The sequence below is a fragment of the Hemicordylus capensis genome, chromosome 2 (genome assembly GCF_027244095.1).
Source record: "Hemicordylus capensis ecotype Gifberg chromosome 2, rHemCap1.1.pri, whole genome shotgun sequence".
NCBI classification, from domain to species: domain Eukaryota; kingdom Metazoa; phylum Chordata; class Lepidosauria; order Squamata; family Cordylidae; genus Hemicordylus; species Hemicordylus capensis.
The window spans coordinates 320,284,056-320,356,144 of NC_069658.1; positions in this window are offsets into that span (position 1 = coordinate 320,284,056).

Genomic DNA, 72,089 nt, shown 5'->3' on the forward strand with positions numbered 1-72,089 from the left:
TCACATTGGATGGTAGGTGTTGGTGGACTGCTATCCTCCCTGGATCCGGTCGGCCCTCCAAACTGGATGGAAGAGCAAGGAGGAAACTGGTAAGAGAGGTTACCAAGAGGCCAATGGCCACTCTGAAGGAGTTAAAGGACTTCATGGCAAAGAGTGGTTGTTCTGTGCATGTGACAACAATTTCACGAAAGCTCCACAGATGTGGCTTGTTCGGGAGGGTCGCAAGGAGAAAGCCACTTCTCAAGAAAGGCCACATTAAAGCTCGTTTGAGCTTTGCCAGAAGGCACCTTGAAGATTCTGATGCCATATGGAAAAAGGTCTTATGGTCAGATGAGACCAAGATTGAACTATTTGGCCTCAACACCAAACAGTACACCTGGCGTAAATCCAACGCAGCTCATCATCCACAACACACCATACCTACAGTGAAGCATGGAGGTGGCAGCATCCTGTTGTGGGGGTGTTTCTCTGCCTCAGGGACTGGGGCTCTCATTAGGGTAGAAGGAAAAATGGATGGGGCAAAATACCATCAGATTCTGGAAGAAAACCTGCTACCCTCTGCCAGACAGTTGAGGATGGGCAGAAGATTCACCTTTCAACATGACAACGATCCGAAGCACACAGCAAAATTGACCGCACAGTGGCTGAAGGAGAAAAAAGTGAACGTCCTCATGTGGCCCAGTCAGAGCCCAGACCTAAATCCCATAGAAAATCTGTGGAGAGATTTGAAGATAGCAGTCCACCAACACCTACCATCCAATGTGACCGAACTTGAACAGTTCTGTATGGAGGAGTGGGCAAATATTGCTCCGTCTAGATGTGCAAGGTTGATAGAGAAGTATCCCAACAGACTCAAGGCTGTTATTAAAGCAAAAGGTGGTTCAACAAAATATTGACATTGGGGGGGTGATCCTTTTTCAATCTCAATAATTCTTGTTTTTTATTTCTGACACTTTTTCTGGACTGTAATTGTGATGTTTTTCAGTTGGATGTTATAGGTTGCATTGGCTAAGTACAGCTGGTGAAGGGAATTTTCTTTGTGTTTTCATTTCAGGATGGAAGGGAACCAGAATTTAAGGTCTATCAAAGGGGGTGATTCTTTCCTATACCCACTGTAAATAATAATAATCAAAAGAAAAGACCCAACTAAATACATATAACGTATTGACTATCGGAGCTGAGAAAGACTTCTGTTTGAAACCCTGGAGAGCCACTGCCATTCACTGTGGACGATACTGAGCTAGATGGACCAATGGTTTGATTCAGTAGAAGGCAGTGACTGGTCCTATCTTTGTATGTGTGCAGTGATGCTAGCAGGTCCATCTGCCAACACTTTCGGTGACGTTGCCCTTAAGCCACAGCTGGGCTGGGATCAAATGTGTTATCAGGAAAAATGTTTTTATGCTCACACAGTTCAGAGATCTCCTTTTCATTCTCTCTCTCTCTCTCTCTCTCTCTCTCTCTCCCACTTCTAAACAATATAAAATCCTTAGACTTAATCTGCTATACATTGCAGCAGGTGCCAATGCCAATGCCTGCCTTTGCCCATACACTTTTGTTCTGGTATTAACATTTTTCTCTCCTTGGACATGATACTTCCCAATATAATGCCTGCCAGTTCTGCAAGACTCCCTCAAATGCAGACATTCTGTTAATCTGCCTTGTGCTAAAAATAACTGCATTGTTTCTGTTTTCAATCAAACTGCTATCTTTTACAAAGAGAGTGTGGCAACTTGATAAGTGCTGCTGAATCTTTCTGAGTGTTCATTACATTATCTGCAGCTGATTTCACGCATGACCTATTTCTTGAACGGATATTATTTTTGTATAGGGGAAAAATAGCGCCCTGTCCTGTGCAAAGCTAGCAAAAGTTTATTTCTGCCATAAAAGCCTAGGTTAGAATTCTGCCTTATTTATTTATCTAACACACCTGAATTATTCCTCCAAGGAGCTTGAACTTAGTGTTTTATTTATTTATTCATTGTTAAATGTATATACCACCTTTCATTAAAAAGAATCCCAAGGTGGTTTACAAACATTTAAAACAATATAAGACTATACAAATCACACATACAAATATTAAAATGGAATATGAAAATACAAATCTAATTAAAGGTTTTACAGGCAGAGGAGGAAGGTGTTACCCCTTTTCTTGTTTACAACAGTCTGTAAAGCAGATTAATAAGCTGGGGAAAAACAGTGATTTGCCTAAGTTAGGGGTTCTCAAACTTGGGTCAGACCAGTGGTGGAGCTATAATTGGGCAGATGGGTTCAAAGAACTCGAGCCGCCCAGCTCCTGACTGAGACCCACCTGGTTTACTACCTTCCCCTCCTTATTTTCTTCATTCTCCCCCTTGCTCCTAGTGAGGAAGTGAACAAAGAAATCACCTGGCCCCCTTCGTTATTGGCTGGGAAATGAATGCAGGAGGGCCAGGCTGACCCTTCTGGGTGCTGGCCACAGCCCTGAATGTGACATCACATGCAGGGGGTGTGGTTAGCACCTGGAAGGGCCAGCCTAGCCCTCCTGACTTCATTTTCCAGCTGACAATGAAGGGAGCTGGGTGTTTTCTTTGTTCTCACCTTGGGAGAGAACAAAGAAAACACCCAGCCGACTTCATTTTTGGCTGGGAAATTAACTCATTATGGCCACATGGGCCCTTCCAGGTGCTGGCCATGCCCCCTGCATATGATAGCACATTCAGGTGATATCACACGAAAGGGGTGTGGCTGATGCACGCAAGGGGCCATCAGGGAGAGGGGCAAACAAGCGCCGCCTCTCCCCTCGCTACATGCCTGTGTTGGACTACAATTCCCAGTCCTTGTAGTTGGAGATTATGGGAGTTGTAGTCCAATAATATCTGGGACCCAAGTGTGAAAATCCTTGGCCTTAGGCCATCCAGTGAGCATCATGGTTGAATGAAAACTGAAACCAAATTTCCCCATTTCAAATCCAATGGTCTACTCACTACATCAGACCTCCTGCCTCCACCCCCCAAATGGAATATCCAGAAAAAGCATGGCCGTGCTGATTTTGCTGGCTATAAAAACTAGCCTTTTGTTTGACATTTAAAACTGGTAACTGCTTTGTTCCATCCCTCTAATTTTAAAATTGCAACCTTTAAAAGCATTTCAGCCTGAACCCTAATAAATTGTCTAAGGAAATGTTCCAGTCATGTCTCCACCAGCTAATGAACAGTTATCTGCATAAATGGCAATTGATTTATGTGACTTTAAAGGGTGGAAAGGATCAGGACGATTGTTTCTTTTATAGTTAAATTGAAGAATGAGTTGGCACAGGGTTCCAAGACAGACCACACACTATTAGTAAAGCTAGTTGAAGGATTTTTATACAGAAATGCTTCTTGCAAAACATTTATTTCCTAAATTCTACCAAAATTGATGAAGCTTATCCCTTTAAAAGGACAAAGCAAAGATTATTATTTCATGGCAATGCTTTGGAGAAAATCCCCACTTCACCTTGAAACACTGGGTTGGATCTTGAGAACTTCCCACAGTCTTCACAGTTTCCCCTGCATCCCTCGCAAAGCCTCCTGATGATCAGGAGACCCTTAGGAATGAGGTGGGATGGTGTGCATGGGGAAACAAGGAGCTCCCAAAAAATACAGCAGAGGTATTGCCTTGGCCAAGCCTATCGCAGCTGCTGCTCACAGTAATTAGGGCATGCCCTGAGGAGGCTGGACCAGCTAGTAGCCCAGCCTTGGATCATGACACCAGACTGGAACCTGAAAGAGCCCTGAATCTGGGGCAGCAGCACCCCTGCAATCTTGGCCATTAAAAAAAAGCGCAGCTTAAAATGCCACATCCTCTAAATTTTCATCCTGCAGTCTGTATCCTCACTTGAGGATGTTGTTGTGTGTGTTTTTAAATATATATTATTATTTATTTTTCAAATTTGTATAGTGCCCCAAACTTCTATCTCTGGGTGGTTTATAACAACACAACACAAGATAAAACACAAAAGTAAGAACTTTAAAACAATTTACAATCAGAGTTAAATTAAAAAGCTTGAGTGAAAAGATAAGTTTTTAGGGACTTTTAAAAAAGTTTTTTAAAAAGTTTTTAAAAAAGTTGTCAGAGATGGGGAGGATCTTATTTTAACAGGGAGTGCATTCCAGAGTCTCGGGCCAGCAACAGAGAAGGCCGGTCCCTGCGTGGCCACCAGATGGGCTGGTGGCAGCTGCAGATGAACCTCTCTGGATGATCTCAATGAGTGATGGGGCTCATGGTGAAGAAAACATTGGGGGTATTCTCACGGTTATCGAAAATCGGGCTAGGAGAGCCTAGCCTGATTTTTGCTAATCGTAAGAACCACCGGGCTTGGCTGCGAGCCCAGTGGTTCTTGAGCGGCTAACCTGCTCAAGTAGCCCGCCCCTTAGCTCGGGTTTGCAGAGCGAGCGCTCCGCAAACCTGGGCTATTGGATCGTGAGTAGCTGTGGCATGGCTCCGTGCCGTGGCTACTCACGAGGAGACCCCCAGAGGGGAGGCGAAAAGCTGCCTCCTGGCTCCAGGGGTCTCGCCAGCATGACCTGTGCTCTCGCACAGGGCATGCTGGAGCTTGCAGGGGCCAATCAGCCCCCGTTCCCCCCAGCCCCTGCCGGCTCTGTCCCAGAGCCGGCAATCATGTGGGCGGCCGATACAGCCACCCAGGGCTCCTGCAGAAATCGTTTGCAGTATCGGCAAAAGCGGGTCTCACGGCTCATTCTCTTAAATACTCATGGCCTAAGCTGTTAAGGGCTTTATAGGTTATAACCAGCAGCTTGTATCTTGCCTGAAAACTTAGCAGTAGCCAGAATACCTCCTTTAGTATAGGAGTAATATGGTCTCTTTGAGATGAGAAGATGTTGCACTCAAACACAAAATAATTTTACAAAAATGGCTCAGTAGTTAAGCCCAGATTTAGTATGTGTATTGTATACCAAAAATCTGAACAACCTACAGCGTAAAAGGTAGAAGAGAGAAATTTGGTAGACTGATAAGCTGGGAAAAGTCAGAAAAAATGTCTTTCCACAGAAAAAATGTCTTTCCTCTCTCCTCAGAATTTTTAAGGAGACAGCATCCATGTGAATAGGGGAGTGGTTGTGTATTGTTCATTTAAGAAAGGAAGGGGCTGTGTGTGTACTGTGGATGTGGCATACATACACAGAGATACAGCTATGGGAGTGATGTGCCAGGACAAATATAAAAGCCACTTCCTACTGGATGAGAAATGTGTGGCTATTATAAACTGGAAAGCAAGATTAAGAATGCCTCATAACAGCCCCTTCTGGATAACTAAGGGCCTCTTCACACATTAGGCTGTTAATGAGGCAATGCAGGTACCGAGTGTTCCAGATGTACAGAATGATATTTGTTCTCACAGCACCTGCCATTGGAGAGTATCCCTCCAGCCCACCCTTCTAGCACGCAGCTTGGCTCACCTCATCTGGAACCAATGCTTTGTGGGGTGAGGTGCCATTCCACCTAATTTCAGGTTGGCCTAATTGGGTCTAGCCTAACACTTCCTCTTATCTCCCACTTTGAGCAATATCTGGAACTGGAATATCATGGGTTCTTCCAGATGGCAATAAACTATGAAACATATGAAGCTTTCACACAAGTTCCAAGAATGGTCTTACTCCCCATGCACATTCTGCAGCAAGATTCCGTGGTACTTCCTAGCATGATCTTATGCTCTGTGCACACGCTGAGCAGGGTAGCACAGAAGCTTGCTGCAGGGTGGGTATGGAAAGAAAGATTGCACTTGGAATTTGCATGTGAGCGTTGCAAGCCCTGCATTTGTTGCTGTCTGGAGGAGGCCCATATCAGACCTATAGTTAAGGAAAAGCATAGTGGTGAATCACCTTGCCCACTGGAGAGCCATAATAAGATCTTTCATTGGATCAAAGGACATCGTAGAACTGGAAAAGGTGCGGAAGTGGGCAACCACAATGATGAGGGGCATGGAGGACCTTCCTTATGAGGCAAGGCTACAGCATCTGGGGCTTTTTAGATTAGAAAAAAGACGACTGTGGGGAGACATGATAGAGGTCTATAAAATCATGCATGGTGTGGAAGTTGATAGAGATAAAATTTTCTCCTTCTCGCATAGCACTAGAACTAGGGGTCATCCTATGAAACTGAAGGCCAAGAAATCTACGACCAACAAAAGGAAATATTGTTTCACATAATGCATAATTAACCTGTGGAATTTTCTGACACAAGATGTGGTGACAGCCAAGAGCCTGGGTGGCTTTAAGAAGGGTTTATATAACTTCATGGAAGAGAGGTCATTAATGGCTACTAGTCTGAGGGCTGTGGGCCACTTCCAGCCTAGGAGGCAAGATGCATCCAAATACTAGTGCAGGGGAGCAACAGCAGGAGAGAGGGTGTTCTTTCACCTCTTGCATGTGGGCATCTCAGAGACATCTGGTGGGCCACTGTATGAAACAGGATGCTGGAGTAGATAGGCCTTGGGTCTGATCCAGCAGGGCTATTCTTATGGTGTCATCATCCATCCACTTGCAATCCGTACTTTCTCCATACTTAAATTGTCACATTTATGAACTGATAAAATGAAACATTTTTGAGAATATCAGTACAGCGGCACAATGTAGGCCTTGGGCCAGATCCAGCAGGGCTGTTCTTCTGTACCTCAGTGCCTTAGCTAACTGGGCAAAGAGGCACCTTTTACCATGGTGATTCTCTTTATTTAGCAGGGGGAGAGTAACTGGCCCCATCCACCCCCAGCACAGTACTTCCAGTGACTGTTGCTGGTGTGTGTCTTATGTTTCTTTTTAGAATGTGAGCCCTTTGGGGACAGGGAGCCATCTTATTTGTTTGTTATTTCTCTTTGTAAACTGCCCTGAGCCATTTTTGGAAGGGCGGTATAGAAATCGAATTATTATTATTATTATTATTATTATTATTATTAGCCTGAATTTTCTTAGGTAGAAACTGGACATTATGGAGATTTTCTGCCTGCTGTTCAAAGCAATAGCTCTACCTCTTCTTCTCTTCCCTCCCCCATAATGCCTGGTAAATTAAAATACAAAGGGTCATTGTCTAACATCTACATGAAACCGCTGGGAGAGGTCATCAGGAGATTTTGTGTAGGGTGCTATCAGTATGATGATGATACCTAGATCTATTTTTCCATATCAACTTCATCAGGAGATGACTTATCATAGGAACATAGGAAACTGCCATATACAGAGTCAGACCATTGGTCCATCTAGCTCGGTATTGTGTACACAGAGTGGCAGGGGTTTCTCCAAGGTTACAAGCAGGAGTCTCTCTCAGCCCTATCTTGGAGATGCCAGGGAGGGAATCCGGGACCTTCAAGTTTCCTTTCGACAAATTGACTGGTATTGGCAATAACCTGTCTGCTAAAATGTTCAGCTGTCAGTCAATACAGAATTTCTTAGATGGCACAACCGGCTGCAAAGCTCCTTAAATGGAGAACAACCTTCTTCTACCACCAAGTAATAGGAAGAAGGCAACATTTCACAGTTAGATACCAATTACATGCCACAGTAATATGTGGTTTTCAGCAGCCAGAGAGCAGGCAAGTTGTCCTCACTTCTCTTAAACACATCTCTGCTGCTGCACTTTCACGCTTCATTATCACTTGTTATTTTAAAATCTGGTTTTCTATGTGTCTAATTTGTATAGAAAATTAAGCTAAAGCCCCAAAGGGAGGGTATTCTGATCTGTACAGCTATGGTTTTGGGGTGTGCACAAACCCCAAAACATAGTTTGGTTAGAGTTTGAACCAAATTTGAACTGAACTGTGTTCCGCCAAACTGGTTTGGTCGAACCGACTGGCTGGTCTGGTCCATTTGGCTGAACCAGTCTAGTGGTTCAAGCAGCAATACTTGTAAAGAGGGATCCGGTGAGGCAAATTGCATGGTGATGCAAATGGTCTCTGCGCGTGTGCAGAGGTCACAAAAATGGCCTCTGTGCATGTGTGGAAGCCTGAACCAGTCCGCAGCCATCCCAGGCTGTCCTTCAGGAAGCTGGCAGGGGGCTTGGAGGAGCCACCACCACTGATGTCTCTGCCGCTTCTGCCACGTCCACAGCAACCTCCACTAAGGTACAGAGTACCCTTTCTCTCACCCTCCTGGCCTTTAGGATAGGGAATGCCCCCCTTACTTGTAAAGGGGCATCCTCGCTGGATTCCCCTTTACAAGTGTATCCCCAAACTGGCCCACAAACCAGTTCTTAGAACCAAGGCTGGTCCAGTTTGAAATCGGATCAGCACCCGCCTTTTGGAGGCCGGTCCAGTTTGAATTTGGACCACTGTGAGTTGAATCAAACTGGCTTGCACACCTCTAATTAGTAATGCTTCAGTTACACTGAATTGGAAACAGAAGCCACATGGTGGGAACAAATGAAACACTTCCAGAGTGGAGTGGTAGCTTCGTTAATCTGTGGCAGCAAAAACAAGGAGAGTTTCGTGACTTCTTAAAGACTAGTACATTTATTGTAGCATACGCTTTTGTGGAATAGAGTCCACATCATCAGATGCATGAAATATCAGATAGATGATACATCTGTTGACGTGGACTCTAAGCCCACAAAAGCTTATGCTACAATAAATGTACTAGTATTTAAGATTTGCAAGACACTTTGTTGTTTTTGCTTCTAAAAGCAAAAAAAAGCTCTGAAAGTCTTAGAATCTATTATTTTACTTCATCTTTATTCCACCCTCCCTCCAAAGAGCTCAGAGAAGCATACATGAGTTTCCCACCTCTCCATATTTTATCTTCACAAGACCCTGTGAGGTAGGTTGTGCCAGGACATACTGACTGACGCAAGGTCACCCACTGATTTTTATGGCTGAATAGGGATTGGAACATGGGTCTTCCCAGTCTTAGGCTGACACTGTGATGCTGCAATTGCATTTTAAGTGAAACAAATCAACACAATCAGCTCTGGGTGGGGGGGTGGGACCCCAGGATAGCACTGGGTTGGCAACAATGTCATCTGGATTTTTCCATAAAAAGTGAATGATGGATGACATCTCCCTCTTAAATGGATAATGTGGAAGTAGCCACAGTCACCTTAATTAGTCATGCATGAAATGGCTTTGCTATTCAAGACCAGAGTTTATGGTCATCTAGGCAAAGGAAAATGTAAGGGGAAAGATTTTATTTGTTTGTTTGTTTGTTTGTTTAATACATTTATATACTCCCCAAAATGCAAGTTCTCTGAGCAGTTTACAAAACAATAAAAACAGCCAATAAAAGATTAAAACATTTCAACAATTAAAATTAAAAAGTTAAAACTATTAAAACACAATTAACACAGTATCTAATTAAAAGCCTGGGTGAACAAATGCATCTTGACTGCCCTTTAAAAAGTTGTAAGAGATGGGGAGGCTCTTATTTCAGCAGGAAGTGTGTTCCAAAGCCTCGGGGCAGCAATGGAGAAGGCCCGTCCCCGAGCAGTCATCAGATGAGCCTGTGGCAACTGCAGACGATCTGCAGATGATCTCAATTTCATAAGATGATCTTGTGAAATTAGACATTTTTAATTAAATGATACTAATCCTCTCCTTCACTAGAGGTTTTCAAGCTGGATGATGATCTGTTGGGAAGCTGTAGTAGATTCCTGCTTTGAGCAGGGGTTTGCACTGGAAGACCTCAGAGGTCTCTTTCCGCTCTAAACTTCTGTCATTCTAACTGTGCATGCAATGGGTTTGTTTTTTTAACCACAAGAATCTTCAGGAAAGGTTTCGTTATTATTTAGACCAGTAAATGACATCAACTGTTTATTATTCAGCGTCATATTCTTTCTACAACATGAGGTTTGTGTGTATCCATTTTATTATGTCATAAAACTTTATTTTGAAAAGGGAACTAAAGTGGAATAAAAGAGTCACCCTTCAGCACAGCAGTGCACCATCGGCAGAAGTTCCTTCCACAAATGGAAGAAGGGTTGCATACACAAGAGGTCCTCCTTGCATAAGCAGACCTCTCTTTCTGTTCATAGAGGAGTGTCTGCCAATGGCGCAGTGTTGCACCCAGGATCCAGATGCCACTCAGTATAAATAAATTGCAGAGAAGGGGCCATAATCTGGAGAAAGTGCTTCCAAAAGATGATTCACTTAGTAGAAAATGACAATGCTTGAAACCATCTCTCTGGTCATTTTTCACCAAGAAGGACTTAATGCCTCTTGTTGAGGGGCTAGGCTGCAGTCCACAACCTGTCAACACCACAGATGTCTTTCTTTCTTTCTTTCTTTCTTTCTTTCTTTCTTTCTTTCTTTCTTTCTTTCTTTTAGCGGGGAGGGCCGGGGGAAGCTTTGCAGTATAATAAGCTGTAATGAGTTCCTGCCCACAGATGTGAATGATTCAAAACACCCACAGAACAGAGAAAGGAGGAAATACTAGATACTTTGGCTAAAATATGACATGGGCTATTTTCTTGTTTAATGTCCAAGGGAACAGAACGTACCCTAGAGGTCTTACAAAGGGCAAGGTCACAGATTCCCCCTTTTCAAAAGGCCTGGACATTAGGTTTGAATTTTGTCTGTATGGTTTCATAATATCTTTTCCATTTTTTAGTTGGTGGCTTCCAGGTTTCTGCAGAGCCTGGAGACTACATATTTTACTGTAAAAACTTTGGCTCATATAACATTGAAAAACCTTATTTCCTGCCACAATTCAGTATTTTAGCAGATGGGGAGGGGGGGAAGTCTTATTTTAACCTCATTTTTCATTTTTCCATATTCTTCTCAAGCTGGCACCTTAACCCCCTCATGGAACAGTGGAATGTTCATTTACGGGAAGGCCTTGTGAATCAGGAGCAGTCTATAAATCCTTTTGAAATAATATGAACACTGGTGAAACAATAATGCCAAGGGACTTGACACTTTTCCCCCTGTTCAGATGTGGAATGTACTCTTGGCTTCTTAATCCACTTAGAGCAAATGAAAATATTTAAAACATAACTTAATTATAAAACAAAGATTCTCTTTTGTTGTGTCTCTGGGGACTCAGGCCCCAGCTGCTATATATCAAATAAACTTCAGCTTTGAGGCCTCCTTTATGAAATGACAAAAGCAGCATTTTAAAAGTTCATGGGGATAATCCAAAGTGAGGTCATTCACATGACCGGGTGGGTGGGGTGGTGGGCAGGGGGGGGATGCTTGTTTAACTCATCCCCCTCCCCAGCAGGCACTTGACCATGCTGGGAGCGCGGACTAGGCTCCCAGACAATCTGTGCTGCGTTGGTGCAGCGCAGAGCTGTGGAGAACGGGGTGATGCATCTTGGCCTCCAGAAATCCCACAATGCACCACGTGACACACAATGCATTGGGGGATTTCCTCAAGAGACGGGTGCTCTTGGCACCTGTTTCTGGATGCGGCCGGGCTGGAAGCAGCCCGTGCTCGCACATGAACAAATAACCCAGGCTAAGGGAGTGCTCACTCTCTTAACCTTGGCTAACAGCTGAGCTGAAAAGCTGGATTAGGCAGCGCTGCCTCACTGGGATTGAGCCCAATCCCAGTGATTGGGACTGGGTTTCCCTAGTCTGGGTAAGACTGTGTGTGAGAACAGCCCCAGTAGGTAGGATGGAGCAGCGGGTGACTAATTTGGTCCTCTGCAGACCTCGATTCTATCCGATTAGGAATAATGGGAAAGCATTGCTTCAGTGCTGATACTACTGTATTTTTAGCAGTCAAGGAACCTCTCTGAGCTTTGTAGCACAGCACGGATGTGGTGTGGAGGAGGATGGGGTGAGTGTGCATGCCCTGTGTTTCCATCAGCTGGGGTTTGTGTGGTATGTCAGCTACAGATGTCCAGAATGGCCTCAGTTAACCATTCTGATTATTCTCTACCCCGTCTAACAGGGAGACTTGCTGTGCAGGGGTGTAGATATAATTGAGTGGATGGGTTCAAAGAACTCGCCCCCCCCAGCTCCCTAGGACTCCCCCCACCAGCTCTACCCCTCCCTATGTTCTTCATCTCCCTCACTCCTAGGTGCCGCCGGGGAGAGGGGTGAACACGGGCCCCCTCTCCCCTTGCTATGCCCCTGTTGCTGTAGCAAGTGATTGGAGAAATGACGTCTGCTGAATTTCTGCCTAGCTGTATCCCTCCCTAATCCAATGTCAAGCTGAAAGGCAAAGGCAAAGTGAGCAACTACATGGATCATAATTTCTTAATCCAACGTAATATAAGAGACTATACAAAGTCTACACTGCTTACATGGCACAGAAGTTAGGGTAATTATTATCTCATTTAGTGATGAGATAATGATGGTGAGTGATTAAATGCCACATAGCCAGATTTTCAGTCTCTAATACCTCATTAACCATAACTGAACGATATTGATTTACATCAGCTGATGCAATTATTCCACTGGGTTCTAGATCTCATTCCTGGAGAGGAGCAAAGACCGATGTTCCCCTGGAACATTTCCCCTGCTTTATATGTTCAGGGTGTAATAGACAGCCATTCACAAATAGCCTATACTGTCTACATACAGGGGATTATGAAAGGGAGGCATTTTCAGCACAACTCTCATTGTATGAATGAAGAGGAAATCTGTGTAGTAATCTAGCCCCACAGCCATTCACATGACAGGAATACTTACAATGAATCATTGTCTATATGCCCTCTTTCTAGTAGGAAGAGGCTACACATCTGACTTTATAAAAAGAAGTAATTCTGGTTTGGGCAGCAGCCATGCCCTGGCCGACTAAATACCTGAAATACTCCATTCACAATGAGGCTTCTATGCTGCTGTCCTGCCAGTGTCTCCACAGTATGCTGCTCTTTTCAGGGATTCTGCAAGCCCTGGACTTTCCACAAGTGGAAGGGCTTCATACTATGTATCCAAAAGATATTCCTTCGTGAAGTAGTGTACATTTGACATCTTGGATCATGCCTTAATACACGGTAACACAGAGATAGTTTTTCTTTTTACAACGAAATTTCACATGCCAGTATCTGAAAATTAGGTGCTGGTTCTAAATGCATTTGCTTGCATGCTAATCCCATTAGCTGCAGTACAAGCAACTTCCAGAATTCAATGAAATCAAAGGGATTTGCTTCTAAGTAAATGTATTTTTGATTAGGGTTCTACTGCAGACTCCTGTTTGTCTCTAGCCAATGGCGCATCTTGTCTGACAAAATGCGTCTTCTTAAGCCAGACAAATTAGTGCAAATACAAAGTTCTAATTACGTTCAAGATAGGTTTAAAGTCAACCAAAATCTAGCCATGTGGAGGTTTGCACGTTATGCTGGTTTGGATATATGGTGCGCTTTTCCAAGTCAAAATGAATGTTTTAGCAGCTAGCAACAGAGCTTGTACTGCCCCTGTCTTTTTCATTTTGTGCCAAGCTAGCATGGTCAAGCTAGCATGGACACACTTTGGGACTGCTTTTCTGTTGGCATAGTACTCCCCATAATGCAGAGGGAGGATGTAAATCTAGTTTTCAGGATTATTTCAGACACAATAGCAGAGAGCCCCAACAGGTGGCATCCCTGACAGAGGTCCCTGCTGTCATTTCTGAATTCAGTTGGAGTTCCAACCTTATTTTCCGGCCTGACAGGAGCTGCCTGTCCCTTGCCCTCTGCTCAACTTGCATTTTGTGTGTGCGTGTGCAGAGGCAGCAGCCACGATGTCCTCTTCACTCCTATGGAGCATTGGAGCCAGGCACTGCAGCCGCTTGCCTGTTGCTGCTGCTTCAGTTATTTAATGCCCATTTCCCCCCTTTAAGTTGTTTAAGACTCCATTGGTTGGTGCAGTGCATTGTGGGATGTATAGTTCTTTTAAGCCGATCTCCTTAATGGACCTCTTTGGCTTTGCTCACAAGTCAGCAGACTAAAGGACAAGTATAGAAGCTGCTCCTTGCTCCTGCGTGAGCCCTCTTGCTCACCCTGCTTCTCCACCAACATTTCATTACCCACTAACCACTAGGCTATCCACATCCCTGCCTTCACCCCTTCCTTCTTTCTCTAGCTCCACTCCTGGTACCCTCAAGGTTGTCAAATACCATATTTATTTTCAGTGTGCCTCTACTATGTAGCAAAATAAGCTTTATTTTCAGAAATTTGCCTTATAGTTTTGTTTGCTCCCTGGAGTCTCTAATGTATCTTGCCACTGTCTGGACTATAATCTATTTGCCATTCCAATGCTTGCAAATTTAATTCTGAGTAATCTCCCCCAGTTTGGTCTCAAAGCATAGGTACACATTTGTGTAGGATACAAGTAAGTGTGATAATGTGTACCCTGGTCTAGAGACATCTGAGCCTCATTTGGTTGGTAGACAGAGAAGCTACCATTATATTGGGAAAGGGTTATTACCTTCAGATGCCTCAAAACTTCAAAATTACTGGAAAAATATTAACACTCTTTGAAACTTACTGATATTATGAGGAAAATTAAAAGGGCAAGTTAGGCTATGCCTTTTAACTTCAATGGGACTATTCTGAGTAATTTCCTCATTATGTCAGCCACTGAAGATACTTCAACATATCTTATCAAAATTCAAGGCATTCCAAAACAGCCACCACTTCATACATTCTTAACCAGCATTTGTGATATTTGGTAAAGGGAGGACAAAAATGATGTGCCACTTTTTTGGAATTACATGGTGAATCTGTCAGGAAAAAGTGTGTGTGCAATATACACACATATATACCCTGCCTTTTGGTCTCAAAGAGGCCTCCAAGGCAGCTTACAAGAGTCAAATTTCAACTAATCAAAAGCAATGCACATAAACACCCACCAATACAGCACAACAACATAGCAACAACAAAAGCAAAAGGGTAGCTACCTAACTTTACAGGGAGTGTAAAAATCAAACAAATCCCAAAGTGTGGTCAATTGTATTTTTTTAAAGGTCTTAAAAATAGTTGTTTGTTTGTTTGTTTATTTATTTAATTGTTCACTATATATACTACCGTCCATAAAAATCATCACAAGGCAGTTTACAAAAGTTAAAAATACAATAACATTCCATAAAGATCACCTTACGATCAATTAAAAACCATAAAAACACCACGAAGCAGCAGTCATTAAAAGACACAGACAGAGCAGCAACGGAGCAGAGATTGGCAACCCCTAAAGGGTAAAAGCCTAAACAAATAAAAACGTTTTAAGTTGTTTTTTAAATGGATCCCCCACCCCGGGAGAGCATTCCCAGAGCCTGGGGGCAACAACAAGGAAGGAAGGCCCTGTCTTGCGTGCATGATAATCAAGCCTCCCTCAGTGTCAGCACATGGAACAGAGTCCCCTCGGGTGGGAGCAGATATTCCCTTCGGGACACAAACCATTTAGGATTTTAAAGGTGAAAGGGCAAAACAAAACCTTGTTGGACCCCAAAGGTCACTGGCCAAAGAGTCAAGCAGAAGTCTCCCAGCACCAGCTTCTGGAACATCCCCCCAAGAAAGGTCCAGAACCACTTGAATGCAGTAGCCCTAATCCCCATACCTGTGAGGCAGTCCAGAAGGATACCATACTCAATGGTATCAAATGAACCTGAGAACCAACAGGAACACACTCCCCCTGTATAGTTTCTGGTGAAGGTCATCCCTCAGGGAAACCAAAGCAGTTTCAGTCCCAAGCCCAGGGGAAAGCCAGATTGAAAAGGGTCTAGATAATCTGTATCACCCAAGACCCTTTACAGCTGCACAGCCACCACATACTCTCTCACCTTGCTTAAGAAAATGACATTTGGGACAGGCCAGTAGTTATCAAAGTTGGAAGGTTCAAGGGAGAACCTTTTTTTTTTTTTAAAGCAATGGTCTTACCACTGTCTCAATTGCATCTTACCCTCCCTTAATGAAGTATTAATAATTACCTCGAACCACCTACCTGTCCTTGGCATATTTTATTAGCCATGGAGAGCAAGAGTCCAGAGCACATGATGTTGCCCACACACTGCCCAGGATCTTGATCACCTCCTCAGGCTGAACTAACTGAAAATAATCGAACACAATAGGGCCAGATGGTTGCCAAGGCATGTCTCCGGGAACTGCCAAAAGCCTGGAGTCCAAATCAGCATGGATGCAAGTGACTTTATCTGTGAAGTGACAACAAGCAAACTAGTCAGAGTGGGCTGCTGATGGTTCTTCCCTCACCATACAGGGGCCTGTGTTCCTTTGCCACAGGGAACAGCTCCGCTGGCCCATGCTGAGCAGACACAAATGGAAGTGGAAGAAAAACATTTCTCTGCCACTCCCACCGCAACAAAGTAGTCCCTAAAATGGGTTCTAGCCCATGTTCAGTCAGATTCATTGCGACCCTTTCTCCAGTGTTGCTCTAGCCATTGAGGCTGTTCTCACTCACAGCCAGGCCCGGGCTTGGCTTTACATGACAACCACTGGGGTCACACCGAATCCCAGCGGCACTTCAGCAGCAGACCCACCTGTGGAGCCAGCCTCTTAAACAAGGTTAAGGGAGTGAGTGCTCCCTTAGCCCCGTTTTTTAAATCATGTGCTGCACCGGCTGCTTTTAGCCAGCGCAGCGGCAGTGATGGGGGCCTGCCCGTCACTGTGGGAATCCCCACAATGCACTGCACACTCACGCAGTGCACTATGGGATTTCTGGGGGCTGGGCATCCTGGCCCCCACACCTCCGCACAGCCAGAGCCAGCAAAGGAACGTCTGGGTGTGCGATTCGCATGTCCAACAATGAAGCACCGATTGTCTGTAGGGGAGGTTCTTTCTAGCCTTCCTTTCTAGTCTTCCTCCCCACATGCCCTCAAGCCCTTCTCATTAATTGTGAGAGAGGGCTCAATCTCTGAGTTGTTTCATTGCCCTGAGCTCCAAGGAAACCCAAGGAACTGGATAGGCCTCACCAAGTCGGAGAGGCTGTTTAGTAGCGACCATGTCAATAGCCCGGGCTGACTCCATAATTCCAGAGATTTGCCAGGGCTTCAAAAGAATTCTGGACACCGGAAACTCCTCAAGGGCTGCCTGGAAACTGAGCAGATTCATACGCCTCCTCATGGGAGTCAGATAGAATGATACGGGAAGAGGCAGTCCTTTAACTATCTTGTCTAACGTTTTTCAGAGCTTTAAATGTGATCACCAGTGGTTTGAATTGTGCTCGGAAGCAAACCAGAATACAAATATGACAAATATTTATATACCACTATTCAACACAGTGGTTTACATTGATATAAATAAATAAATAAAGATGGCTCCTTGTCCCCAAAGGGCTCACAGACTAAAAAAGAAACAGGACACCAGCAACAGCCTCTGGAGCCATGCCATGCTCAGGATGGATAGGGCTAGTTGCTCTCCTCCTCCTCAATAAAGAAAATCCCCACTTTAAAAAGGGACCTCTTTGCTCAGTTAGGAGGGAAGACAACAAAGAATCAGCAATATTGGAGTCACAAGTTCTGCGAAATGGAGCCTTGGACAAAATCCTGGCTGCAGCATTTTGCGCAGGTTACATTTCTAATGCCCTTATAATACCCACCCCCTTTTTTGTTAAGTGAAAACATACCTAACATGTATTAATTAATATTAAACTGGGCTGTCACATGGCATACAATAATTCATATTAAAGAAAACCAATAACATACACATTCATGAACTGTAATATAGACTTACTGGAAACTTTTCCTTCTGTAACTTTTTTTGTGTGTAAGGCAATTGATGAAAAGTAGAACTTTAATTAAGAAAACTGTTAAGAACTTAAATTGAAGAGGACTTGTGTTTGAAGCAGGCCTGGAGGAGTATTTTAAGATTTAATTACAGTTAATGAGAACATATTTCAAAGCACCAAAGCTCTTTTTGGAATTTAATAATGCATGGAGAGAAATCCAAAAATGTGTTTCTTGTGTCAGTGAGGTGTGCTTTGGGAGAATGTTTGGATCCCAAAGGCAAATGCAGACTGGTCCAATCAGTCAAAGGTCAGAGGAGAAGCCAACAGCTACATGGTCACCTCTCTCTCTCATTTCTCTCTCATTAAAATGATTCTCCTGGAAGCTTTTCACACAGGCTTTTTGAAGCCCTTTAACTCTCATCTCCTCCGGAATGGAGGGGGTGCATTCACATATCGGCTAAATTTACCCCAAAGTCCCTGCAAGTTATTGGGGAGCAGTTCACACACAATTCAGGTTTTTCACTGTGCATTAGAGTGTAACCCAATTTATATCCGGGGTAAAAATACCCCCACTATTTGTGTTGGTTTTTTGGGACAACTTTGAGTTCACAGTAAAGCCTCTCCATAAATTGCAGTGAAACCTCCTGTGCATAAAAGCCTCTGCTGTTTCAAGTGCTCCTGCATTTGACAGAGCAAGAGTAGAGCTTCTAGTAAGAAAAGAAAACATACGTACATAAAGTATATCTTTAGATCAACATTTTTTCCATTTTCTCCCAGCCTAATTGACTTTTAAAACATGATGATCATGAGAAGTGCTGCACTTCCTGTAACATTGTGGCTACTTATGGTGCAGTGTTATCCTGGGGTTTCTTCCTAGCCAATATTCATAATCTAAAAGAGAACCATCTTCTGAAAAAGAGCACTGTCCCTCTAGAACTGAAATCTAAAATTCTCCCTAAATCATTATGGGGATCTCTTCAAAGCTTCGTGGCTGCTAGTTTTGCCATCCAATATGTTATTGGAATATTCCTTGAATCCTGAATAGATATATTTGACACTTCTATTTGGTTTCAGTTTTTGATATCTGGCCATTAATACTTTGCAGTATTTGAACAAGTAGCTGCTCTGCAGGCAGAATGTCCTGAGTTCAATCCCTGACATCTCCAGGTAGGACTGGGAAAGACCCCTGCCTGAAACCTTGGAGAAACCACTGACAGTCAGTGGAGGCCAAACTGAGATGGATGGCCCAATGGTCTGACTCAGAATAAGGCAGCTTCTTATGTTCCTGTGCAACATTGACATGCAATGGCACTTAGGTATTTGATGGCATGGATAGATGAGCAATGACGATATGGTATATCACAATGGTTTTCAAACTTTCTTCCTTCAGGGAAATTTTCCAAATCAAATTTGCCAAAGAACCTCCCCAATCTTGTTCCACCATCTCTGCAGAGGATTTTGGAGCATGTTCTTGGCATGCCCACTTAATTGACACATTGCCCATTATAAACTGAGAGTGTGTCCTAGAAGAACATGTCCATTATCCAATATTGCCCTTTGGTTGCACACTGCATAGTGAGATCAACGATGGTGGACAGAGATGAATGAACTTCCCCTGAGTTTGAAATGGGCATATTCTTTCTGAGTCTTTTCAGATAATTCTTGGTGAAAGTTTGGGCTTTTTCTGCACCTGATTTCTGAACTGGAGGAAGTCGCTTCTAGAAACCCCTCCTCCTCCGTTCTGAAACTTAACAACACTAGGAACATAGGAAGCTGCCTTATACCAAGTCAGACCATTGGTCCACCTAGCTCAGTATTGTCTACACTGACTGGCAGCGACCCTCCAAGGTTTCAGGCAGGAGTCTCTCCCAGACCTACCTGGAGGTGCCAGGGATTGAACCTGGGACCTTCTACATGCAAAGCAGAGCTATCACTGAGTTGCAGCCCATCCCCAAGTGGGTAAACTTTCTTTCAGATGCTCTTTTCATTGATGGCATGATACACTTTCATGGAATTTCCTGGAAAATCATTTGAAAACAACTGTTATGTGATAGACTCTAATGGTTGATATGCTACTATATGTAGCATTAGATAGTATTTAATAATTGTATCTTATCACATTTTATAATTAACATACAGTGGTACTTAGTATTTCCAACATCACTTGATAGATAACATGCAATGGTAATTACTATTTGACAGTTGGCAGTTCATGAGATTTCATATTTGAAGTTTGTCACCGTAAATATAATCAAAAGATGCTGACATGCTCTACAGCATGCTAATTCTGCGGGGGGGGGGGGGGGACACATGCAGATTTGCATTTTGGTTTGAAAACTTCTCAGTTGAAATTTGGAAGGCTTGTCAAATTTCAAATATTTGCATATAATTATTTTAGCTCTCATTTTGAGGAGCTGTTTTATAGTGAAACAGATCATTAGTCTATCCTGCATAGTACTGTCTATTCTCACTAGAGGTAGTTCTAAGGCACCAGGCACATATTTTTTCCTTCTGGTTCTGCTATCTGAGATCCTTTAATTAGTGATGCAATGGATTGAACTGGAAACGAATGCAAAATGGGTTTTCTTCAGTGCTGTTCAAAGGCTTGTGCCACCTGCATGTATTTCTGGGAATCTCTCCCTCTCCCACTGTCAGTGGCTTCTTTGCATGCTCAGTCACCTAATGACATTATTGTGTTGAGAGTTAGGGATGTGCACAGAACCAGTTTGGAGGCCTGGTGGGTGGTTCTGCTGGTTTGAAGGGGGGGTGCTGTTTTAAGGGCAAGGGAGGGTGCACTTATCCCTCCCGCTGCTTTCCCCCCACCAGCGCTCCATTTTTAGAAAGTCCATTTTGCCCCCTTTACCGGAACTAACTGGAAGTATCTGATGCGCCTGTGCATGCCAGGCACACACGCACACATGTCACACATGAGCAGGCACATGGCATGCACAGGCGCATCAGATACTTCCAGTTAGTTCCGGTAAAGGGGGCAAATGGGGCAAATGGGGCAGCAGGGAGGTACACTGCCGCCCCGATAGACTTTCAAAAAATGGAGCCCCGGCAGGGGAAGCGTGGCAGGAGAGGTAAATGCACCGCCCCCCACCCAGTTCCATGCACATCCCTACTGAGAGTGAGACTAAGCGAAAAGACCTAATTTTTATGCCCCCCCCCAATCTTGTCTTGAGATCTTACTTTTGTCAGCTGCCTTGTGAGGACTTTGTGCCTGAAAGGTGGCATAGAAATCTTTTACATATTCCTCCCTCCTCCTCTGTCTATTTCTAGATTGCTTCTCAACAATACTCAAAGCAGTTTGCATAGAAAATAAATAATAAATAAGATGGTTCTCTGTCCCCAAGCAGCTCTCAATCTAAAAATGAACCTAAGGTAGACACCAACCACATCTACTGGAGGGATGCTGTGCTGGGATTGGATAGGGCAGCTGCTCTGTCCCTGCTAAATATTAGAGAATCACCATTTTAAAAGCTGCCTCTCTGTTCATTTAGCAGAGGCGTAAACAAATAAATCAATAAATCTTGTTTGCAGAGTCTTAAAGCATACAGCAGGCGGCCATATGATTCCTGCCTTTTCCATTTATCTGCTTAATGCCTAAACCAGACCTGTTTTTTTCTTGAACTATATTTGGTATCCCTTCTACAAGGCAAATATGTCTTCCCCTCTTCAGCAAGAAAATGCTCCGAAGCACAATGAATCTTTGCTTCTGTGCCTCACAAATGAATGAATGACAGCAGGCACCTATGCAAGTCAGAATTAGTTATTAAAAATATAATAAACCACTTTCTCAGTGGTCAATTCAGTCTAGCAGCAGCACTGCTTGGATAGTTCTAACACAACAAAACAAAGAAGTAATACAAATGAACAATTCATTGCCCCCAAAGGAGTCTATCTAGGTCTACTTTTTAATGGTTTTAATAAAACGGTATAAACATTCTCCTTCACAAGATGTGCTCCCCCTTTCAGCCACTTTCCCCAACCCTTTATGAAAGAGTGTCAGAAGAAGAGGGAACATGTCTCCATGGCCACATATGTATAGTTGACCAGATGGGGCAGAAGTGGATAGGGATGCACATTTTTATATGCATCTGGATGCACATTGCACTTCCTAATGCAGATGGTAGCCATTCCTATTGCATTACTTTTAATGGGATGTGCTTTTGGATGCAAATTCAAATGTGGATCAACACCCACTTTCTGCTCCCTCATGCACAGACATGACCATAGCTGGATTGGGGAAAGCCATGCCATGCAGTGTTGGCATGCAATGAAATGTTCACTGCAGTGCAGAAAGAGAGGGAGTCTAGTTGACTAGGCATTAGGCAACAAGGATGTGTGTTCCCTGTTTTCCTCTCTGTCCATTCGGAATGAGGCAAAGGATGGCTTCATTTCCACTCAGTCACATAATCAAATCTGATTGGTAATTCCCGATTGGCTAGAATCACACAGTAAAGAGGTCCTTTTACTTTAAAAAAATGTTCTGACAGCATTCGCAGAAAAGGAACAATGATTTTGAAGCTGATGCTTGCAAATGCAGGAGAGAGTGGAAAGCAGGGGGATTGCACACACATTTTCTCCCTGCCCTAAGCAAAATTCCAAACGCACAACAGTTTGGAGCAGTACTAATTCTAATATTTTAATATGAATATTTTGAAATGGTTGCTTTTAAATTATCAGGGGCCAACGTGATCTACTATGGAGTCATAACACTGTGCCCTGGGGCTACTGTGAACTCAGAAGGCAGCCCCGATGGTGTTAAGGACTAGGGTTGTGCATTTTGTTTTGTTTTCTGTTTTGTTTTTGGCTCGAATCCAAAACACCCCCATTTTGTTCTTGGTTTGAAACCAGCCAATCCGAAACACCCCAATTTTGAATTTCCCGCCCTTCCAGCCTTCCGATCGGTGACCTGAAGCATGGGCTGACCTGATGACGATTCCCTCCTTGTTCCTCATTGGCTCTTTTGCCTCTTGCCACTCTTTACTGACAAAATGGAGACTGACTCAGAAATCAACACAAAATGGAGGTCTGAAACAACAAAACGTTTTGTAGCCAAAACAGGGATGATTTGTTTTGTATACAAAACTTTTGGATTTGGCAAATGGGTATTTCGTTTTGTCTACAAAACATCCAAAACGGGCTGTTTTGGGTATAAAACATTTTGTATCCGAAACGTTTCGCACATCCCTATTAAGGACCAGCGGTTGCACAAGTACTGCAACCACTGGTTTCCCCATTGTTACACATGGGGAAACCTGTTGAAGCGTATCCTGCACAACCACCAGTTCTTAACAATGGCTGGGTTGCCTTCTGAGATTGTAGCAGCCTAGAGTGCAGTATGATGACTTGATAATGCTGCACATCAGGACAATGAATAACTTTAATTCTGAAGCATTGTGGCAGTTCAAGACCAGGTCACCACTCAGTCCATCACTCAGTTTAGGCAGCATCCAGTGGTGACCTGTATGTACATATGAATCATTCATCACAGTTATAATTCCAAGGTTGGAATTTTCACATCACGTCAAAACTAATGTTCTTCTTTGGTCAGTTTTAGGGATGTGCACGAATCGATTTTCCCCCCCAATTTGATTTGTACCCAAATTGAATCACCCCTGATTTGCTTTGGGTCCAAATCTCACCCCGCCCCCGCCCACAATCACCCTAGATTCAATTTGTACTTGAATTTTCTGAATGTGAATCCAAATTGATTTGGATCAAAGAAGAGTCCCGGGGCCAAAAGAGTGGGGTGGGTGGTAGCGCCCAATGAGTGAAAGCTACCACCCAAATAGGAGAGCCAGTGTGGTGTAGTGGTTAGTTTGCTGGACTAGGACTGGGGAGACCCAAGTTCAAATCCCCATTCAGCCATGATATTTGTTGGGTGCCTCTGGACCAGTCATTTCTCTCTCAGCCTAACTTACTTCACAGGGTTGTTGTGAGGAGAAACTTAAGTATGTAGTACACCGCTCTGGTCTCCTTGGAGGAAGAGTGGGATATAAAATGTAATAATAATAATAATAATAATAATAATAATAATAATAATAATAATAATAAGGCAAAGGGGTGATTTTTAAAGAATTTTTGAAGTTGGTGCATCATTAAGCTTTCCCCTGTAGGGAATAATGGGGATTTAAGCAACCTTTTAACTCCACATGAGGGGCACCAGGGTGGCCCAGAGTGGGTTGTGGTGGCTGGTAGTGCCCAATGGGTGCAAGTAAGCTACCACCCATATTTCAAAGGAACTGGGCAAAGGGCTGATTTTTAAAAGATTTTTGAAGTTGTCATGTCTTTGTGGCAGATTTAGGGCAGAAGAGGGGTTCTGGGAGCAGAAGAGTGGGTCTGGTAGAGGTGCCCCAATGGGTGTCTGCTACCACCCAGATTTCAAAGAAATTGGTGAAAGGAGTGATTTTAATTTTTTTGCTGACGTCTGCGCGTCTTTAAGCTTTCCCCCCATAGGGAATAATGGGGATCACAGCAGCCCCATAACTCCATGTGGGGGTACCAAGGTGGCCCAGAGCAGGTTGCGGTGTAGTACACATAGGGTGCCAACGACCCCACAAATGACAAGCCCATGGGGCACTGGGACTTGTTTTCAGTGTCTGAGGTGATCTTCTGAGAGTAGATTCTCTGGTAGGAAATGAGAGAATCCACTCTCATTTCCTACCAGAGAATCTCTCAGAATTCTTTCAGACGAATGCTATGTGCCCTCTGTGTGACAGACAGGCTCAGGCACAATACGTGAGGGCACCGGCAGCAAGCTCATCCGTGGCTATGGCTGGTGGTTGGGGATGGGTGAATGTGTATATGTGCTGCTTCAGTCACAGTCCTTCCACGGGTGGAGAAAGCAAAGCAAAGTCTCATACAAACATTAAAGAAACAAGTGCTAGGGATGTGTGAAACGTTTCGGGTACAGAATGATTTGTACCCAAATCTACCTGTTTCCGGTGATTTGTATACAAAACAAATTGCCCCTCTGCAAGCCTGGCAAGATTCGACTCCAAAACAAATCACCTGAATTTCAGAGCCAAATGTTTTGTTGTTTCGGACCTCCATTTTGTGGCGATCTCTGTGTAGTCTCCATTTTGTGCTTTGACGTTGTTTTGAATTTCCCACCCTTCCAAGCTTCAGATTGATGAACGAAAGCATGGGCTGATCTGTTGATGACTCCTTCCTGGTTCCATCTTGGCTATTTTGGCTCTTGCCACTGCTGACTGACCCTGCATTGGCCAGGGGGAGGGTTCGAAGAAGGGGCAAGAGTTGGGGGGAGTTCAAGGAGGGATTTTCAATTAGATTTAAAGTGGCAGCAGCCACCATTCTGCCTTTCTGCTTCATGGGAGAAGAGAGAGGGAGAGAGAGAGTTTTGCTTTGCTTTGCCTTGCCTATTGCATTCTGCCTTGCCAGCCTGAGCCCAGCCTGGCTTGCCACACAGCCAGCCTGCTTCTGCTGCGTGCCAGCCTGGAATTGATTATCTGCTGCATTGCTTTTTTGTTCCTGCTGCTGATTCAAGAAAAGAATTTTTCACCCCCTTCCTGCTGCTGAGAGAATCACTGCCTGCCTGTGCCTCTGCCAGCCCCGGAGCCCCTGTGGCCATTGGCCACCTGGCCAGCTACCCCTCCCCCCGATTTTCCAGGCTTTTGCCCCACCCCCCAATCTGAAGACTGAAGAAGGAGAAGAAGATGGAAGAAAGAGTAGACTCAGCAGAGACCAGACTACAGAAGTGGAATACTGGACCCACCGTGGGTGAAGCCCTAGACTGAGTGACTATCCATTTTTCACACACACACACACACACACACACACACACACACACACACACACACACACACCTCTCTGGAACTGTGTATTCTTGGGGTTTTTTTCCTGTTTGGAGGGAGGTTTTGGGTTGTAATTGAATTTAAAAAGTTGTGTATTGTTTAGTTTAAAAGAAATTTAAACAGGGGTTCTGTCTGTGGGAGGGATCCCTGTTAGCTAGTACTAGTAGGTGGTTAGGAGAGCATAGCCTCATGGTTTTAAAAAACAATTCTGTCTTTTTCCCCGTTCCAAAGATTTTTTTTTCTTTTCATTTTTTAAAAATAGAAGTCTGTCCTCCAGCCCTCTGTGCCCATAATATATCAGTATTAATATTCCTTGCCCAGCAGCCTACAGGCTCTGAGTGGGCAGGCAGGTACAGGCTCTGGCCTCCTCCCTGCACCCATTTAGTTTACCATTCACTCTGCAGCCTTTAAAGAAAGAAAGCCTTCAGTCACGCCCCCCCCCCCAGTCCACCAGCAGCCTATATTTGTATCTGTTCCCTAGTGCCCAGCAGCCTACAGGCTCTGAGTGGGCACACACTCTAGCCTCCTCACTGCACCCATTTACCCCCCACCCCAAACTGCAACATTCTGAGGCCATGGCAAAAATTAACACTAAACCCACTAACCCTTTCGCAGATCATGCACACACAGGTATACTATGCTCCCCCTCCCCAAATAATCTCAAGTCTAGCAGTATATATATTATATAATTCAAATGCCTTGGTTTGTTGTTGTGCCTGTATTTGGGGGATCTCATGGATGGGCACAGGGCAGGTTCTCTCTCTCTGTGTGGACTTCTTTGCAATGAAGATTGGGTCATATTGTGACTTCTAGCATCATCATCATCATTTTTATTCAAACTAGATTGCTTGCATCTACAATAGGTTGTGCTGCTGGTGCCACTAGCTCCGACCTGTTGCAGAAATGTCCAAAAAAAAAAAAAAAGTGCCAAACATGTATGCTATTGTTGTTATCTATCATCACTCTTCTACTTGCGTAGGTGGGAAGGGGGCTGTCGTAAATCTGTGAGGCTAGCCAGATGAAGCGCAACAGAGGCAGAAGCAGAACAGCAAAGTCTAACAGGAATAAATTCTCCAAACCAGGTCCAGTCCAAGTCAATCCAATAAATCCAACAGAGTCCAAAGTGAAATCCGCAGGCAAGGTCAACACAGTCCAGGGTCCGAACACAGTCAAGGTAATACATGAACACAGCCAATTAGCTCACAGGAAACTGTTGTTGCTATCAGCAAGGTTACAGGCATTTTAAATAGGCTGAACCCTGGTGCTATTAATTAAACGTTGCTGAGTCAGCAGCTTTGCCTGTTGTTCTACGCATGCGGTTCCTTAACTCTTGCTGTCTATTGGAGCGGTGCCTCTCCACAGCTGAGACTGGTCATGCCTTCTTCACAAGAGCTGCTTCACCTGGCTCTAACTCACCTTTGACTCCCTGTGCATCGGACCCACTCTCCTTTGCAACTTCTGGTCCTTGCCCACCCTCCTCTCTTGTCAGCTCTGTCTCTGCCTGCAACTCCTCCTCGGAGTCTTCCAGCATGCCCATGACAGCGGTCAAACCTTCCTGTTGCACTGATGGAATGTTTTGCATCCTTACTTAACCTGCTTATGGCCGGGTGCTAGGGATGTGCAAACATGTCTGACCCTGGACCGAACACCCCCCAAAGTTTGGGGGTTCACAGACCTTTAATTTCTAAAAATAAAAAATTATTATTATTATTTTACCTTTTACTCTCCTTGGTGGAGTTCCTGGAGGTGGCGGGGGGGGGGTCGTGGAGGTTCACCTTCCCCCTGCCGACCTTCCAAATTACCCCCTCGCCCTGTTCGAGTGCTCTTGGCCGGGTTTTGGCCATCACCCAGCGGCCATTATGCAGGCTGCGCGCCTGCATATATAGCCTCTGCGTGGGCCGGGCCATGCAGAGGCCATGTGTGCAGGCACACAGCCTGCATAATGGCCGTTGGGCCACTGGGTGAAGGCCAAAAACTGGTCAAAGAGTGCTCGAACCCGGTGAGGGGGTAATTTTGAAGGCCGGCGCGGGGAGTGGGAACCTCTAGGCCCTCACCACCACCTCCACGAACACCCTCGAGGGGGGTAAAAGATAAAATAATAATATATATTTTAAAGAATTTAAAGGTCCATGAACCCCTCCCAGACTGAACCAAACTGGGGGGTTTGAGAGGGTGCTGGACCAAACTGGCCTGGTTGGGTTCGAGGCCAATCTGGTCTTGGCCGTCACCCAGCGGCCATTATGCAGGCCGTGCACCTGCACATATGGCCTCTGCGTGGCCCGGGGAGCCTGAGCGCACACAGAGTTGAACACCTAGAGCGCCAAACTCATGGGGGATTCTCCCAGTGCACCATGTTCATTGCACAGTGCATTGTGGGATACCTGGAGGCCGGGAAACATTTTCCGAGACTCCAGAACTCCAGGCTGCCAGGCACAGTGTGGATCATGTGGGCACGCAAGCCATATGCCCCACATGTGGACCTTGCTCATCTGGGGGAAAGGTAAACAGGATCTTGCCTTTCCCCCCATGCCCTCCCCACCTGCCAAAATGTTCATGTACACAATCTTTACTTTACACAATCTTAATTTTTTAAAAGACATAACTAAAACTGTACAGTCGAAGAGATGTGTTGTAGGACCTCAGCAGAGGCTCCTGGAACACTGGCCACTCTCAGGGAAACAACATGTATGATAAAACATTTTAAAAGCAAATCATAGGAACAGCAGAAGTGGGTATGTTTAGTTTAGATACAAGATTATTGTGAAGGTAAACACATCCAACTAATGTCAATAGAAAAGCTTTACTTTCAACATGATGGGACTAGATTGAAACCTACATACAGCCAGATACACTGAAAGCTACCAAATACATGTAAAATTGTCAAAATAAAGCAGGAGAACTCATTGTAAATTACCTCGTAGGGTTATTGTGAGGATAAACATAACCATGTATGCTACTCTGGGCTCCTTTGAGGGATATACATGTACAAATAAATAAATAACATTGTTCATGCTTCTCACTAAGGATAAAAACTCCTGAGTCGTAATTATAGAAAGGTTCAAACACAAACATTCTAACAATAATAGGTTGTCCTCCTTAGGCTGGATGGGCTCTCTGAGGCATGGCTCAGGCCTTGGGCAGAAGGCCAATAGTCAGCAGCAGGAGCAAGCAGCTGGAGAGCAGGTTTCAGGGAGAGTAACATAAACTTGTATCATTTATTTTATTTCAGTTATTTTTTTGGCCAACTATTCCTCTTAAAAAGACCACAGAGTGAATATTCAAATAAAAGTAAAGTATAACAAAAATACAATGAAACAATAAAAAGACAAAACAGCAACATTGTTGTTTTATAGCTGCTTCCCTCATAAATACAAAACAATCTTATGTTTGTTTAACTAAGACTGTATTCCAGAAACATTCCAGACTGTATTCCAAAAACTCAATTTTCTCCTCCTTTCCCTCCCTTTTCTTTCTGACTCCACCCCCCACACTCTCTACAAGATCCCCACTGGGACAAACTTTGAATCAACAAAATATAAAGGATTGCTAGATAGAATACAACACCTCCCTCCCTTTTATAACAAACAGAATTGAATTGATTCAAAATTTGGTGACAAAGTCTTGAAGTCTTTTAGGTGGTCTCCTGCCACGCACACTTCTCCTGATTCTTTGGGGTTCTGGCACAGAGCTGTTGATGATTTATTTTCTGGTAAAGAGGATTGTCCATCACTTTCATCAGCCTCATCTGTGAGGTCAAAACTGGAGGCAAGATCAAATTCCTCTCCATTTCCTCTCTTGACATCAGGCGCCCTTCCCTCTAGTCTCATAATTTGCATGCTTGAAAGTCTCAAACTGTTCAATTTCTTTCCATCATCCAGTATGACAGAATCTCCTCTGATTTTGATTATTTGTTTTGGTCCCGAATATTGGGAATATCCTTTTCTCACTTTATAAGGCAGCCATACTCAAAGAAAGTCCCCCACCTGAAATGTTCGCTGTTTTGCACCCCATTTCTGATCCACATACAATTTATATTTTTATTGTTTCTCCCTTATTATTTATATATTTATTTATTTAACATTTTTTTAAATATCACCCAGAACTTACATCTGTTGGTTTACAACAATGCAAAATAAATGACAACAGAAAAGGTTAAAACATTAGTTAAAACAAAATAAACGACAACAAAAAGTTAAAACATTATAACAATTTAAAAATTTAAAACAATATTTTAAAACAATGTTAAAACTATTAGAACAATATTTAATTAAAAGCCTGAGTGAACAGATGCATCTTTAAAGACTTAAAAAGTTGTCAGAGATGAGGAGGCTCTTGTTTCATCAGGGAGTGCATTCCTTACCTGATCATGAATCTCTATATCCTCAGGGTGAGATGGCACAGAAATCCCTATCAGTTGTTGCCATTGGATAAGTTTGATGGTAGCTTTGCATCCTCTCAGAAGTTCAAAAAGTGATTTTCCTGCTGTGAAATGAGGTGTAGTTCATAGTGTTTCATGGATTGTTCCTTCCAGGATTGTCAGTTGTGTAGTAGCCAGTTGTAAACTTTCTTTCACTAATCTGTTTATTCTTTCCACTTAGCCATTCCCTCAAGGATGGTACAAGGAAATTGTCTTTTGTTTTATCTCTTGGTTATGCAAATATTGCTCCATTTCAAATAAGGTAAGCTGCCTCCCATTGTCAGTCACTAGTTCTTCAAGGAGACCTTCTCTTGCAAAAACAGCAGCCATGAACTGGATCACCTTGTTTGTAGTAATGTTGTCAGCAAGTGAAAATTCTGGCCACCTGGAAAGTAACCCACCATCATGATAACAAACCTTTGTTTTGTGGGTTAGTTATCAAAAGGCCCCATTATATCCAGAGCATGTTTTTCCCAGGGACCATTGGGATACTCTACTGGAGTCAAAGTGATGGTAAAAGTCCTGTGATTTTTCAGATACAGCACAAACCACACAGTGTCTGAATACATCTATAATACATTCCTGATCACATCTTCAATGTGTTTGTCTATACTTGGCCACTAGAAACTTTCTCTGATTTGCCTTTTACTCAAGCTCATGCCCAGGTGACCTTCATGGGCAATTTTGATCACCTTTGCTTGTAAGGAGGTTGGCACCACCAAATGGTCAATTATTAGCACCAACTCATTGAGAAGGGGCAGCTCACTTGCTACGTGCATGTATGGTTGAAAATGTTCAGGGACCCTGTTTTTGCATGGCTATCCATTAGTTATGTAAAGTTTAAGTTCAGTAAACACTTGAACAGCACTGAGGGCCACTTTCCATTCAGAAGATGTGATCATTCAATGAGTGGATGAAGCTATTTGCACAATTACTATTTTTCCATGCTCGTCTTCTGGGATATTCTCATGGCCTGAAAGTGGAAGTCAAGATAAACAATCTGCAGATGTATCCCAAAGACCTGGAAGATATTCCACTTGGAAATCAAAATCCATAAATTTAGTGATCCATTTGACTATTCCTGGTGTTGCTTGACTCTATCCCTGTGTAGTAAATAAAGCAGACAGGGGTTTAAAGTCTGATTGTAGAGTGAATTTTCTGCCCCACAAGTAAATCCTGAAGTGTCTCACTGCCCAGAAACATGCTAGAGCTTCTTTTTCAATGAGAAGATTCGTTTTCTCTGAAGCAGAAGCAATCTGGAAGCTAAAGTAACTTTAACTTCCCTGTCCCCATTTTGCAGGGTCAAGACAGCATCCAAAGCAGAAGCACCAGGGTTACAATAGTATGCTTGTTGGTGTAGAAATAAGTGAGAGCAGGGCTTGTAGCAAGGGCTGATTTGATAGTCTGAAAACTAGCCTTGCAGGATGCATCTCAATTAAATACTTCATTCTTTATAAAAAAAAAAAAAGACACAATGGAGCAACTTTTGAGGCAAATTTTCTAACACATTTAGAGTAATAGTCACAGAGTCCTAAAAATGATCAAAGTGCATCCTTGTTGTGCATAGTTTTCATCAAGCCTGTTTTGGGATGTACACCACTCTGAGATATTGTGTATCCCAAATATGTCACCAAGTGTGTGCAAAACTGATATTTTTCTGCAGAGATAGTAAATCTGTGTTGTCAGAGTTTTCTTAAGAGTTCTGTCAGTTGAGCATCATGACCCTCAATAGTTTTGCCATACACTAAAATGTCATCCTGAAAGTAAGTGATGCCATCCGTAGACCCCAAAATTGTATTCATCATTCTTTGAAATGCCAAAGCTGCAGAGGCTAATCCAAAGGGCAGTCTTTTGAATTGAAAAAGACTCTCTGGGGTAATGAAGGCTGTGTATTTGCGAGAACTTTTGAGAAGAGGAATTTAATGATAGGCCAAAGAAAAGTCATGCATAGTATAGTATAGTAAGCTGCCATATACTGAGTCAGACCATTGGTCTATCTAGCTCAGTATTGTCTTCACAGACTGGGAGCGGCTTCTCCAAGGTTGCAGGCAGGAATCTCTCTCAGCCCTATCTTGGAGAAGCCAGGGAGGGAACTTGAAACCTTCTGCTCTTCCCAGAGTGGCTTCATCCCCTCAGGGGAATACCTTGCAGTGCTCACACATCAAGTCTCCCATTCAGATGCAACCAGGGCAGACCCTGCTTAGCTATGGGGACAAGTTATGCTTGCTACCACAAGACCAGCTCTCCTCTCCTAGAGGAGAGGAGAGTCCAGAGTTGTTAACATGAAGCCTCTTTCAGAGTAAGCAGCATTTCTTTGATATTGGTTAATGAATGACAATCCACTACCTTGTTGGAGATCACATCTCTTAAATCTATGCTCATCCAAAATATACCTTTTGATTTCTGCACAAGAACAATTGGAAAAATCCATTCTGATGAATCAACAGGTTCTATGATATCAGCATGCTGTAGACTCCTCTTTAAGTGAGACTAAATATTCATAGCAATGCTATCAATATGTTCCTAAGTTCGTATTGTACAGGTATTGCTTTTGTCTTCATTTGGATTTTATGTTTTATGTTTGAAATGTATGGCAGTGCTAGGAGTATCAGCAAAAACATCTGAGAAATTAACAATCATAACAGCATATGGATGCTCCATCTGTAATATTGGTTCTGTGCTATTTCGGTCTAACACTATCCATGGATCTTTCTGATGTTTCTTGGCCAATATTGAGACTCCTTTTTGTGACACATACATTTTCCCTTCTGCAGTATATTCTTTCTATTCCAGGACAGCAGTGGATTATCCATTTATTTCAATAGGGGAACTGCCATATCCCCATGGGTGGATGCCTTAAGGCTGCAAGTGCAAATCTGACATAGTAAGGAGTAAAGCAAATGGGAAATGATAGTTTACGGAGAACCAGAATCAACCAGCATCCACGTTTCATGGCCATTAAGTTTAACGTGACTATGTGGAGAAGCAAGCTCTGAATATGTCATACTTAAAACACTGTCAGGAAGTGGTTTATCTGCCTCACCCTTATCATGTAGTGAATCAGTAAAGGAGCCAGACTCACCCTTTGGATGCCAGGTGGCCAAGTGCATGATGCTGAGGGTGTGTGCAGCCAGTCCATGGACCACTAGCAGCTCACCTGCCCACCAATCTCCTGTGTGCAGCTGGGGGCGGGGTGAGGGCCAAGCGGGTTGGCCTGTGGCCACCTGCCTCTGTGGAAGCTTTAGCATTGGGCCGCCACTTGGGCAAACACGGGTGGTGGGATGGGGGAAGAAATGCAGAGAGGTCAGCAAGAACCATCCACAGCAAGTGGGGAGGAATGCCACCACTGCAGGGGTGGGGCAGGGAGAAATATGATGATGGCAGCAGGAGGAGTAGGAATACTGCACATAGCTAATGGGGCTGACTGGAACACGAGGATGGGAGATTTATTCCCATCACCACTGCCAATGCGTTCTCTCCCCTGCCCACTGCCCGCACCTGCACAAGACTTTCTTCACTGGGTTTATCCCCACCCTTTTGCTGGGGCTTTCACACAAGTGGAGGAGGTAAGGGAGGAAGAGGGGAGAGTGGAAGGATTATCTCCATGCAAAATGTGCAGGTCAATGGGAAGCATCTTATTCAGAATATCTTTTAAAAATGGGAAAAAATGTTTCCACCTTTCACTGAGCATGCTGTAGTGTAAAAGGTAGTGCGTTCCGCTAATTAAAGTGTCAGAACTGTCCATGCAAAAAGTGGTATGTGCAGGTTAGTGGGAAGTATCTTATTCAGAATTTCTTCTAAAAATAAAAATAAAAGTTTCCAGCTTTCCCTAAGGATGCTCTGGTGTAAAAAATAGTGCATTCCTGCTTGCTTGTGGTGACGGTGGGGGAGTGGGGAGTGGGGAGCAAAAGGCCTTTAGGCCCAAGCTCCAAAATTACCTAGCTGCACTTCTGAATGGAGCAGATCGCAGACTTGCAAACCTTAGCACAGTGTCTGCTTTTCTTGCACCTGTTGCAAGTGGCCTTCCTTGCAGGATAGTGAGCACTTATTAGGACTTATATACATATTGTTATTGAAGTATGATACGAAATCGGAACCAGTTAAAGACTGCATGATAAAATTGATGCAAAACGTTTTTTAAAACCAATTGAAATGCAACAATGGGATTATCAATGGAAGGTGAATAATAAATTTACAGTAAATAGCACATTAAGAGAAAACTGGTATAAAATGTATTTTTGGTATCTTACTCCCATGATGATTGCAAAGATAGATAATAAATCTTCTGATAAATGCTGGAAATTTATGTACTTTTTATACTTTTTATCATCTGTTGTGGACGTGCAGTAAAGCTAAGCAATTTTGGAAGACAATTCAATCAACAAATTTTTAATAGTGACTTTCTGATGTTACCAGATATTTTCTTGTTAAATATCACAAAACCTTATATACCTGTAAAATATACAGAACTCTCTTTATATATGGTTACTGCAGCTAGAATTCTCTATGCTAAATATTGGATAGTGAATTTAATTCCGTCATCAGAAGAGTGGCAACTTAAACTTTGAGAATATGAATCAATGACTAAGATTACTTCATACATAAAGAACAAATCAGAGGATAAATTTGTTTCATTGTGGGAACCATTTATATATTATAATTTGCTTCATGGTTTAATGCCATATCCAAGGTTTGGATTTTTATTTTTTATTTTTGTAAACTAGGCCATAAGTTCTATATCTTTTGATGGTTGTATTGATATGTTACTCAGCTACCACTGGGTTAGAATGAATTGCTAGATATGACAGGAAACTGGAATCCAAGTTGATATATCTGATTATTGTAAGATGTCATATGTGTTTCTTTTCTCCCCCCCCCCTTCTCTTTTCTGCGTTGGCTGTTTTTTTTTTAAAAAAAAATTCTTTAAACACACTAACAAACAAACATATAGGACAGTGAGCAAAATTTTGGGCAAAGTCTCCACATCAGTAGCAGCAATAGCTCTTCCTTTCCTGTCCTGCCACTTTCTGTGGCAGTGCCATATGAGAAGGATGGTATTGGAAGGATTTAGACTCAACAGCCTGGATTTCAAGAAGTTGGTTTGGGAGTACCAAGAGAGTGATTTGGCACTGTGAAGAGCATTTTCCACCCTCCTAGCCATCTTTATAACTTTGTCTAAGGTACGTTCCTGCTCCAATAGCAGTTTTTCATGCAGTTTGGAGCAATTTGTTCTCATAACAATTTGATCCCTGATCATTTCATCAATAAAGTTGGCAGATTCACACTTAAGGCACACAATGTTATGGCATATTGATCAACAGATTCACCAGGCAGTTGGGATATAGAATAGGGCTGAAATGATCATCTAAGGTTTGAAAAACAGCTTTATAAGGGTTGGCATCCCCTTCCAACTTGGTAGGAAATGGCAAATGAGTATATATTCCTTTGCTTTCAGAGCCTAGGCAGTGAAGCAATATAGCCTTCTGCTTTGTTTGAGTAAAATCGGTGTTTGTATTAGAAGTGAGTACAAATCAGATTTTGTGATTCGATTCAAGCTCAAATAGAATAGCAGAATCATCTAATTGATTCATTGAAAACAAGTGGGTAGACCAGTTCTCCAAGGCAGGCTGATGCTCCAAGTCCTGAGCAGAGTGCTGGCCTGCCCACTGACCCCAATTGATAGATCAGCTTTCCCTTTGGGGGGGAAAGTGCCATGTTGAGACTTGTTTTCACAATTCTCCCCAGAAAAATGGGCCTCAAAATTGTGCTCAAATCACCCAAATCGATTTGGGTTGAATTGGGGGTGATTCTCTTTGACCCCAAATTAGACCCTTTATTCTGAAGGTGATTCAATTTGAAATCAAATTACTGAATCACCCACAATTCTACCCAAATCGATTCAAGGTCAAATTGAATTGCACACCCCTAGTCTGTATAGTGAGGAGGTAATTGCAGAAAGTAGCAAATGTAATACCCATTTTCAAAAAGGGATCCAGGGGCGATCTAGGAAATTCCGGGCCGGTTAGCTTAACGTCCGTTCCAGCCAAATTGATGGAAAGCATCCTCAAGGATAAAATTGTAAAGCACATAGAAGACAACAGGCCCTGCTGGAAGAGAACCAGCATGGCTTCTGCAAAGGTAAATCTTGCCTCACAAATCTTTTGGAGTTCTTTGAGAGTGTCAACAAGTGTGTGGATCAAGGTGATCCAGTTGACATGGTATACCTGGACTTCCTAAAAGCTTTTGACAAAGTTCCTCATCAAAGACTCCTGAGGAAACTTAGCAGTCATGGGATAAGGGGGCAAGTACATGTGTGGATTGCTAACTGGTTGTAAGACAGGAAACAGTGGGTAGGTATAAATGGAGAGTTTTCACAATGAAGTGAAGTAAGAAGTGGGATTCCCCAGGGATCTGTACTGGGACCGATGCTTTTTAATTTATTCATAAATGATCTAGAAGTAAGGGTAAGCAGCGATGTGGCCAAATTTGCAATGATACCAAACTCTTTCGGGTAGTGAAATCCAAAATGTGAGGAGCTCCAAAAGGATCTCTCCAAACGGGGAGTGGGGAATAAAATGGCAAATGCGGTTCAGTGTTGGCAAGTGATGCACTCTGGAACAAAAAACCCCAACTTCAAGTATGCGTTGATGGGATCTGAGCTATCGGTGACTGGCCAGGAGAGGGATCTTGGGGTCGTGGTGGACAGCTCGTTGAAAATGTTGACTCAATGTGTGGCAGCTGTGAAAAAGGCCGATTCTTTGCTAGGGATCATTGAGAAGGGGATTGAAAATAAAACTGCTAATATTATAATGCCCTTATACAAAACTATGGTGCAGCCATACCTGGATTACTGCATATAATTCTGGTCACCACATGTAAAAAAGGACATTATAGAACTGGAAAAGGTGCCGAAGAGGGCAACCAAGATGACCAGGGACCTAGAGCACCTTTCTAGTCAGAGGGCTACAGGCCACCTCCAGCCTCAAAGGCAGGATGCCTCTGAGTACCAGTTGCAGGGGAATAACAGCAGGAGAGGGGGCTTGCCCTCAACTCCTGCCTGTAGGCTTCCAGTGGCATCTGGCGGGCCACTGTGTGAAACGGGATGCTGGATTAGATGGGCCTTCTTGGGCCTGATTCAGCAGAGCTGTTCTTATGTTCTTATATAGGACCACCATTGTTTGTAGGAAAGAGCAAGTTCTCCTGGGATGGACAAGAAAATAGGTGGTGGTGGGATCTGACCCATGCTGCAGTAGGTGTCTAGTGAACCATAGAGTCCAGGACTGATAAGGAAAAAGAGGTTGTGCAGGCCAGGAAGCTGGAGAAACAATCAGCAGCAATAGTAGAATGCAGCAGTTCAGGAATGTTAACCCAGTGATGCAATGAAATACAGATGCATGAGCTAGAGGTGTGCAAGAATCAATGTTTATGACTCAATTCGATCCCAAACTGAACTGCAAGAATTCAAATTGATTCATCGAACTTGCTGGCCATTGCCAATCGGTTCAATGAACTGAACTGAAAATCCGCAAAAATTCATGATTCACCCATAGAGAACACTGGGAACTGGATCCCATTGTTTCCCCTGAGTAGATTCAGGGGACACCAGCTTGGGTTGGGTCATAGGTTATGATGGGTGCTACCTACCACCCAACTCACAAAAGAAACAGATGAGCAGGTTATTTTATTTTATTAACTTTAAAAAAAACAACAACCAATAGGATGGTATAGGGCAGGGGTGGGGAACCTTGGCACTCCAGCTGTTTTTGGACTGCAACTCCCATAATCCCCAGCCACAGAGGCCAATAGCTAGGGATTATGGGAATTGTAGGCCAACATCTGCAGGAGTGCCAAGGTTCCCCATCCCTGGTATAGGGGTTTAGGTTTAAAAAAAATTAAATTACTTGTTTGACCATTTTTGGGGAGGTGTTGGGTGGTAGGTAGCATCATGCCATTCCACCCAACCTACTTACCTATTCACATATGAGCCGGAACCCTTAATCCCATAACTGCTAAATTTACCTAATAGCCTTTGGTGGGGAACTTTGTCAAAAACTTTCTGGAAGTCCAGGTATACTATATGAACTGGATCACCTTTATCCACATGCCTGTTTACACTCTCAAAGAACCCCAACAGGTCAGTGAGGCAAGACTTGCTATTGCATAAATCATCCTAGTTAAGCTAACCAACCTGTAGTTTCCCAGATCCCCTCTGGATCCCTGCCACTTACCAGTCCTCTGGTATAGAGCCTGATTACAGGGACAAGTTATATATTTTTGCTAGGAGATCAGCAATTTCACATTTAGTTGCTTCAGAATGCTTGGGTGGATGCCATCTGGCCCTGGTGATTTGTTAATTTTTAATTTTTTAATACAGCTTAGTACATCCTCTCTCATCACCTCAAACTGGCCCAGTTCTTCAGCCTCCAAGCCTGAGAAGCTCAATTCTGTAGTGGGGATATGGTCAGTAGCCTCTGCCGTGAAGACAGATGCAAAGAACTCATTCAGCTTATCTATAATCTCCATATCCTCAACAATCCCTTTCACTCCTTCATTGTCTAATGTTCCAACTGCCTCCTGTCCCTGGCATGTTTTCTGCTCCTGATATATTTAAAGAAGTTTTTGTTATTCTCCTTGATGCCTTTAGCTAAATGTTCCTCAAACTCTCTTTTTGCATCCCTTACTGTCTCCTTGCATTTCTTGCTAGAATTTATGTTCCTTTATGTTGGGCAGGACTTTTGGGCAGGACTTCCATTTTCTGAAGGAAGTCATCTTCCCTTTTATAGCTTCTCTGACTACTTGTTAGTCATGCTGGCATCCTCCTGAACTTGGTGGTACCTCTCCTCCTTCTTGGTATACATTCCAAATGAGCTTCCATTATTGCGGTTTTGAATAAGTTCTATTCTCTCTGGAGTGATTTGACCGTCCTGACTCCCCTTTCAATTTCCTTTTTACCTGTCCCCTCATTTTTGAGAAATTCCCTCTTCTGAAGTCCAACACATATGGGTTTGATTTCACTGGCAGTGCTCCACTCACATATAAGCTGAACTGGATCACACTATGGTCTCTGTTTCCCAGTGGTTCTACAACTCTGACATCTCACACTATGTCCTGGGTGCCACTCAGGATTAAGTCCAAGGTTGCCTTCTCTCTGATTGGTCCCACGACCACCAAGGCACAGTCATTTAGCATATCTAGAAATCTGGCCTCTCCAACAATACCTGCATGTGAATTTGCCCAGTCTGTGTGAGAGTAATTGAAGTCACCCATTAGTACTGCTCTGTATCTCTTAGAGGCCTCTCAGATTTGCTTCTCCAACTCCAGGTCATTTTGATCCTGAGGGTGATAGCTCATCCCTAGTAACACATGTCCTTTTAGTCCTTATATTGTTACCCAAAATGATTCTGTGGAGGACTCTAGCCCTCCTAGGTTTTCTAGTTTGTTGGAATCTATCCCTTCTTTAATATACAGTGCTACACCACCCCCAGTCCTCCCCTCCCTGTTGAGTTTGTATCCAGGAATAACAATGTCCCACTGGTTCTCACCATTCCTCCACGTTTCCATTATAACCACTATATGTATGTTTTCATTACTAACCAAGCACTCCAGCGACCCTTCTTCACTTGGAGGCTTCTGGCCTTGGTATACAGAAACCTATACACTGACTCTCTTACCTGGTGTTGACATGTGCTATCTCCATTACCACCATTTGAACTTTTTGACCAGATGTCATATGTTTTCTTCTGCTCTACTCATGGTTCTACTCTGCCCTCTTCTGATTTATCTGAAACATTTGCACCCTCATACCATAGGGGATTTTACTTACCGAACCAATCGACAATCCCCCAGGCATCATTTTAAAAGCCACTCTGCAATCTTTTTTATTTTAAGCACCAGGATTCTAGTTCCATCTTGGTTCAAGTGGAGCTCATCCCTTTTGTACAGGCTTTGCTTGCCCCAAAATGTATCCCAGTGCCTAACAAATCTAAACCCATCCTTTCGGCACCACCATCTCATCCATGCATTGAGACTCCCCAGATCCACCTGTCTTTCTGGACCTGTGCATGGAACAGGTAGTACTTCAGAGAATGTTAACTTGGGGGCCCTGGACTTCACTATGCTACATAGCAACCTACATTTAGCTTCCAGGATCTCCCGAATGCATTTCTCTATGTCATTGGTGCCGATGTGCAACATGACAGCTGACTCCTCCCCAGCACTGCCTAACAGCCCACCTAGATGCAGCGTGATGTCTGCAACCTTTGCACCGGGCAGGAAAGTCACTCTGCAGTCTACATGTGTGCCACAGACCTATCTTTCCATGCTTCTAATTATCTAATCACCCACTACTTGGAGACCCCCCATCCTCCAGAGGAGTATCCTCTGTGCAAGAGTATATGGGTGCATCATCCACGGGAGGGGTCTCTGCCAAGGGAGCTTTTCCCTCTTCCTCAGACTGCTGTCCTCATTCCCTGAGACTTTTATTCTCCTTGACAGAAGAAGGGCCATTAGTCTGGGAGTAGGATGTGTCTTTCACATCCCCAAAAGTCTCATCCACACACCTCTCTGCTTCACTGAGCTCCTCCAGGTCAGCCACCTTACACTGAGCGCACAACCAGGACTTCTGCCCCTCAGGCTAATAGTGATATATGCAATGCCGGTGCAAGACAACGGGAAGCACCCCATCCCCTGCTGGCATTCTAGCTTCATAATTGGCTTGGTTGGCTATTTAGAATATATAGGACTTGTTCACTTGAAGCTACGTCTTGGATGCAGTTGTCAGCTATTAAAGGTATTAAGCTCTGTCTTCCAAGAAAATTACAGGAGTGGGATAGTACTCACCTTCTCCTGCATGATGTGTTTCTCCTCTGTGATGAAGTGGGACAGCTTGTGTGCCTCCCCACCAAGTTCCTTGTCAAACTCCCACTCATTCCCTTTGATATCTGTTTGCAATTTTCTGTTTGCAAAGTTCTGGGAGCAAAGTTCCTCTGGCCTGAGCTTTATTTTCAAGATCTGCTTGCAAACTGAGTCACCTCAGAAATGTGACCCCTCCGACCAGCTGAGTCACTCATCTGGAGCTAATCCCCCACTCAGATGAACTGCTCTGCTCCACCAAAATACACACTTCCAGCCAGCAAGAAATCTAACTGTAGAAAATACTAGTCCTAAAAAACTTAGCTTTGTTTTCTTGTTGATTGATTGATTTCCTTCTTTGGTATCTTCTTAAGGAGAGAAATACAGAGTTTTCTGACTCCTCTGTCACCTCAGGAATGTGACTCCTCTCATAGCATAGACCTTCAAATGGGCTCGGTGCTATGTCTTATTGAATTCAGTATGAGTCTTCCTCCATTTGTGCTCCAGTCATCAACCTTGCTGCTTCAGGGCTCATAGTTGTCATGACAACCATGAAATCTTGAGCTGCACCCATTCAGGTGGTTTCAATATATATGTTGCCAGTCCGCCAAGACAATAGGTTTTGAGGTCCTCAACACCATACCTGAGACCATCTCCATCAGCTCAGGCAGGGAAATCATGCTCAGTTTGCCAGCACTATGATTTGCTGATGCAAGCAGTCAATTTGTGTGAACAGTGCAAAATCAATGTTTCAGTCTCATGTGAGTTCATGGGTCTGGCATTAGACTGTTCATTTAAGCATACTGTCAGAATTGATTCAGAACTTCCAGACAGATATAGGCTCCACTAGACCTTGGAGGGCTCCAAGAGCCTGCAGATAACTGCTCCAAGTTCAACAAGTGAGAACAACTGAAACAAGTGAGAGCAAAAGAAAACAACTGAAACATTGACCACATTCACACATAACACAGAACCACGGGTCCAATAGACTCACGGTTCCACCCCCGCCTTCTGTCCGCATATGGATGAAACTCCAAATTTTGTCCGCAGTCAGGGAGACTGCAGAGAAGAGGGTGTGAATTGGTTGTGTGAGCTTCCTTCTTGCTTGAAGGACCACCCCCATAGCCAATTACAGCCAGAGAGAGGGAGGAGCTTCCTCTCTCAACTCTACTTTGAGTGAATGCAGCCTCCCGTGCTGCAATCAGACATCATGCTCTGGCACTCCAACCCTGGTTATGGGCAGCAAAACTGACTGCAAACCAAGGGTTGAAATTGGAGTTTGCATAGCACATGCTCAGGTCACTTTGCAAATGGGATCAGAGTTGCATGCTTTCGGACATGCAGGTTTTCCAACTTCTGACCCCTGCAAATCTGGTTCTATGTTACATGTGAATGTGCCCAAAATATCCAATAGTAGGCTGAAACGACTGCTCCAAGTGGCAGCCCACAGTGGAGAGTAAATGGAACCTGAAAAGGCTACATTCTGGCCTGGCGCCTTGCACTCTTCTGTTGCTCTGTAGGCTCCAGCAGGACTGTTGGTTTCTCAGGCAAGGAATTATGAGTGAGTCCAGGGTCCTCAGCAGATGGTATGTACTAGTTTCCTCAAAAAGCTGAAGCTGTTTACTTAGATGATCTGCATCCCTAAGTTCAGGATCTGGGCTTGAAGCAGGTCATCTTCCACCTGAGAATCCATGATTTGCTACTCTTCCAAATGGAACTACCCTGACTCTTGGAAGATGTGAGACTCCTGACATTGCTTCCCTGGGATCAGGGCTGGGGACATGACAGCTCTTTAGCAAGGGATAGACTAAGGGCATTGCAAAATTTTCCATGGCAGTTTTGAACAAAAGACGGATAATATTCCAAGTAATATTCCTAGTAGGAATACTTTAGGCAAAGGGCTGGAATAGATGACCAATGCATTTCTTCTATTTCTAAGTTTCTGGCAAAGGATCATGCCAACCCTTTCCAGGTATTCAACAAAGTATATCTGGGCGGGAGGCATCAGGTTCCACCTCCAACCTGTTTGCAATTCATTAGGGCATTTAATGTTGTGGGTGCTCTCTCTATGTTCATTAATGTGCATAGATGGAAAGGGGAGCCTGCTGCCACAATACCCATTCCGGCTACACACACAAATTCATTGTATCTTCTTTGAGTGCTTGAAAAAGTATCTATAAAGAAATCCAAAGACTTTAGTTTTGACAATCAGAGTTCATGGCAACAAGTTCTCAGAAACAGGCTAAAAAATTAACAATGCTGGATTAACCTTTGTATGATTCAGTGTATCTTCTGCTTTATTTGCTTTGTACAATTATAAGCTTCTGATACTGAAAGCTTTGAAGGATTGTTCTATATAGTTATAACCTCGAGTCACCAAATGGGGTCAAATATCCAAAGATTTACAACCATCAGTTTTTTAATGAAAGTTCCCATTGTTGTGTTCTACTTAATATGAAAGAAAATTACACACACACACACACACCACTAACTTTGAGTCATCAATTTAAAATTCAGATTTAAATCACAAAAATCACAAATGCTTAACAATTCATATAGATTAATAAAGCTGTGACAAATGGCATTAAACTGATTGCACTTATTCTGAAATATTTGTATTTGTTTTTCTAACATGTGGTTCATTACACGGCTCCCATATGAAGGAGGTATAACAGATTTCCACATTCTTACTGTGCATTTTACGGCCAAGTAAAGCATTTTAATAGTCTTTTCATCCTCTGTTATGTTTTCATTCAGATAATCTGATCCAAGCTATCCTTTCTTTTGCCATAAATTTAGCAGCTGCTTTCTCAATTATACATCCAATAAAACATAGTGATTTCTGTCCAAAATAATGTTACTCTGGGTCCATGTTGTAAAAAAATATACTAAAGGAGATTTTATCCATATTATGTGTAGCAATCCTTATTTAGCTAGAGTTTCATTTTGCATCATCTCACTTGGCTAACAGAATTATACACAATTTTGTACTGAATCTCAGTTTACCCGTATAACAATACATTTTCTCACTAATTGTCCAAATGTAAGGGCTTACATACTGCACAGTGTCTCACTAATGGGGTGTGCTGGTTCTGTGCAACTCTAAAGCCCATTCATGCTGCTAGTAAAGGTGTAGATAGAGGCTCCATGGAACCCAAGGATTGCATCATCACTGTAGCAATATTTCTCCCAATAGGAGAAGCATCACTACATTGGTGATGCAATCCTTAATAGCCATGGGACCTGTCCACCTTGACTAGCAACATGGAAGTGCTTGGGAGTTGCACAGAACCAGTACATGCCCTATGCTAGGATCTGTGATATGCTGAATGCAGAATGTAAATAAGATTTTTCCATCTACAAGTTTTAAAAAAAAAAAATGTTTTGGCAGACTATAGACCTATTCACATTATGTTCAGCCCTCATACAATGTGTGCGAAAGGAACAAATTTGTACACAGATCAAGTTATTTACACATGTTGAATGATGGTACAGCGGTATACTTCCGATCTGTATCATGCATTTGAGGGACCTGTACCCAAGTGCATTTTTAAAATGAATGCAAGAACAGCCAATCACACAAAACATGTGCACATGTACAGACATCTGAAGACAGGTACAACATAACATCCTAATAGGGCTATTAGAAATATTAGAAATTATTGTACTAGGGGGCTTTCTTTTTTGGACCATTACTTACAAATTCTGCCATTGTCAACTGTACGAATATAAAAAGAGCCCTGCTGGTTCAGAGCCAGGGCCCCCTGTAGCCCAGCATTCTTTCTCCAGTAGTGGCCAGCCCATGCCTTAGGTGGCCTTATAAGCAGCACATGGAAGCTGCAGCCCTCCCCTTTCATTTGCCACCAGGGACAACCATCTTGACTAGGGGAGGAGAAAGTGTCCTTGACTCTGTTTAGCATTATTTTGTCATTTCTGACCCTGATCCAACTGTATGTACCTGTGATACTTAGCGGCGTGTTCATGTCACCCTGTCAGACAATTGGCAATCCCACCAATCAGGAAGGGCAAAGTGAGGGGATTAACATCCTAGTGCCCCAGCCCCCACGCTTGAACAGCTCATCAGCACCATTGCCAGATTTTTGACATGGCTCATGAGCACAGCCCCAGCAGTTCAGTCAGGGGAGGAAGTTTGCACCCGGCTGCACACTGAGTTCCGCATCCTGCTAGGGATGCACATGTGGAAGTCTGCTTCCACGTTGCTGCTACCCTCTAGCTGAATTAGGATGATTGTGCAGTAAAGGCACCATTGTCAAAAAGGCAAAAGTAGGCAGGAAGAAAGGGTCTTTTTCTGTTACACAGCAGTCAGATCTGCATTTGCAAAACATCTTTGGTTAGGAGAAGCAGGATGCTTCTTTATAGTGCACTCTGTCTGTACACAGCCCCACAGCCCAACTTGATAGAGTTGGCAGCTGCTTCTTAGGCTGGTATAGGCCCCTTTCTAACTTTGCCTTGATTGATAAAGGGTTATCATCTATCTATTGAGCTCTGACATGAAAATGAATCAACCCCCAATAAACCTGCTGCCAGAAAGCTTGGGAGAAACATTGTCCTTGGCATGTCTGAGTCACAACCATTGCACTGCTTTATTTCTCCTTGTTAAATCAACTAACAGACAAGTTGGCCCAGGAGGAGCTTGCCTCAGTGCCCATCAGGCTCATTGTGGGAGCCATCCTGTTGATCATGTCTGTTGTCTTGATATTGGCTGGGATCATCTTCTGCATCAGGAAATGACAAAGAGCTGGCTATAAAGCAATTTCAGCAAGCAGTGAAGCATCCAACAACAGCTCCAAGAGCTGTTCTATGGACAAATTCAGACATAACACAAGGGGCAGAGCCTGGAACTCTGTTATGTCCGAATGCATGCAACTGCAGTTTCGCAGTGAAAGCAACCTACAGTTTGCCTTGCCAAATTCCACTTTGAACTTTTGGTATGCAGTAAGATTTGCCACCAAGACCAGAGGTTTGGCTATGAAGTGTTACGTCCAAACCCGGACAGCACAATAACCATGGTTCTGTGCAGTTTTTGAAACTGCAATCATAGAGATGGTGGCACAGACCTGCCCGGGATCGTTCCTGCTCCATGCCTGCAGTGCTGCTGCTTCTTTTTAAAAATATTTTTTATTATTTTATCCATAATATAAATAGAAAAATATAAGAAAAATAGAAATAACAAAAGAAAGAAAGAAAGAAAGAAAGAAAGAAAGAAAGAAAGAAAGAAAGAAAGAAAGAAAGAAAGAAAGACGTGGTCAAAAGATCCAGTTAAAAAGGTTCTCATTACAATCTGTATCCTTGCACCTGAGTTCTTTACACCATCATCTCCCTCTCCCCTTCTCCAATATGAAAGATAAATTGCTGCAAATTTAAAAACAGTAAGGTCAATAATTAATGTATCTGTTATCTACACAGAGCATTCAGCATTAAATTTCTCTAAAAAAGAAACCAAATCTCGGGTGAGGAACCAAACCCTGTGATATCTTATGTTGAATAAATGGTTCCCATGTCTGAGAAGAAGATAAATCTTCAGCTTTGTTCTTAATATATGCAGTAATTTTGGCCGTTGATGCATAATCCCAAAGTTTAAGATACCAATCATCTAGATACGGAATCAGATTTGTTTTCTAGCAAGAAGCATAGAGGATTCTTGCTGCCATTATCATATATAAAGAAAGTTTAGTGTACTTTGCAGAAATATATGGTTTAGTGATATTTAACATAAAAATCTCTGAGGGGAAAGGAGACTCTATATGCAAGATTTATATGATACATGCTGCATCATGTATTGTTTTTTTTTTTAAAAAGAGCTTTTTTACATGTCCACCACATATGATAAAAAGTACCTTTCTGTTCTTTACATTTCCAACAATCCCCATAGTATTTATTGTTCATCTTTGAAATCTCTGCGGGGTAATATACCAGCATAGGTACACTTTATACCAGTTTTCCCTCAAGGTACTATTCCCTGTAAATTTTATGTTCACCTTCCATTGAAATTCCCACTGTTGCATCTCTATTGTTTTGTTAACATTCTTCATTCATTTTATCATACAGTCGTTCACCTGTTTTGATTCCGAATCATATTTCAGTAGTAATTTGTATTTAAGACACAGCAAATGCTTTGAATTCTTTGTTATTAGAGTTTCAAATTCTCTTAGGTCTCTCAATTTCCACCTTGACTTCGTACTTCTTCTTGGACCATGCTGTTAATCTGTGACTACAATAGCCAGGAAGGAGGTTCAACCCACTCTCGACTGAAATGTTGAATGGATTTCATTTTTGATCTTCCTCCTGTAAGACTTTGCAAATTGTATGCTCTTCATTGACCAAATTGTTTTGCATGTTCTTCTCCATGGAACTGCACACTGCTGTGCTTCTTGCTGGCCACCTCTCCAAGCGCCAGCCCTGCCCCTCCTGTCTCTGATCCAGCAATACAGTTGCCCAGCCACAGGGATACGACCATGTCCCATCCCCAGCTTGCCAGCCTGTCAAGTAGCGAAGTCACACAGAGGCATTCCCTCTTCCCACTATGTCCCTTGCTCCCCTCCTGGCAAGCAGGAGGGAAAGGGTACGAGATGACAGGTTGAGCACAAAGTACTTTGCACCCCGAGAATAATTCATTCAGCCATGAAATTCACTGGATGACTCTGGGCCAATCACATATCTCTTGGCCTAACCTACCTCATAGGGTTGTTGTGAGGATAAATATAACCACGTACACCACTCTGGGCTCCTTGGAGTAAGGCAATGATGTATGCTCACAAGCACAAACATGCCATGTGGCAACATAAGTTAGGCACCCCATTAGAATGCCGGGACAGAAACAAATGGTGTGGGGGGGGGGCACCCGGGGTCAGGTTTATAAGGCAGCCTCAACCAGGGATACCTGAACAGCCAATTCCTATTTTTTGTACAATGATGTTGGGGAAGGGGATCCCAGCCCCTTCCCCTTAGGGTACCTGTGTGTTCCCTTGGCTTACTTGTGAGAAATGCCAGGCAGCAGGATCAGCATTGCCCCAGTGGAAGGAGTGATTCAACTTTTTTGATGATGATGAATGCTGATCCCGAGCTTACTACCCTCCTATCCCTGCTAACTGAGCAAAGAGGCACCTTTTTAGAGTGCTGATTCTCTTTATTGAGCAGGGGGAGAGTAACTAGCCCTGTCCATCCTCAGCACAGCATTCCTCCAGTGGCTGTTGCTGGTGTCTGTCTTGTGTTTCTTTTTGGATTGTGAGCCCTTTGGGGACAGGGCGCCATTTTATTTATTTATATCTATGTAAACCGCTTTGGGAACTTTCATTGAAAGGTGGTATATAAATATTCATAGCAGTAGTACTGCTCACTCATGAGAGTGTAAGGCCATGGGGACACCCCCTCACAGCTCATGAGTTGAACTGTCTATGGGGACAGGGTTATCAGGCAGAATCTTTAATAATGTGTGAAAAACTAAACAACCCCTTCTCCCACATACAGCTCTCCCATGAGAGTGTCAGGCCATGGGAGCTATCTATCGAGCCAGGCTGCTCTATATAGGAAAGCTATGGGGAGGGAACTGCTCCCCCTGTCTTGGAGAGACAACTGCTCCCCCCAGCAATTGCTCTCCCTGTCTTGGCAACTGCCACCCAATACTGTCAAAGCATGCACCCTGCCAGCCTGTCTACCCATGTGGACATGTGCGCCCTTATTTGTGCCCTGAAATGGCCACCCCACTTTAATGCCAGCCCAAAACCAAGAATTATGAATGGGGGTAATGATCCGTGCCCATACCCGGTGTTACGCCCTGTTCACACACTAGAACCGGATTGTCGCATGCACAGGACCGGATTGTCCAGTTTGGCTTGAATCCAGACCAGATTCAAGCTGCCCCAGGAGGCTCGGACTCGATCAAGCCAATCCGGTCCAGTTCCACTGTTGCGTTGGCTCGAGGGGCTTGACGGCTATACTTGTAAAGGGGAATCCAGCAAGGATTGCCCTTTACAAGTAAAGGGCTATATGTGGGGCAGTGGGGGAGGTGAGGGGAAAGGTCTCCTGTTTTTAATCTCTGAAAATCAAGCTGCTGCATGGTGGATGCTGAGGCATGCACGGCGAGATGGTGGGGAGAGCTGGTCTTGTGGTAGCAAGCATGACTTGTCCCCCTCACTAAGCAGGGTCTACCCTGGTTGCATTTGAATGGGAGACCATATGTGAGCACTGTAAGATATTCCCCTCAGGGGATGGAGCCACTCTGGGAAGAGCAGAAAGTTTCAAGTTCCCTCCCTGGTAGCATCTCCAAGATAGGGCTGAGAGAGATTCCTGCCTGAAACCTTGGAGAAGCCACTGCCAGTTGGTGTAGACAATATTGAGCTAGATAGGCCAGTGGTCTGACTCGGTAGATGGCAGCTTCCTATGTTCCTATGAGGGTGAGAGAAAAGGTCTAGTTCTGCCTTTTCCCTTTGAAAATCAAGCCGCTGCACGGCGGGATAGTGGCAGCCACAGCAGCCATGGCGATGGTGGCAGAGGCAGTGGGGGGCTTCTGCCACCCTCCCATTGGCCTCCCAAATGACAACCGGAGCCGGCTGTGGGCCGTGTCAGGACTCTCTGTGCATATGTGCAGGGGGCAGAAGTGGCCCACAGCCAGACTGGGCTGTCATTTGGGAGGCCGGTGGGAAGGTGGAAGGAGCCTCCCACAACCTCCACCATCACCCCTGTAGCCACTGCAGCCGCCGCCACCATCCCACCAGGATGGTGGGGGGCGGGGGATGGAAAAGGTCTCCTGTGTTTTACCTTTGAAAATCAAGCCACTGTGCAGTGGGATGGTGGCAGCCACAGCAGCGGCAATGTAGATGGCCTTCAACTTTCCTGCCGGCCTCCCAAATGACAGTGTGCTTGCATGCAAAGAGTTCTGAAATGGCCCAGGCTGTCATTTGAAAGCCTGGTGGGAGGGTGCCTGGAGCCCCCCGCTGTCTCTGCCACCACCCCCATGGCCACTGCAGCTGCCACCACCTCCATCCCACTGTGCAGTGGCTTGATTTTCAAAGGTAAAACACAGGAGACCTTTTCCCTCCCCCGCCGATGCACATCCTACCACCATCCTGCTGCACAGTGGCTTGATTTTCAGAGGCAAAAGACAGGAGGAGACCTCCCCCCACCACTGCATATAGTATTTGTAAAGGAGAATCCTTACTGGATTCCCATTTACAAGTACACCGTTGAGCCAGATCATGGGGCGGGGGCTTGGCTTGGCCCACCCTCGGACAAGTGCAGGCATGACATTTTTAAAGGGATTTAAATGCCCTTTCCATGACGAGGGTGAGCAGTCTGTTTCAAAAAGGCACAGTCCCACTCTGCATGCTCCGTTCAAGATCGTGGCCAATCACAACCACTCTTGTGACGTGCTAATGCTTTGCCCATCGTGATGTGAGAGCTACAGAACTTGCTGGGGTGTTGCCTAGGTGAACAAGGAGGACAGAGGGGATCCCCTCTCCTGAAGTCATTGGACAACCATCTGCGATGTGATTTACACTATAAATTTGAATCGTGGGATTGTCAACCTCTGGTTTCATGTTATGTGCAAATGCAGTCTATATGAATGATCTGAGTGTTATATCCTGATGTGCATGAGCAGAAAGAATCCAACGTAACAATGTTTAGCTAAGAATCATCCATAATCCTCAAGAGCTCCTTCCAGCCTTCTACAGAATTCCTTATACTATCTAGGCTTTGCTTTCATGCAGTATCAACTGAATTCTTCATGTCATCTGCAATGGGGTGACATTTTCTGAAGCTCTTCTCTTTCTGGTTGCCCAGCCTTAAATGCAAGTAATATACATGGGCATATTAATTGTATTCATTCATTCATTCATTCATTCATTCATTCAATTTTTATACCACCCTTCCAAAGTGGCACAGGATAGTTTACAATTAAAACAGAAACCATTAAAACCAATAACAATTAAAATATAAATATAAATATAAACATCAATTAATTAAAACATCATAAAAACAATTAAAACATAAGAACAATTAAAACCTGGAAAACCAGGTTACAATATTAAAGCAATTAAAACTAATTAAAAACCCTGGAAGGCCAGGCCAAGCAGATAGGTTTTAAGGGCTCTCCTGAAGGTCAACAAAGTGTTAAGATTTCAGATTTCTGCTGGGAGTGCATTACATAGCCCAGGAGCAGCTACAGAGAAGGCCTGCCTCTGAGTCGCCACCAAATGAACCAGTGGTAATTGGAGACGGACCTCCTCAGATGACCTTAACGTGCGGTGGGGATAATGTAAAAGAAGGCGCTCTCTAAGATAACTCAGACCCAAGCCATTCAGGGCTTTAAAGGTAATAACCAGCACTTTGTATTTTGCCCGGAAACATATCGGCAGCCAGTGTAAATGTTTCAAAACAGGAAAAATATGGTCTCTCCAGGTTGCCCCAGAGACCAATCTGGCTGCCGCATTCTGAACTAACTGAAGTTTCCGGACTACATACAAAGGCAGACCCACATAGAGCGCATTGCAATAGTCAAGCCAGGAGGTTACCAGCTGATGCACCACTGTTTTGAGGTCATCCTCTTCAAGGAATGGACGCAGCTGTCGAATCAGCCGAAGCTGATAGAAAGCACTCCTGGCCATGGCTTCCACCTGAGATACCAGGGTGAGGCCTGGGCCCAGGATTAATCCCAAACTGCGCACCTGGTCCTTCTGGGGGAGTGTAACCCCATCCAGCACAGGAAGATCTAACTCACCCCTCAGATTCTGAGCCCCTACAATGAGCACCTCCATCTTGCTTGGATTCAGCTTCAATTTGTTATCCCTCATCTAGCCCATTACTGCCTGTAGGCAGGCATTTAGAGACTGAGTGTCATTTCCTAAAGACGAAAAGGAGAAGTAGATTTGGGTGTCATCAGCATACTGATAACATCCAGCACCAAGTCTCCTGATGACCTCACCCAGCAGTTTCATGTAGATATTAAAAAGCATTGGTGACAGAAGGGAACCTTGAGGGACTTCATATAACAGCTCGCATTTTGAGGAGCAACTGTCACCAAGCTCCACCATCTGGAATCTACCCGAGATAGGAGCAGAACCACTGCAAAGCAGTGCCCCCTATCCCCAACTCCCTCAGGAGATCCAGAAGGATACCATGGTCAATGGTATTGAACGCCACTGAGAGATCCAGAAGAACCAGCAGAGTCACACTCCCTTTGTCAATTCCCAGGTAAAGGTCACCCTTCAGGACGACTAAGGCTGTCTCAACCCCATAGCCAGCTCTCAAGCCTGTTTGAAATGGGTCTAGATAATCAGTTTCCTCCAAGACTGCCTGGAGCTGACTGGCCACCACCCACCGTCTCAATCACCTTGCCCAACCAAGGGAGATTGGAGATTGGCCTGTAATTATCCATTGCTAAGGGGTCCAGGGAAGGCTTTTTAAAGAGTGGTCTAACTATTGCCTCCTTCAAACAAGGAGGCACCCTACCCTCCCTTAGCGATGCATTTATGATATTAACTAGGCCACCTCCAACAATCTCCCTACTAGATAGAAGCAGCCAAGTAAGGCAAGGATCCAGAGAACAGGTGGTAGGTCGCCCACCCCAAGCAGATTGTCTACATCCTCAGGAGTCACAGATTGAAACTGATCCAATCTAATATTGCAAGAGGGATCTCTGGACACCTCCTCCATAGACCTTGCAGAAATAGTGGAGTCCAAGTCGGCCCAAATACAGGAGATCTTAGTCACAAAGAACCCATTAAAGGCATTAATTGCTTTTAATTAATTGAGTCAGTGTTTTAGTAGTTGTGTTTTTACATTGCGAACCACTCTTGTGTATGGAGAAGGAAAGAAAGAAAGAAAGAAAGAAAGAAAGAAAGAAAGAAAGAAAGAAAGAAAGAAAGAAAGAAAGAAAGAAAGAAAGAAAGAAAGAAAATCACTTTCTGGATGTTTGAGCTTCAGCAACAGCAGTAGGCTGAAGGTTGAAACTGGGACTCTCCACTAAGCATGGCCAGGAATTATCATTAAAACCATATGGGTTAGTAAGTTTCTTGTGGCCTGCCTGCCAATTTGCTTGAATAGTCTGTAGTGTAAGCTCTCCCTCTCCTTGGGGGGAGGTGCTGCCAAAAATAGCAAACCAGGAATTTGCTCATGTTATTTCTGGGATTGCACCTTCGACTGACAGCAGAGGAGCAGATAGAAACAAAGGAGGCCAACCTTGGTGGGTAGCATTGTTAGTGTTGGTCCAGGTTTTGTATTTCTTCTTCTTTTTTTAGTAGCCCAACACTGTTGCCATCTGGTAAGAGAAGCAGACTGCCTTGCTAAATGCAGACATTTACTCATAAATGTTGAATAAAGGTAAAGTTGTGCTGTCGGGTCGGTGTCAACTCCTGGCGACCATAGAGTCATGTGGCTTTCTTTTCAGGAGGGGTTTACCACTGCCATCTCCCGCACAGTATGAGATGATGCCTTTCAGCATCTTCCTATATCACTGCTGCCCGATATAGGAGTTTCCCATAGTCTGGGAAACACACCAGCAGGGATTTGAACCAGCAACCTCTTGGCGAGTTTCTTTCCCGCTGCACCCTTAGGTGAAAATGGATACTTTGTTGAAGTACTTGTGATTTTTTTTTTTTTTTTACATTTACCAGTAAATGTAAAAAAATTATTGGATCACAAGATTTTGGGGGGGTCTTCACTCGTACTTTGTAAATTCTGACGTTTGTAAGTAAGGACAATTATAAACTTTGGTCAAAGACACTTGGTTGATCTTTAGGTTTACTGGTAAATGTCAGTACCAGACTGTGTCCATGACTGGACAGTCACCATTTAATGAAATATTTTAATGATCTTTGAAGATGATATTTGATCATTAGCTAAAGGCAGTTGATTGGTCTTGAGATTTCCCATTAGATATCAGGATCATCTGGCTTTTCTCCACTGGCCTCCTAAATGTTAAAGTTCATGGATAAATATCAGTATTCACTGAGCGTTCACAGAGACTTTACTGTAAACAGATAACTGTACCTGAATATAGATTTGAATTCTACAATAGTAGTGTGGCTATGCTCTGGCTGGGTTCACACAATCTCAAGGATCCTGGTTACACAATTAATTGGGATTAGTGAGTCCAGTGGGGCTGGTTTTGCGCACTTAGACTTTCAGGGCAATTCTGGTCAAACTGCTCCAGTTATTTATTTTATTTTATTGTTAAATTTATATACCGCCTTTCATTAAAACAATCCCAAGGCAGTTTTAACCAGCATTGAACCAGGACAGATAACCAATTGCTCTGTATGCACCATGAATGTGCCCAGAATACACTCAACGCATCATAAGAGGAGACTGGTGATGTTGGGCAAGCTATCTTTCAAGGAACCTTGTCTGCCAGTACTGAACTTATCACCGGGGAACCCTGATAAGTCTCCAATGAGCACCAGCTTCCCTGGAGTGGTCTGAAAACCACTGCTAGAAAAGATCAAAGTCTGCGTCACACAGGCACACCTAGTAACAATTGCTAGGGACAACAATTTCCATTATCATGTCAGAATCCAAATGAGCAGAACATGTTGAAACATTTATCATTTGAGTTTAAAATATTTACACTATCAGTGCCCAAGTTGTATTTTTTAATAAGGTCAGAGTAAAATCCCCAAGATGTCTGGCGGGGGGGGGGATCCATTTTTCCTTATATAAAACCAAAGCTCCTCTCTTTCTTTGGCAATGTGGGGATAGAATAGCACACAAGCTGGCAACACAGCTGAAATCTGAAGCGTGCCATGTGACTAGTTCCCATACTTTCCTAAGTTTAGAAAAACTGGGGGGGGGGTTTTAAAACTGTGAAGCCTTGAAAACATGCCATGCACAGTAGAAAAATCTGCTGAAACCTAAACTGTGATGTTAATCCAGATGTTCAGTATTTATATGCTTTAAGTGTGAAGCTTTGGTTTTGACAAAGTACTGAATCAGAGAACTCCTCCTTTCTCAATAAGAGACAGTAAGGCCATTCACACATTCAGAAACTGTGTTCTACCCAGGTTTGGGAGCTGCGTGTGCTCCCAATTTTCGGTTGTGTGGAAACAAAGTAGAAGGACATGTAGGGAAGGAATAGCAGGTCAGTCCCTAAATAGCCGAGCAAAAACAGTTTGGTGAGAAAGCAGGAAAGCAAGTGGTTTTGAGACAGCTCTTTAGGACTGAAGAACAACAAAGATCACAAATGAATTTGGAAAACCTGCAGCTTAATTTCAGTTGTAGGTCATGGCTGAAGAGAGAGACCAAAACAAAGAGCCATCTCTGGAGAGACAAAATGGAGACTAACACTGAAGAACAAAGAGGGGAGGAGACAACCACTTTTATCCATGACCCTAACTGCCCCTGCACCAGGGGTCACTATGAGACATTGTAGCTGAGAGTTGATGCTGCCAGAGTCCGAGCTCCAACAGGAAAAGCTACCCAGTTTTTCCTCCTACCTTGCTTCCACACAACCGGAAATTGGGAGCCCACAAAGCTCCCAAACCTGGGTAGAACACAGTTTCTGATTGTGTGAACCTCAGAGGGTGGTAGTGAAGAGCAAGAAAAGACTCATGCCCTACATAGATCAGTAAAGGGTTGGGGAGATGTATAACAAATAGCTGTCAGCTGCCCACCTTCCCAATAATATGCTCCATGGAGTGCTATACATCTTCCTAAACTTATGGTACTAGGAGTTCATCTTGAGCTTATTTTCCATTTGCTACATATTTGAGACATGTTTATTTTATTTTAAAAATGTATACTCTCCCTTTCATAAACATTCCAAGGCAGCTTACAACATCTAAAAAAATAAAGATGCACAGTAAAAACAGATAAAGCTGCCTTATTCTGAGTCAGATGCATTGGTTTGTCTAGTCCTGTAGCAGGTCACCAGGAATGCCTACTAGGACCTCTCCTAGCCCTACACAGAGATGCCCGGGATTGAACCTGGCTGGGACCTTCTACATGCACAACACATGTGCTACAATTCCTGCCTTGACATGCTGTTGCAATGTCTCCTTGCCCCAGCATTGTGACCATCTCTTCATTAGTGCTAATTATGTACTCACGTGGTGCATGTACTCACGTGGTGCAGCAAAACTGCCTTGAGATTGTTTTTAATGAAAGGCGGTATATAAATTCAACAATAAAATAAATAAATAAATAATACTTCAGTTCTTTTCTGTAGAAAACATGTCAAGAATCTGGGAGGATCACTGACAGAGTGCTGGACAAGGACTGGGGAGACCCGAGTTCAAATCCCCATGCAGCCATGATACTAGCTGGGTGACTCTGGGCCAGTCACTTCTCTCTCAGCCGAACCTACTTCACAGGGTTGTTGTGAGGAGAAACCTAAGTAAGTAGTGCACCACTCTGGGCTCCTTGGAGGAAGAGCAGGATATAAAATGGAAATAATAATAATAATAATAATAATAATAATAATAATAAGAAGAAGAAGAAGCTAGATCATAAGACCAGGAAAATAATGACCATCAATCATGCTCTGCACCCCCACAGTGATGTAGATAGGCTATACCTCCCTCGCAGCTCAGGTGGAAGAGGAATGCTGCAAGTCCATCAAACAGTAGAGGAGGAGAAAAGAGGCCTTGAAGAATATATCAAGGACAGTGAAGAAGATGCACTTCAAATGGTCAAGAACGAGAAACCATTCAACACCAATGAAACAAAGCAGGCCTACAAGAAACAACACGTCAAGAACCGAGCAGAAAAATGGAGAAATAAGCCCCTGCATGGTCAATATTTGCACAATATAAGTGGAAAATCAGACATCAGCAAGACCTGGCAATGGCTTAAGAATGGCAACTTGAAGAAAGAAACAGAGGGTTTAATACTGGCTGCACAAGAACAGGCACTAAGAACAAGTGCAATAAGAGCAAAAGTCGAAAAGTCAACAACAAACAGCAAGTGCCGCCTTTGTAAAGAAGCAGATGAAACAGTGGACCATCTAATCAGCTGTTGTAAAAAGATTACACAGACTGACTACAAAAAAAAGCATGACAAAGTAGCAGGGATGGGACACTTGAACATCTGCAAAAAATACAAGCTACCTGTAGCCAAACATTGGTGGGACCATAAAATTGAAAAAGTTGAAGAAAATGAAGATGTAAAAATATTATGGGACTTCCGACTACAAACAGACAATCATCTGCCACACAATACACCAGATATAACTGTAGTCGAGAAGAAAGAAAAACAAGTCAAAATAATCAACATAGCAATACCAGGGGATAGCAGAATAGAAGAAAAAGAAAGAAAAAATCACCAAATACAAAGATCTACAAATTGAAATTGAAAGGCTGTGGCAGAAGAAGACCAAAATAATCCCAGTGGTCATTGGCGCCCTGGGTGCAGTTCCAAAAGACCTTGAAGAGCACCTCAACACCATAGGGGCCACAGAAATCACCATCAGCCAATTACAAAAAGCAACTTTACTGGGAACAGCCTATATTCTGTGACGATATCTATAACCGCAACAACATTGACAATAAAATTCTGGCATCCCAGGTCCTTGGGAAGGACTCGATGTCTGGATAAAACAAACCAGTCAATAACACCTGTCTGACTGTGTAAATAAATAATAATACAAGGTGAATTTTAGGAACCTAAAGCTTAGCAAGTCTATGGCACTTTAGGGCTCTTTGGAGTGTTTCAGAAACAGCAGTCTGAACAACAATCTTGTAAGGTCGGTCATCGTTATTATAACCACATCTGCAGATGGACGGAGGTAGGGCTGAGACTGAGCCCTATATGAGCTCTTGGCTGAGACAAGATTCATACTGGGGGAATTCATGATTCCACCCCTAGTAACAATGAGCCCTTTCTCATGAGCAGTGAGAAAGGGCAAGAGGGCTAGTGAGGAGGAAGGAAGCCTTAAAGAGCTTACCTCCTCACAGACAACTTTGGGCTCCCTCCTCTGTGGGCAGATTGTCCACTCAGATGACCACCACCTGTTGCCTGTAGCTCGGAGGGCCAGGATGCTAGGAAGCATCACCCCATGTCGCCTCACCCCCTGGAGCCCCCATAATGCACCGTGCAAGTGCAATGGTGCATTATGATGATCCCTCTCCCCTCCCCAAAGTTGCCCAGGATCCCTGCAGTCTTCCAGCCATGATTGCTTGCTGAAAATTGGGAGTGCACATAGCTCCCAAACCTGGGTAGGTTTAGATGGGTGAATGACCTCTATACCAGTTGTCAGTGTTTTGATGGTCTTGGAATGATGTTGGCAAAAGAGAGTGTTAAATGAATGGTGTAGCATTCTTAGTCACATCATTTGCAATAAAGTTACTCTAGTCACAAGAAACAATTGGATACAGGGAACAAAGACTGGTCTTAAAGGGCCAGATCCATGCTGTATCTAGATAATCAGTTGGTCATCAACAAGTACATTAAGTTGATGGCTATCCTATCAGAAACTCTACCTGAAGCCTTTAGACAGGTCTGGAAATAGGCAAATAAATGGCAACAATTGCATCTACCCAAGAGCTCTAGCAGAAAAGCAGGGTAAACATTAGATGGGAATCATGAACATGGTCCATCCTTGTGGATACACGTCTACCATAGATTTCAGCTTCTCACCTGATAAAGCAGTATTCCTGCCTTATTCAGATAGGGTCTTCCTGATCTACGGCATTGGGTTCTGCAGACACATAGTGGAGGCAGAATGCATAGTTCATCTCTCAGAGTCTGCACAATTTTCTTAGGTTTGGGGGCTTTTTTTTGAAGGGGGATGACCTTGTTTTTGCCTCATGTCAACATAAAATGCATAAACCCAATTCACCAAAAACCAGCCCTTTGCCCAATCCCTCTGCAATTTGGGTGGTAGCCTCTACCCATTAGGCACTTAACTTAAACTGAGTAGTACCTCACTGCCTTGCGGGTGGGAGTGGAGTGTAGTTGGCACATGGCAGTTGACAACTGGCACTGTCTAAAAGACAGTCAAAATGAATAGAAGAAATGAAGGTGTGTAATGAATCCTCATAAGGATTCATTGAGTGAAAGTTATTACACACCAAAGAATCCGAACACTTGAAAAATACTGACCACACATTTTGCTCCATAACTCCACTTCTATAAGGGCTAGAGCTTAGCTTCTTTTTTTAAATGAAAGCTGGGGATCTGGGGAAATTAATAGGACAGATCCAAAACCTGAATCGATTCGATTTGGATCAGCCACGATTTGGATCCGAGTCAAATTTGGGGTGATTCGGATGGGTCAGATTCGGATCCAAATCGAATCAGGGCTGTTTCGATTCGGTTACAAATCGAAACACAGAAAATCCTAATTGCACACCCCTACAGGCCACCTCCAGCCTCAAAGGCAAAGTACCAGTTGCAGGGGAGTAACAGCAGGAGAGAGGGCATGCTCTGAACTCCTGCCTGTCCTGCGGCTTCCAGTGGCATCTGGTGGGCCACTGTGTGAAATTAGATGCTGGACTAGCTGGGCCTTGGGCCTGATCCAGCAGGGCTGTTCTTATGTTCTTATGTTATGTTCTTATAATGCACATACAATATAAACATAAAACAAATAAAACACTTTGACAGAATAAAAACAATTGAAAACAATTCACAGAATAAAACAATTAAAATAATTTCACCAAGTAAAACAATTAAACAGTTTGAAATTAGTTTTAATTAAAAGCCTGAGAAAACAGATGTGTCTTAAGGGTCTTTTTAAAAGCAACCAGAGATGGAGAAGCTTTTATTTTGAGAGGGGGTGCATTCCAAATCCTTGGGGCAGGCACAGAGAAGGCCCGGCCCTGAGTTGCCACCAGACGAGTCAACGGCAACAATAACTGGGCCTTCCCTGATGGTCTTAATAAGCAGCAGGGTCCATGACAAAGGACGCACTCTATTACGTACCCTGGACATAAGCCATTCAGGGATTCATAAGTAATAACCAGCACTTTGTATTTTGCTTGGAATCATATCGGCAGCCAATGTAATTCTTTAAAAATCAGTGTTATGCAGTCCCTTTAGGTTGTCCCAGAGAACAACCTACCTGCCACGTTCTGTACCTGTTGTAGTTTCCCGACTATGTACAAAGGCCTCCCCACATAGAGTGCATAACAGTAGTCAAGTCTGGAAGTTACCAGCATATGTACTACTGTTTAAGGTCATTTATCTCCAGAAATGGGCATAGCTGACATATTAGCCAAAGATGATACATTCCACTAACATAGTGTCCTAGGTCACCCAATCATTTGAATGTGTGTTACCAACATTCGCTTGATTGTGTAAACCCATACCAAGGTGGTTTATGGCCTGACAGTGGCAGAGCTATAATTGAGCAGATGGGTTCAAAGATCACAAGCCTCCTAGTTCCTGGGAGCCACCTGACTCACCCCTTAACCATCCCCCAAGCTCTAGTTGGCCTCGCTCTCAGCCAGCTTCATTGTTGCCTGGGTGTTTTCTTTGTTCTCCCCAAGTGAGGGAGAGAATGAACACCCAGCTGACAACAAAGCCGGCTGGGTAATGAGATCCAGAGGGACATGGAGGCCCTTCTGGGTGCTGGCCATGCCCCCTGCGTATGACATCACACACAGGGGCATGTCTGGTACATGTGACGAGCCTCTAGGGAGAGAGGTAAACATGAGCCTGTGGCCTGAAATGATTCCTGCCTTGGCATGGGTTCACCCAATCATGTTAATGTCGGTAACCCACATTAAACCTAGATGTGAATGATTGTGTGAACCAGGCCAATATTTTCTAACTTTCTTTGTCTCTTTTTGGTTTTGTCTGAAAAAGTGCAGCAAGCATCTGCTGGTAAACAGTCTTTTTTTAGCTTTCCATTCATTTGAAAAGCTCTGTGAAATGCAATGCAAATTGCAAAAACAGGCAGGCATACCACCTACTGGTCTTGAAAAGATGGGCATGTAAAGATTGCCATGGTGATCACTGTATGTAAATATTCATAGCATGATCAAAATGATCTTTTCCATTTAAACTAAGAAGCCTATGTCTAAAACTTTAATCCTGTGGCAACTTCTTAAAGAGCAATCTGCCATGCTAACAACTGTATTCCTCCATCATCTTTATCCTCTCTAATTAATTTAATCACAAGGGGATACAAGAAGTGAGCCATCATCAAGAAACACAGAGAAAACAGATGGCCACCTGGTAACTTACTTCCACCAAGGGATAAAATCACTAGAATTGGAATTTTGTATGAGAGGTGATTATAAGCAGATGTGGCTAGCTGCAAATAATATCCAGGATATCTTGGCAACAGAAGGTTGGGATGTGCCCATGTTATGGTTATGGTGCCTTCATCAAGGCTAAGATCTGGCTACGAAAGCATCCAGACACCAGAGGGAAGACTGCAGTCAGGGATGTGCTCCAAGTCGTTTCCTTTTCCTTCACTGAATATATTGCTGTATCAGTCAGTCAAATAGAAGTAACCATACTGGATCCATTTAAGCCCAGGTAGGGCTGTTTAAGCCTTACCTGGCTAGGGCTGCTTGCTCGTCTGAAGCACCAGGATTGTGACCAGTTCCAGTGCTGCTTCTCTGGGTAGCCCAGGAATTTTCCCTGGGCTTTTACCTGGGTACAAGCGTGTGAGTGTGCCCTTCTACCTAGGTCCCTGGTGGTGTGTCTGCTCGGTGCCTAAAGTGCCTGCCTTCAGGGGAAATGCCACTCCTCGTGTGGTGTATTGAAGGATATATGGTGGCCAGCCTGCATTCTGGAGGCATTTTGGCCTCCAAAATGTCATGCTGCCGAGAGCAGTGAGGATTGTGCAGGCGTGCAAGCCACGTGGCCCATGAAGAAATGAAAATCATCTGGGGGAAGGTAAGAGCGTTCCTGCCTCCCCCACTAACCCTCCCCAACCAGGGCAAAAAGGTCAAATGAATGACCTTCGTGTATAGTGGATGAAGGAGGTTTGGAACTGATTAGAGGTTGAACCTAGTACAGAATGAGTCTAGTACAGAATGGAACATGCTTAACTGAACCTAGTACAGAATGGAGCAAGCTTCACGCCTGTGCCAGGCCTTTAGATATTGTTTCAGAATGGAAATGTCCCCTTTTAGTATCGATGTGGCCAGCAGTACTCTTTGGACTGGATTTCTGGGAAGAAGTCCGGTCCCTGCAGGCCTGTGAGGCCTCCAAATGGCTCCACTGCCCCACTTGGGCCATGCCAGGTGTCCAAGTGTGCCGACACCTGGGCAGTGAGTGCTGATTGTGCTGCTGCCTGTTGGCCTGTCTGCCTGTCCAATCCAGCCAGGCTTAGCATGCGTGGTAGTGGAGGGGCCGGGTGAGAAGGCTGCCGAACAGACAGCCACTTCCACCTGGCCTTTCACACTGTACGTCCACTGTGATGGGTCGCACACAGCACATGCACATGGCTCAGGCGAGGGAAGAGGAGCACAAGGCAGCAGCAACCAGTAGGAGCCGCGGTCACCTCGAGCTGAGCAGCTGCTTCTCAGGTCTCGTTCCCAGCTTCCTCCGCGATGCTCACCTTTCTGGGGCAAGCATTCCTATCCACCTCACCACCAGATTCAGAGAACCACCCACCTGCATGGAGCTGCCTTCCTTCCTTTTCCCTGGGGGTGGGGGTGGCATGACAGAAGAAAGCAAAGAGGGAGCAAAGAGGGAGAGTGGGAAAGATCTGAAGTTGAAGCAGCTGTTCCTCAGGATGTGTGTTTTAAATGAACTACTGGGAGTTATTCACACATGGCTTCATGCTGCGGGGTAAATGCTGAGCGAAGCCACTTTGAATCACACTAGTGGTACTGAAGGAAGCAGCCCCTCCCCTCTGCTCTTGGGTTTCTTTTTGCTGCAGGTTCACATATTTTCCTTCATGTTTTCCTTCTAGCCAATGGTGGGGGTGGGGAGAGAGAGAGAGAGAACGAAAGAGCCACATCTGCATTTGTAAAGAGAGTATCCTTCTTATCATGCTAATGATTCTATGTCAGTGCCTCTCCCTATTTGCACTGGAGTTTTCAGAAAAAAGTGTTGGGATGTCTCTCTGGTAAGAGATACCCTTCTATTACAGCAGAATGCACAGAGGCAAAACACAGCAGAGTCTGCCCAGGCATGCCTGTTTGCTGAGAGTAAAAGAAACTTGGCGCCAGTTCATAGTTTAAAATAAATATGAGGAGTCTTTATTGGAGAACTCCATTCTAGATAGGAAAGTGGAGAGACAGAATCTCTAATCTGTCTATCTAGCTAGATGCAGAGAAATGCTGCCTGCATCTCTGCACACATGGTGCAGAGAGGCGAGCATGTGTGATAGGGAGAAGAAGAAGGGAGGGAGGCAGGAAGGAAGTAGCAATCTACATATCAAAGGGATAGTGTCAGAGCAGTAGAGAGGAGGAATGGCCAATGTCTTGACCCCTCTAGCCCTCAGACGCACTAATCTGCCCCCCTCTGTCATTGAGGCATGAGGCAGCGCAGAGTCCTTTACTTCCAACAAAAAGTAGCTTAAAACTAGCATTTTAAAAACCTGGATATACCTCGAGATGAGCTAAAATTCACAAGACAAAGCTCAATTTGTGTGTGGACTGGGTATAACGATCTCGAAGGGACTTCTGTTGGTAAGTTTGGCTGGTGTGTGAATGCACACACTCTCTTCTGAAGGAGATCTGGGGTAGAAACCCAAGCCTCTGAAGAGTTATGTTGGCACTCTGGAGTTTTTGGTGTTGGTGTGAGTTGTACTTCCAGCCTCCCACAACATGCTTCTGTGTGTGTGTGTGTGTGTGCGTGCGCGCGTGCGTGCGCACACACACACGTTCTGTTGCCTTTGACACCTTTCTTAACTTGTGGTTTGTTGCTGTCCACTCCCCTCCTCTCTTGCCAGTTTTGCCAAAAGAGAAGAGGGGAGAGTGGAGAGTAATTCCATGGAAGAACTCTTTCACCCTCCTGCCATTGTCCCATGGTGGACCTTGCCTCTGGAAACTGACCACCAAGTTTTCTTGGTGTAGGAGAAGGTCATCAGAAATCAAAGGTGCAAACAGTGGAGAGGTGAATAGGAAAAGATGGGGCGGTGGGGGGGAGAAGCTATTTGAGACTAGTGGGGTACAAATATCAGGCACACTTCTGCTTTTCCTGGGGCAAGAAAAGTGTGCAGCCATCCCTCCCCCCTGCCCCCAACAATTTGCAGTCCCCTTTAAGTTTATGGCCCCTTTCCTGCCTGAAGGAGATCAGTGGGCACATTTTAATTTGGACCTCCTTTGTTGGAGGAAGGACAAATATATATGGTATAAAAACTAGTGCATTCAGCTAATTTAAGTGCCAGGACTCTCAATGCAAAATATGGTATATGCAGGTCAGTGGGAAGTATCTTCTTCAGAATTTTCTCTTTTAAAAACCCAGTCTTTTGTTCAATATCATTTATCGCAACATTGCAAGAGAAAAGCAAAGCCACTCCAACTTCTTGCCTGCTTTCCTAATGGTGGGTCCTCTTTCCCACCCAGCTCCTAAGTTGCATTAAAAAGCAACAAAAATCCCACGGTCTCCCCTGCCCCACCACTGCCCCCCCCCAAAAGTATTGCCTTGTTTTTTGCATCTTTACATGCTTGCACATTCGGTTGCTTAAATATTGGATCCTTTAGAGGTAGAGGGGAAAGTTGGTAAAGAAATATGTGGGATGGGAATATGTTAAGTTGTGTGTTGAGATGTTACTACTAGTGCATATTTGCATAAATATACCTGTTTTATATTCTTACATTACAGGACAAGAATCCTTTATCTGGACTCCCGAAATCCAGAAAGCTCCAAAATCCGGACACCTTGCTGAGGAAAAAACCAAACCCCGCTTGTATTTTCTGCTTGGATTCTCAGCCTGTAGCTTCAACCACTTACAAAGCCCCCAAACCAATCCCAGCCCCAACTCAGCAGCTAACAGTGGCAAAGCAGCAAAAAGCCCACAAACTAAGCAGCACCCACAACTCACCAAGAGGGAAAGCAGTACCCACAGCTCCGTCTGCAGTGGTGGTTGCCCGGTCCCTTCTCAGCCTTGGCTCCTCTTCCCTTCCCACAAGGACAGGCACTTTGCTGGCAGCATTTAAGGGCAGTTGCAGGCAGGGCAGGGGCCAGGGAGGCAAAGCAGCACCTGGGGCTCCATCTGCAATGGCGCTCCGAATGGGGGAAGAGCCCTCCTTTGGGGTGGAGCCAAGCCGGTTTTGTGAATGGGATTGCACTGCCACTCACACGCTTATCAAGCCAGTCTGCGAAGAGGGGAAGGAGGGGAAGCGGGAAGGAGCTTGGCTGGAAGGTGGGAAGGAACTTCAGGGGTTGTTGGAGTTTAAAACCCAGTAACCTTTCATGCCCAAGATATTTCATTTATGAACATATTCCGAAATCCAGAAGAATCCGAAATCCGGAACACCTCTGGTCCCAAGCAATCTGGATAAAGGATTCTCGAGCTGTATTGTGAGTTCATTTGCTGTTTGTGCCCTCAAGAACCCATGTGTTAAAAAATACAGTGTGTGTGTGTGTGTGTGTGTGTGTAGGGGGATGATGCTTAACTTGCAGAGTGGGGGTGGTTCCAAAGACCTTTAGGTCCAGGCTCCAAAATCACCTAGGTGCACCATTGCGTGTGGCCAAAGCCTTGCTTGGATCTTTGGACACTGGTGCGGACCTGTACTATGACCAAATTGTCTGGAGGTTGGCACCCACAAAACCAACAAAGAAATGGATAACAGGGTGACAGCTCTTCTAGACCAGACAAATACACATGGAGCAGAACTGTTGTGTAAGGAATTTATAGAGTTTTTAAAACCCAGTTCCTCTTGCTCATTTCTACATCTGAGACCTCATATCTTATGAAACTCTTTTTGACAGATTGCACAGTACAAGTGTCAGTTTCCCTCAATTTAATGACCTGAGAACCAAATATCCATTCATCTGCCAGGCTTATGTTATGCATGCTTGCTCTTGTTGTTACACAGATTGCATATGGCCTTTATACTGACCTAGCATTTAGCATAGCAGGAGTAGTTGTTGTATTACCTTCCATGCATCAGAAAATATGAAAAGCCCTACTGAGCCAGACCCCTTGGTTATCTAAGCTTGTTATCCAATCTCTCAATAGGAATTTGATGGCATCTCTCAACTGTGCCACAAGGTTCTTCTAAACCATTTTCCAAGCTAGTTATTGTACATGTATTTGGGACATCTAATGCAAAAATTGGAATATTTCATTCTTTATGTGTATTTCTTGCATACCCCCAAATGCTACAGAGTTGTACCAAAGACATGCACCAGAAAATGAAATGATTTGCACTGGGTATCCCAAGTATTTTTACAATAGCTAACTTGGAAAATATTTCAAAGGCCTTGGATACAGCTGAAGGATATCATGATGGGGCACCCATGGTCAAGGATGAGCATAGAGAGCCTCACCAGTATACTAAATTCATTCTCATGTTCTATTCTCCATGAGAACAAAGGAGCTGATTAACAGGAGAGAGTTAAACAACATTTTGTCTCCCACTGAAGTCAACAGGACTTCAGATAATTTGGTTCTAAATTCCTTGGGGTTTAAAAGCACTTTGATTTGAGCCCAGAAGCATATTGACAACTACTGCCATCAACACATTCTCTAGCCATCCTGCTTCAAACAGCAACTAGTGGCAGCATTCTGCAGCAACTGTGCTTTGAGGTACTTTGGGGTAGTTACTAGCCCCAGGTAAAGTGCATTGCAATAATCCAGTTTGGATCTTGCTGAAATTGAGACATATTGCTGAGTGTCATCAGCAAACTGGATAACATCACCCCACGGTTTCAAGCATGGGAGAGAAGAGAGATCATTTTGGAATCCTAACGAGTTAATGGAATAATCCCCCACTGGACTGTCTTTCCAAGAGAAACCAGCACTCGTGCCACATGGTGCTCCCTAATCCCATCCCTACAAGATGGCCCAGAAGGATAGTATGGTTGATGGTACTGAAAGCTACCAAAAATTCAGGAGAAAGTCAGCCACCAAGATGACCAAAGCAGTCTGTCCCAGAAGATGGTGGTCGTAGGCAGTCTGCATTCAAGAATGTCCTGTGAAGTATTAAAAACTCTTTCCCCCAAAAGGATTAGCTCCATGAGCAAATATTTTTATTTATTAATTTATTTATTACATTTATATCCTGCTCTTCCTCCAAGGAGCCCAGAGCAGTGTACTACATACTTGATTTTCTCCTCACAACAACCCTGTGAAGTAGGTTAGGCTGAGAGAGAAGTGACTGGCCCAGAGTCACCCAGCTAGTATCATGGTTGAATGAGGATTTGAACTCGGTTGGTTGAATGGTTGAATGGGGATTTGAACTCGGGTCTCCCCGGTCCTAGTCCAGCGTTCTAACCACTACACCACGCTGGCTCCTTTAGTTCATTTAGTTCCTCAGAGAACAAACTTCACACACAAAAACCCATCTGGGGCTTTTACACTCAGCAGGTTTTACCATGGGTTTAAGGGGAGGCTTTACTGCAGACTCGAAGTTGTGCCAAAAAAACAACACAAGTAGTGGATTTTATTATTTTTATTTATTTATTGTATTTATTTAACATATTTTTATACCGTCCAAAATGCAAGTTCTCTGGGCGGTTTACAAGAGAATAAAAACAACCAATAAAAAGTTTAAAACATTTCAACAATTAAAATTTAAAAGTTAAAACTATTAAAACACAATTAAAACAGTATCTAATTAAAAGCCTGGGTGAACAAATGCATCTATTTGCAATATTAATTTTTTTACCTCAGATATGAATTGGGTTACACTCTAATCTACAGCGAAAAACCCGAATTGTGTGTAAACTGCTCCACAATAACTCACAGGGACTTCGGAGTAAATCTAGCCGATATGTGAACACACCCCTTCCATTCAGAGGAGATGTGAGTTACAGGGCTTCAAGAGCTCTGTGTGAAAAGTTTCCAGGCTCATTAATATGTTACTTCTTTGCAGCAGCTTTAGTTTTTGTAGATACTGTCTGGATTTTGTTACTAAGTGCTGACATTTCTCAGATTTAGTCCACATAGGTACAACTGAGCCTTTTGGAGTCTGGCCAGAACATCCATTAGCATCCCTTTGGCAAAGCAGAGTCATGTGCATGGTTCCTGAACACCACTTCTGCCTGTACAAGAAGTTAATTCCAATGTAAGTGAGCAGCAGGCTTAATAAAAAGAAATTATTGTAGGACATGACATTGCGAAGATATTAATGAAACAGCTAGAGGTCTTTTTTTCCTGATTAACATCAACTATTAAAGTGCTTGGGAGGAACTAACAGGGTGAACAGAATGGAGGCAAAAGACAATGTAGGTAATTTGTTGCACAATAACGTGTACACTCCCAGATCTGGAAATACCCCTAGTTTCTGACTCCAATTGCAACCCGTGTCTCATGTCTAACAAATGCTACAGCTGTTTGTTCTTGTGTCCTTAATGGGATGTGATCTAAACATGTTGATTCTTGTCATAAGAATTTAAAGGATTCATCTAGAGAGTTTTTGTTTTCTTTTCTAAATAGGTCTACCAGCCAGAGCACTAATTCTAGCCATAAATTTCAGTGGTGAGGATATGGATCGTAAACCAAGGACAGATCAGAAAGGCAAAAGCTCCATTTCAGAAAGCAGACCAGCAAGCTCATAACAAAATTTAAGCAACAGCTTGTTTACTACTCACCAAATAAACTAACAGTAGCTAATATCCTGACTAAATTACTCAACAGAAGGAAGCCTATTGAACTTTAATAATAATAATAATAATAATAATAATAATAATAATAATAATAAGAAGAAGAAGAAGAAGAAGAAGAAGAAGAAGAAGAAGAAGAAGAAGGAGAGAGCAGAAAAATGGAAAAATAAGCCACTGCATGGTCAATATTTGCACAATATAAGTGGAAAATCAGACATCAGCAAGACCTGGCAATGGCTTAAGAATGGCAACTTGAAGAAAGAAACAGAGGGTTTAATACTGGCTGCACAAGAACAGGCACTAAGAACAAGTGCAATAAGAGCAAAAGTCGAAAAGTCAACAACAAACAGCAAGTGCCGCCTTTGTAAAGAAGCAGATGAAACAGTAGACCATCTAATCAGCTGTTGTAAAAAGATCACACAGACTGACTACAAACAAAGGCATGACAAGGTAGCAGGGATGATACACTGGCACATCTGCAAAAAATACAAGCTACCTGTAGCCAAAAATTGGTGGGACCATAAAATTGAAAAAGTTGAAGAAAATGAAGATGGAAAAATATTATGGGACTTCCGACTACAAACAGACAATCATCTGCCACACAATACACCAGATATAACTGTAGTCGAGAAGAAAGAAAAACAAGTCAAAATAATCAACGTAGCAATACCAGGGGATAGCAGAATAGAAGAAAAAGAAATAGAAAAAATCACCAAATACAAAGATCTACAAATTGAAATTGAAAGGCTGTGGTAGAAGAAGACCAAAATAATCCCAGTGGTCATTGGCGCCCTGGGTGCAGTTCCAAAAGACCTTGAAGAGCACCTCAACACCATAGGGGCCACAGAAATCACCATCAGCCAATTACAAAAAGCAGCTTTACTGGGAACAGCCTATATTCTGCGACGATATCTATAACAATTGACAATAAAATTCAGCCATCCCAGGTCCTTGGGAAGGACTCAATGTCTGGATAAAACAAACCAGTCAATAACACCTGTCTGACTGTGTAAACAAGAAATAATTCGATTTCTATTCTAAAGTAATCCTTTAGAATAACTCCCAGGTATTACTATAACTCCCAGGTAGTACACAACTTGGCAGGTGGGGTGGCAGGCAGGCACAGGGGAAGGCTTGTGTAACTCACCTTGCCCGCAGATGGGCACTTGACCTTGCTGGGAGCGTGGACCATGCTCCCAGATGATCCGCACTGTGGGGACACAGTGCAGAGCTCCAGAGGCTGAAATGGTGAGTTCCAGCCTCTGGAGATCCCACAATACACCATGCAATCTGGGGATTCCTCCAAGATATGGACACTAATCTCTGTGTGCGGATGGGCTGGAAGCAGCCCATGCTCACACACAAGCAGATGGCCCAGGTTAAGGGAGTGCTTTCTCACTTAACCTTGACTAACAGCTGACGGGAAAAGCTGGGCTAGGCATGACCCAAGCCACGCCTATTGAGCATGCGTGGCAGCCTTCAAAATGGCCACTGCCATGCAGGGCAGGCCCAAAAAGGTTGAGGACCTCCCAGACTGGGCTATTTTTACCATAACAGAGGCTGGCAGAGAGAAGGGGGAACTCCGGAGACACCCCTCCCCCTCCTCCTCCCTCCTTCACACATCTTTCTCCTCCAGTGACAGCAGAGGGAGAAACAGCTCCAGGATGGTACCAGCAAGGGGCACTGTACATTGGCTTTTTCAAAGAGTTCTTTAGGGTGCTCTAGGGTGACACCATCTTGGATAAAAGAAACCTGCATGTATTCCTGATGCCATCTTAGAGGTGCTTCTTTCACTGTCACAGGGCTTAGGTCCTTCTTGCTTCTAGTGCCCAGAATGTGGAACAGGCTCCCACGATAGTAGGGAGCCCCCCTCACCGCCTATGCATTTGAAAGTCTTGAACATTGTTTTGTTCAGTAGACATTTTAAAATCTCAACCTCTTTAATGTTTTGTCCTACTGTTGCTGTTTTCAAATAGCTCCTGAATTGTCTTGATTGCTTTTATTGAATTTTAGTCATGTGATAAATTATTATATATATTTAAAATAACTATAAGCCACCTTTATTACAAGTCTATGAAGAATGGTGGAGTCTAAACAATTTTTAAAAAGCAGTGGCTTATGGCTGCAGTGCATATTTTACATCCTAAATTATACCTTCAGCCTTTCTCTTGATCAAACTGACCTTGAGCAAGTACAATACCAATATTCAGAGGATTTTGCAACAGCATGATTTTCATATAATTATTTCATGTGAATTAAACTAAAAGCAATGTAACATAAATATGTAAAACACTTGTTCAAAAGGAAAAGGGGAAGAGGAAGGCAAAGATTTATTGCAGTTAATTGTTATTTTAAAATTATGCACACAGACCAATCTCCCTTTGAAGATCCACCCAGGAATCTCTATGGCCCACAGGAAATAGAGATCATGGATTTATCTGTTGCTTACTTGCGCTCTTCTATGCTCTGTCATATAACTCTCAGGTGCTAGTACAGTCTGCAGAATCTGGATATATGATTTTCCCATCATAGCAAATCCCTCACTTCCTTTGACAAAAGTCATAAAAACCCAGACAAGGAAACTTCTTATGCTGTGCTATTTAGCCCATCAACCTCCCAGTGTCGTTCCCTGCTCAATCTCCCCAGCGTATCCCCTTCAGTGTTTTGCCAGACCTATCTTAAATTACTGAAGCAATGGATTTTCCATCTCCTTTCCAGTAACATAGTCCTGCAAGCAAAACAATTTGGTTTCTCTTTCTCAGGTATCACTCTACATTTTGCTTTCTGTATTGTTGGCTGTTTACAGTCACTTTGCTTTTGCTGCCTTAGAGATACTTTCCATATAAGCGTCCTCATCCGTTTGGGCTGCTTACATGACCCATATTTACATGTAGGAACACTTATGTACTTACTATTTCAATGGGAGTGGCTGTTCACAAAAGTGAGCAGTTCACAAAAAGTGGATGAGGAAGCAGCTGCCTCTAGGGATATATTGAGGCTATTCACACCCATGTGCGAAACCAGGCTAAGGGAGCCCAGCCTGATTTTGTACGCACCTGTGAACCACTGGGATCAGGCTGATCCCGGCGGAAACATGGCGGCAAATCCACCTAAATAGCCACCCTTGAAAACAAGGTTAAGGGAGTGAGTGTTCCCTTAACCTCAGTTTTTTGCACATGTGTGCTAGCTTGCAGCCGCGTCTGGCACACTTAGGGAGAGGAGGGGGGAATCCCCATACACGTGTGCAGTACATTATCAGACTCCTTTGGGGTGGGGTGTTGCACGGCATCACATCCCAGCACCCCAACCCTTGGAGCTGCTGGGAGTAGCTACTGCTCATCTGGGCAGGTGATCCACCTGCCTAAGGAAGGGGAGACAATCATCTGCGGGGAAGGTAGGTTTAACCCACCTTCCTTGCGGCCTGCCTGTGAGCCCTTCTCACTGCTCATTAGAAGAGGCTCATTGTTGGACTTGACCTGATCTTGATCCTATTGCACCAGAAAACATATTCTGTATAGCCCAAGCCCATGGGAAGACCAAAATAGTTGCCACAGGAGCTGTTTCTTTCACTGGCACAATTTAGCTGACATTCTATGCTAAACAGAAAGTGCCAAAGTAACACTGAAGCCTCTTGTAGGACATCTGAAAAAAGCTGGCCCATTTTAGGAAAGGCCATGAAAGGTATATACAACATGCATCCAGCAACCCACAGGCTCCTAGACACAGAAAACAGAAGAAGAAACAACAAGCACAGCTTCCATAGATCTGTAATGGCTGGGCCAGCCAGGGCCATATACACTTC